At 44.7% G+C, this 72,089-nt stretch overlaps 4 protein-coding genes across 14 annotated transcripts in view; 1 reads left to right on the top strand and 3 right to left on the bottom strand.

The window, feature by feature from the left end:
- Positions 1–19,208: 19,208 nt before the first annotated feature.
- LOC109880014 (RING finger protein 145-like) lies at positions 19,209–40,184 on the bottom strand. Of its 2 annotated transcripts, none has more exons than XM_020472235.2 (11): positions 39,958–40,184; positions 38,001–38,217; positions 26,920–27,028; positions 26,534–26,625; positions 25,530–25,765; positions 25,214–25,389; positions 24,818–24,958; positions 24,441–24,623; positions 24,040–24,187; positions 22,649–23,005; positions 19,209–22,344 (listed from the first exon to the last, which is right to left on the bottom strand). In XM_020472235.2, exons 2-11 carry the CDS (start codon positions 38,182–38,184, stop codon positions 21,844–21,846), a joined length of 2,127 nt encoding a protein of 708 aa, XP_020327824.1. In that variant the 5' UTR covers positions 38,185–38,217; positions 39,958–40,184; the 3' UTR covers positions 19,209–21,843. The 2 variants fall into 2 exon arrangements, with proteins under 2 accessions (XP_020327824.1, XP_020327825.1); XM_020472236.2 differs by lacking the exon at positions 39,958–40,184 and adding an exon at positions 38,337–38,485.
- Positions 40,185–42,498: 2,314 nt separating this feature from the next.
- Positions 42,499–50,251, top strand: LOC109880016 (ubiquitin-like domain-containing CTD phosphatase 1). Of its 9 annotated transcripts, none has more exons than XM_020472241.2 (11): positions 42,499–42,687; positions 43,155–43,331; positions 43,518–43,609; positions 43,818–43,903; positions 44,074–44,189; positions 44,388–44,486; positions 44,560–44,597; positions 44,863–44,961; positions 45,069–45,185; positions 48,679–48,806; positions 48,938–50,251. In XM_020472241.2, the coding sequence occupies exons 2-11, from the start codon at positions 43,178–43,180 to the stop codon at positions 48,963–48,965; spliced, it is 957 nt and encodes a 318-aa protein (XP_020327830.2). In that variant the 5' UTR covers positions 42,499–42,687; positions 43,155–43,177; the 3' UTR covers positions 48,966–50,251. The 9 variants fall into 9 exon arrangements, with proteins under 9 accessions (XP_020327830.2, XP_031664193.1, XP_020327832.2 ...); XM_031808333.1 differs by having other exon boundaries at positions 43,822–43,903; XM_020472243.2 differs by having other exon boundaries at positions 43,163–43,331.
- An 842-nt stretch (positions 50,252–51,093) lies between these two features.
- Positions 51,094–56,231, bottom strand: LOC109880015 (interleukin-12 subunit beta). Its single transcript, XM_020472237.2, has 9 exons — positions 55,757–56,231; positions 55,519–55,615; positions 55,032–55,316; positions 54,771–54,876; positions 53,969–54,147; positions 53,600–53,751; positions 53,236–53,360; positions 51,502–51,532; positions 51,094–51,396 (listed from the first exon to the last, which is right to left on the bottom strand). Exons 2-8 carry the CDS (start codon positions 55,613–55,615, stop codon positions 51,505–51,507), a joined length of 972 nt encoding a protein of 323 aa, XP_020327826.1. The 5' UTR covers positions 55,757–56,231; the 3' UTR covers positions 51,094–51,396; positions 51,502–51,504.
- Positions 56,232–69,817: 13,586 nt separating this feature from the next.
- Positions 69,818–72,089, bottom strand: part of LOC109880018 (ubiquitin domain-containing protein 2) — a 67,642-nt gene continuing 65,370 nt past the window's right edge. For both annotated transcript variants that reach the window (XM_020472244.2, XM_031808103.1), the window contains one exon: positions 69,818–72,089. This exon is cut by the window's right edge and continues 19 nt beyond it. In XM_020472244.2, coding sequence (XP_020327833.1) covers positions 71,639–72,089 — 451 coding nt within the window. In that variant the 3' untranslated portion in view covers positions 69,818–71,638.

Below are 72,089 nucleotides of genomic sequence, written 5' to 3' on the forward strand. Positions count from 1 at the left end.
GGTTAAACCCTGCCTCGTCTACATAAATGATTTAATGTGGGGTTTACTTGATAGCTACCTACACAAATAGCTAGCTAGAACAACGTGTTAATAAGATAAATTAATTTAAAAAGATTAAAAGCAATACAAATAAGTTCTCCAGTAGGCATCTACTGAGGGAGCTAAGAGCTGTGTCATCAGGTTAGCCTCCATCTCCATGATTCCCTGAAAGAAATGTCCTCATGTACGTACTATAACTCATGTTTACATGTAGAGTAGCATAGTGTAAAACTCACTATAGAACAAGACATTGGATAGATCATACCTGGACATATTGGCGCCGGAGATCCTTGACCCGCTCACTGCTCCTTTCAAAAGGAACTGTGTACAACTGTTTCATTCCAACTCTGTGATTGGTCAGTGTCTGAACCAATGGTAGTCAGGCTGATGCTTTCCACATTGTGAAATACCAGGTTGTCCTCCATAATTCTGCTCTGAATTTCTCTCAGTTTTATTGCATTGTCAGCAATGACCAATCCTACAATGGCTCTTGGTCTTCACTGAGGAGCTTTCCTCTTCCCCCAGAGGGAGGAAGATGTTGCGTCCTTTAGAGGAACAAAAATACAACATATGTATTTGCATTGGGACTGGTGGCCTACCGTTACAGTGGGACATAGCAACAGTAATGATAGAAGAAGCCCTTGTGAAATGCATTACTTACATGTTGGTTTGTTGAAAATTCCAGATAATGGAAACCACTGTTGACCATCTGAGATTAGGCTGGACTCTTTCACCAGTCTCTCTCAGTGATAGACCATGGTATTAGACTGGACTCTCAGTGATAGACCATGGTATTAGGCTGGACTCTTTCACCAGTCTCTCTCAGTGATAGACCATGGTATTAGACTGGACTCTCAGTGATAGACCATGGTATTAGGCTGGACTCTTTCACCAGCCTCTCTCAGTGATAGACCATGGTATTAGACTGGACTCTCTCAGTGATAGCCCATGGTATTAGACTGGACTCTCTCAGTGATAGACCATGGTATTAGACTGGACTCTTTCACCAGCCTCTCTCAGTGATAGACCATGGTATTAGACTGGACTCTTTCACCAGCCTCTCTCAGTGATAGACCATGGTATTAGACTGGACTCTTTCACCAGTCTCTCTCAGTGATAGACCATGGTATTAGACTGGACTCTCTCAGTGATAGACCATGGTATTAGACTGGACTCTCTTAGTGATAGACCATGGTATTAGACTGGACTCTTTCACCAGCCTCTCTCAGTGATAGACCATGGTATTAGACTGGACTCTTTCACCAGTCTCTCTCAATGATAGACCATGGTATTAGGCTGGACTCTTTCACCAGTCTCTCAGTGATAGACCATGGTATTAGACTGGACTCTTTCACCAGTCTCTCTCAATGATAGACCATGGTATTAGGCTGGACTCTTTCACCAGTCTCTCAGTGATAGACCATGGTATTAGACTGGACTCTTTCACCAGTCTCTCTCAATGATAGACCATGGTATTAGGCTGGACTCTTTCACCAGTCTCTCAGTGATAGACCATGGTATTAGGCTGGACTCTTTCACCAGTCTCTCAGTGATAGACGATGGTTTATCACATGGTCTATGATGGTGTCTCTTATGTCATCAGTGACAACAGCTCTTACTCTCCTTTGAATATCACCACGCATTCTTACTCCTCTCCCCCTACCTCTCCTTCCCCCCTGTCCTGGTCCAGCTATGCCTTTCCCTCGTCCTGCTACGCCTCTCCCTCGTCCAACTACCTCTCCTTCCCCCTTGTCCTGGTCCAGCTACGCCTCTGCCCGGTCCAGCTACGCCTCTCCCTGGTCCAGCTACGCCTCTCCCCGGTCCAGCTACGCCTCTCCCCGGTCCAGCTACGCCTCTCCCCGGTCCAGCTACGCCTCTCCCCGGTCTAGCTACGCCTCTCCCCGGTCCAGCTACGCCTCTCCCCGGTCCAGCTACGCCGCTCCCTGGTCCAGCTACTCCTCTGCCTGGTCCAGCTACGCCTCTGCCTGGTCCAGCTACGCCTCTCCCTCGTCCTGCTACGCCTCTCCCAACTACGCCTCTCCCTCGTCCAACTACCTCTCCTTCCCCCTTGTCCTGGTCCAGCTACTCCTCTGCCTGGTCCAGCTACTCCTCTGCCTGGTCCAGCTACGCCTCTCCCTCGTCCTGCTACGCCTCTCCCAACTACGCCTCTCCCTCGTCCAATTACCTCTCCTTCCCCCTTGTCCTGGTCCAGCTACTCCTCTGCCTGGTCCAGCAACTCCTCTCCCTTGTCCAGCTACTCCTCTCCCTGGTCCAGCTACTCCTCTCCCTGGTCCAGCTACGCCTCTCCATTATCCAGACATAATTTTTTCTCTCTCTGCTCCACTGTGTTGTTCTGTATCCACATTGAACAAAATCAATCCAAAGAGTCCTCTTTGTACTGTGTATGTCCATGTAATTGAAAGAACTTCAACACCTGGCTATGTCTCCGATTGAGCCTGGAATCAGCTGTATTTTACACAACTTACGATCAGCAATTTCTCAATGATCTGTTCATTCAAAAATGCGTATCCGCTGTTTCAATCTAGCTTTTGAGCTGCTGTTGTTGCAGAAGTAGAGGCTTTATACTGTATTTAAGGTTTTGAACTTTAGGTCTTCATATCTGGCATGCTGTGTGCAAGCATTTGTAAATAAGACAAGAAAGATCCATTATTTTGGTATTGGGTAAGCTTGTATGTAAAGAACATTTTACATACACGGCTGCGTGGTCCCATGGTGTTAATACTTGCGTACTATTGTTTGTACAGATGAACGTGGTACCTTCAGGCGTTTGGAAATTGCTCCCAAGGATGAACCAGACTTGGCTAATTTCTTTTGATTTTCCTATGAGGTCAATCAAAGAGGCACTGAGTTTGAAGGAAGGACATGAAATCTATCCACATGTACACCTCCAATTGACTCAAATGATGTCAATTAACCTATCAGAAGCCTCTAGAGCCATGACATTTTCTGTAATTTTCCAAGCTGTTTAAATGCACAGTCAACTTAGTGTGGGTAAACTTCTGACCCACTGGAATTGTTATACAGTGAATTATAAGTTAAATAATCTGTCTGTAAACAATTGTTGGAAAAATGACTTGTGTCATGCACAAAGTAGATGTCCTAACCGACTTGCCAAAACTAGAGTTTGTTAACATTAATATTGTTGGAGTGGTTGAAAAAAATTGTTTTAATGACTCCAACCTAAGTGTATGTAAACATCCGACTTCAACTGTACATATGTACGAGCGATGTCAGAGCAGAACAGTCTAAGATACTGTTGTTCTATACATACGAAATGAGTAATGCAAGATAAGTAAGCATTATCAAGTGAATGAGATACCGTAGAATAGTATAGAATACAGTATATACATATGAGATGAGTAATGATAGATATGTAAGCATTATCAAGTGAATGAGATACCGTAGAGTAGTATAGAATACAGTATATACAGTGCCTTGCGAAAGTATTCGGCCCCCTTGAACTTTGCGACCTTTTGCCACATTTCAGGCTTCAAACATAAAGATATAAAACTGTATTTTTTTGTGAAGAATCAACAACAAGTGGGACACAATCGTTAAGTGGAACGACATTTATTGGATATTTCAAACTTTTTTAACAAATCAAAAACTGAAAAATTGGGCGTGCAAAATTATTCGGCCCCCTTAAGTTAATACTTTGTAGCGCCACCTTTAGCTGCGATTACAGCTGTAAGTCGCTTGGGGTATGTCTCTATCAGTTTTGCACATCGAGAGACTGACATTTTTTCCCATTCCTCCTTGCAAAACAGCTCGAGCTCAGTGAGGTTGGATGGAGAGCAATTTGTGAACAGCAGTTTTCAGTTCTTTCCACAGATTCTCGATTGGATTCAGGTCTGGACTTTGATTTGGCCATTCTAACACCTGGATATGTTTATTTTTTAACCATTCCATTGTAGATTTTGCTTTATGTTTTGGATCATTGTCTTGTTGGAAGACAAATCTCCGTCCCAGTCTCAGGTCTTTTGCAGACTCCATCAGGTTTTCTTCCAGAATGGTCCTGTATTTGGCTCCATCCATGTTCCCATCAATTTGAACCATCTTCCCTGTCCCTGCTGAAGAAAAGCAGGCCCAAACCATGATGCTGCCACCACCATGTTTGACAGTGGGGATGTTGTGTTCAGGGTGATGAGTTGTGTTGCTTTTACGCCAAACATAACGTTTTGCATTGTTGCCAAAAAGTTCAATTTTGGTTTCATCTGACCAGAGCACCTTCTTCCACATGTTTGGTGTGTCTCCCAGGTGGCTTGTGGCAAACTTTAAACAACACTTTTTATGGATATCTTTAAGAAATGGCTTTCTTCTTGCCACTCTTCCATAAAGGCCAGATTTGTGCAATATACGACTGATTGTTGTCCTATGGACAGAGTCTACCACCTCAGCTGTAGATCTCTGCAGTTCATCCAGAGTGATCATGGGCCTCTTGGCTGCATCTCTGATCAGTCTTCTCCTTGTATGAGCTGAAAGTTTAGAGGGACGGCCAGGTCTTGGTAGATTTGCAGTGGTCTGATACTCCTTCCATTTCAATATTATCGCTTGCACAGTGTTCCTTGGGATGTTTAAAGCTTGGGAAATCTTTTTGTATCCAAATCCGGCTTTAAACTTCTTCACAACAGTATCTCGGACCTGCCTGGTGTGTTCCTTGTTCTTCATGATGCTCTCTGCGCTTTTAACGGACCTCTGAGACTATCACAGTGCAGGTGCATTTATACGGAGACTTGATTACACACAGGTGGATTGTATTTATCATCATTAGTCATTTAGGTCAACATTGGATCATTCAGAGATCCTCACTGAACTTCTGGAGAGAGTTTGCTGCACTGAAAGTAAAGGGGCTGAATAATTTTGCACGCCCAATTTTTCAGTTTTTGATTTGTTAAAAAAGTTTGAAATATCCAATAAATGTCGTTCCACTTCATGATTGTGTCCCACTTGTTGTTGATTCTTCACAAAAAAATACAGTTTTATATCTTTATGTTTGAAGCCTGAAATGTGGCAAAAGGTCGCAAAGTTCAAGGGGGCCGAATACTTTCGCAAGGCACTGTACATATGAGATGAGTAATGATAGATATGTAAACATTAAGTGACTAAGATACAGTAGAATAGTATAGAATACAGTATATACATATGAGATGAGTAATGATAGATATGTAAACATTATTAAAGTGACTAGTGTTCCATTCCTTAAAGTGGCCAGTGATTTCTAGTCTATGCCTATAGGCAGCAGCCTCTCTGTGCTAGTGATGGCTGTTTAACAGTCTAATGGCCTTGAGATAGAAGCTGTTTTTCAGTCTCTCGGTCCCAGCTTTGATGCACCTGTTCTGACCTCGCCTGGATGATAGTGGGGTGAACAGGCAGTGGCTCAGGTGGTTGATGTCCATGATGATAATTTTGGCCTTCCTGTGAAATCGGGTGCTGTAGGGGTCCTGGAGGGCGGGTCGTTTGCCCCCGGTAATGCATTGTATGTAATGAAACCTAAGATGACCTGGGGTACCAATGTAAGAAATAACACGTAAAAAAAACAAAAAACTGCATAGTTTCCTAGGAACGTGAAGCGAGGCGGCCATCTCTGTCGGCGCCGGAAGTTGATCCTAGATATGTCTCGCTGGTGAGTTTACAGACATATCCAATCTCTCCCTATCCCAGTCTGTTGATCCCACATTCTTCAAGAGGGCCACCATTGTTCCTGTTCCCAAGAAAGCTAAGGTAACTGAGCTAAACGACTACCGCCCCGTAGCACTCACTTCCGTCATCAAGTGCTTTGAGACTAGTCAAGGACCATATCACCTCCACCCTACCTGACACCCTAGACACACTCCAATTTGATTACCGCCCCAATAGGTCCACAGACGCAATCGCAACCACACTGCACACTGCCCTAACCCAGATGGACAAGAGGAATACCTATGTGAGAATGCTGTTCATCGATTACAGCTCAGCATTTAACACCATAGTACCCTCCAAACTCATCATCAAGCTCTGGGTCTCGACCCCACCCTGTGCAACTGGGTACTGGACTTCCTGACGGTCCGCCCCCCAGGTGGTGAGGGTAGCTAACAACATCTCCTCACTGGGGCCCCACACGGGTGCGTTCTGAGCCCTCTCATGTACTCCCTTTTCACCCACGACTGCGTGGCCATGCACGCCTCCAACTCAATCATCAAGTTTGCAGACGACACTACAGTGGTAGGCTGGATTACCAAAAACGACGAGATGGCCTACAGGGAGGAGGTGAGGGCCCTTGGAGTGTGGTGTCAGGAAAATAACCTCACACTCAACGTCAACAAAACAAAGGAGATGATCGTGGACTTCAGGAAACAGCAGAGGGAGCACCCCCCTATCCACATCGACGGGAGAGTAGTGGAGAGGGTAGTAAGTTTTAAGTTCCTCGGGGTACACATCACGGTCAAACTGAATTGGTCCACCCACACAGACAGCATCGTGAAGAAGGCGCAGCAGCGCCTCTTCAACCTCAGGAGGCTGAAGGAATTCGGCTTGTCAACAAAAGCACTCACAAACTTTTACAGATGCACAATCGAGAGCATCCTGTCGGGCTGTATCACCACCTGGTACGGCAACTGCTCGACCCATAACCATAAGGCTCTCCAGAGGGTAGTGAGGTCTGCACAACGCATCACCGGGGGCAAACTACCTGCCCTCCAGGACACCTACACCACCCGATGTCACAGAAAGGTCAAAAAGATCATCAAGGACAACACCCACCTGAGCCACTGCCTGTTCACCCCTCTATTATCCAGAAGGCGAGGTCGGTACAGGTGCATCAAAGCTGGGACCGAGAGACTGAAAAACAGCTTCTATCTCAAGGCCATCAGACTGTTAAACACTGAGTGGCTGCTGCCAACACACTGACTCAACTCCAGCCACTTTAATAATGGAAAAATTGATGGAAAAATGCATCACTAGTCACTTCATATAATGTTTACATACCCTACATTACTCATCTCATATGTTTATACTGTACTCTATACCATCTACTGCATCTTGCCTATGCCGTTCTGTACCATCACCCATTCATATATTTTTTATATACATATTCTTCATCCCTTTACACTTGTGTGTATAAGGTAGTTGTTGTGAAATTGTTAGGTTAGATTGTTAGGTTAGATTGTTAGGTTAGATTGTTAGGTTAAATTGTTAGGTTAGATTGTTAGGTTAAATTGTTAGGTTAGATTGTTAGGTTAAATTGTTAGGTTAGATTGTTAGGTTAGATTGTTAGGTTAAATTGTTAGGTTAGATTGTTAGGTTAGATTGTTAGGTTAAATTGTTAGGTTAAATTGTTAGGTTAGATTGTTAGGTTAAATTGTTAGGTTAGATTGTTAGGTTAGATTGTTAGGTTAGATTGTTAGGTTAGATTGTTAGGTTAGATTGTTAGGTTAAATTGTTAGGTTAGATTGTTAGGTTAGATTGTTAGGTTAGACTGTTAGGTTAGACTGTTAGGTTAGATTGTTAGGTTAGATTGTTAGGTTAGATTGTTAGGTTAGATTGTTAGGTTAAATTGTTAGGTTAGATTGTTAGGTTAGATTGTTAGGTTAGATTGTTAGGTTAGATTGTTAGGTTAGATTGTTAGGTTAGATTGTTAGGTTAAATTGTTAGGTTAGATTGTTAGGTTAGATTTGTCCATGAAAACCTTAAAGTTTATACCATGTGTTTGAACAATGCTCATTTATTTGAGTGACAAATATTTTATAAAAACTGACCACATGTTTTTATTGGAACATTTATAAACAGTAATGACATCAAACTAAATACATTTGCTAAACTTAAATATGCACTATGCAGAAATCGCACCGCCATTTCCTGGTTGCTAAAATTCAAACAGTTCCCCCTAATTTCAGTTTGTGACAGAATCATTGTGACCAGGTTTTTCCAAAGTGGTTCATGGCAATTATGAAACGACACGTTACAGTGAAGTCCTTGTGGCTATAGTATTGTACGTACAACTCAATGGTTGTTCACCAACCAAGACGTTTCAGAAAATACACACTCAATGTAATAACATGTGTATTACCAGTTATTTACACAAAACTCTAGGGGGTGTGGTATACGGCCAATATACCACAGGTAAGGGGAGTGTCTGGACTCAGATCTTAACTCCGGTACAGTGGCCATTTAGAACAAACCCCTGAGGAGCCTTATTGCTATTATAAACTGGTTACCAATGTAATTAGAGCAGTTAAATGAATATGTCATACCTATTGTATAAGGTCTGATTTACCATGGTTTTCAGCCAATCATAATTCAGGGCTCAAACCATCCAGTTTATATGGTATACGGTCTGTGTATTGTAAAGTGGGACTGACACATATGGTATACGGTCTGTGTATTGTAAAGTGGGACTGACACATGGTATAAGGTCTGTGTATTGTAAAGTGGGACTGACACATGGTATAAGGTCTGTGTATTGTAAAGTGGGACTGACACATGGTATAAGGTCTGTGTATTGTAAAGTGGGACTGACACATGGTATAAGGTCTGTGTATTGTAAAGTGGGACTGACACATGGTATAAGGTCTGTGTATTGTAAAGTGGGACTGACACATGGTATAAGGTCTGTGTATTGTAAAGTGGGACTGACACATGGTACAAGGTCTGTGTATTGTAAAGTGGGACTGACACATGGTATAAGGTCTGTGTATTGTAAAGTGGGACTGACACATGGTATAAGGTCTGTGTATTGTAAAGTGGGACTGACACATATGGTATACGGTCTGTGTATTGTAAAGTGGGACTGACACATGGTATAAGGTCTGTGTATTGTAAAGTGGGACTGACACATGGTATAAGGTCTGTGTATTGTAAAGTGGGACTGACACATATGGTGTAAGGTCTGTGTATTGTAAAGTGGGACTGACACATATGGTGTAAGGTCTGTGTATTGTAAAGTGGGACTGACACATGGTATAAGGTCTGTGTATTGTAAAGTGGGACTGACACATGGTATAAGATCTGTGTATTGTAAAGTGGGACTGACACATATGGTATACGGTCTGTGTATTGTAAAGTGGGACTGACACATGGTATAAGGTCTGTGTATTGTAAAGTGGGACTGACACATGGTACAAGGTCTGTGTATTGTAAAGTGGGACTGACACATATGGTGTAAGGTCTGTGTATTGTAAAGTGGGACTGACACATATGGTATAAGGTCTGTGTATTGTAAAGTGGGACTGACACATGGTATAAGGTCTGTGTATTGTAAAGTGGGACTGACACATGGTATAAGGTCTGTGTATTGTAAAGTGGGACTGACACATGGTATAAGGTCTGTGTATTGTAAAGTGGGACTGACACATATGGTATAAGGTCTGTGTATTGTAAAGTGGGACTGACACATGGTATAAGGTCTGTGTATTGTAAAGTGGGACTGACACATGGTATAAGGTCTGTGTATTGTAAAGTGGGACTGACACATGGTATAAGGTCTGTGTATTGTAAAGTGGGACTGACACATATGGTATACGGTCTGTGTATTGTAAAGTGGGACTGACACATGGTATAAGGTCTGTGTATTGTAAAGTGGGACTGACACATGGTATAAGGTCTGTGTATTGTAAAGTGGGACTGACACATATGGTGTACGGTCTGTGTATTGTAAAGTGGGACTGACACATATGGTGTAAGGTCTGTGTATTGTAAAGTGGGACTGACACATGGTATACGGTCTGTGTATTGTAAAGTGGGACTGACACATGGTATAAGATCTGTGTATTGTAAAGTGGGACTGACACATATGGTATACGGTCTGTGTATTGTAAAGTGGGACTGACACATGGTATAAGGTCTGTGTATTGTAAAGTGGGACTGACACATGGTATAAGGTCTGTGTATTGTAAAGTGGGACTGACACATGGTACAAGGTCTGTGTATTGTAAAGTGGGACTGACACATATGGTGTAAGGTCTGTGTATTGTAAAGTGGGACTGACACATATGGTATAAGGTCTGTGTATTGTAAAGTGGGACTGACACATGGTATAAGGTCTGTGTATTGTAAAGTGGGACTGACACATGGTATAAGGTCTGTGTATTGTAAAGTGGGACTGACACATGGTATAAGGTCTGTGTATTGTAAAGTGGGACTGACACATGGTACAAGGTCTGTGTATTGTAAAGTGGGACTGACACATATGGTGTAAGGTCTGTGTATTGTAAAGTGGGACTGACACATATGGTATAAGGTCTGTGTATTGTAAAGTGGGACTGACACATGGTATAAGGTCTGTGTATTGTAAAGTGGGACTGACACATGGTATAAGGTCTGTGTATTGTAAAGTGGGACTGACACATGGTATAAGGTCTGTGTATTGTAAAGTGGGACTGACACATATGGTATAAGGTCTGTGTATTGTAAAGTGGGACTGACACATGGTATAAGGTCTGTGTATTGTAAAGTGGGACTGACACATGGTATAAGGTCTGTGTATTGTAAAGTGGGACTGACACATATGGTATACGGTCTGTGTATTGTAAAGTGGGACTGACACATGGTATAAGGTCTGTGTATTGTAAAGTGGGACTGACACATGGTATAAGGTCTGTGTATTGTAAAGTGGGACTGACACATATGGTGTAAGGTCTGTGTATTGTAAAGTGGGACTGACACATATGGTGTAAGGTCTGTGTATTGTAAAGTGGGACTGACACATGGTATAAGGTCTGTGTATTGTAAAGTGGGACTGACACATGGTATAAGATCTGTGTATTGTAAAGTGGGACTGACACATATGGTATACGGTCTGTGTATTGTAAAGTGGGACTGACACATGGTATAAGGTCTGTGTATTGTAAAGTGGGACTGACACATGGTATAAGGTCTGTGTATTGTAAAGTGGGACTGACACATGGTACAAGGTCTGTGTATTGTAAAGTGGGACTGACACATATGGTGTAAGGTCTGTGTATTGTAAAGTGGGACTGACACATATGGTATAAGGTCTGTGTATTGTAAAGTGGGACTGACACATGGTATAAGGTCTGTGTATTGTAAAGTGGGACTGACACATGGTATAAGGTCTGTGTATTGTAAAGTGGGACTGACACATGGTATAAGGTCTGTGTATTGTAAAGTGGGACTGACACATATGGTATAAGGTCTGTGTATTGTAAAGTGGGACTGACACATGGTATAAGGTCTGTGTATTGTAAAGTGGGACTGACACATGGTATAAGGTCTGTGTATTGTAAAGTGGGACTGACACATGGTATAAGGTCTGTGTATTGTAAAGTGGGACTGACACATATGGTATACGGTCTGTGTATTGTAAAGTGGGACTGACACATGGTATAAGGTCTGTGTATTGTAAAGTGGGACTGACACATGGTATAAGGTCTGTGTATTGTAAAGTGGGACTGACACATATGGTGTAAGGTCTGTGTATTGTAAAGTGGGACTGACACATATGGTGTATTGTAAAGTGGGACTGACACATGGTATAAGGTCTGTGTATTGTAAAGTGGGACTGACACATGGTATAAGATCTGTGTATTGTAAAGTGGGACTGACACATATGGTATACGGTCTGTGTATTGTAAAGTGGGACTGACACATGGTATAAGGTCTGTGTATTGTAAAGTGGGACTGACACATGGTATAAGGTCTGTGTATTGTAAAGTGGGACTGACACATGGTACAAGGTCTGTGTATTGTAAAGTGGGACTGACACATATGGTGTAAGGTCTGTGTATTGTAAAGTGGGACTGACACATATGGTATAAGGTCTGTGTATTGTAAAGTGGGACACAGTCATCACAATTATCTCCAAGATGGCGTAGCAGTAAGTCGTCCTGTCGTGTCGTGTCCCTGTATATTTTGTTTATATTTTGTTTATTTTTCGTTTTTTTACATAGCTATCCCTTTAAAAACATTTTGCTAAACCTAAGCTTCCAAATACGCTGGATCTTCACAACTAGCTATCTAGCTAAACCGCAACCCCGAATGATTACCCCTGGCTAGCGTTTCCACCCACTTAGCTTGAAGCTAGCCCGGCCTGCGCTACCACCGTTGCATACTCCTGAGCTACAATACCCGGGCCCACGACCGGTCTATCGATGTCACCGCATGAAGAGGAATAAACAGACTCACCCCATCGCGACGTCACCCAAAGGCTAACTCTCTAGCCCTCGCTATCTCCCTGCTTGCTAATTCGGCCTGCTAACTGCTAGCTTGTCCAGCTCCGGTCCGCTAACTGCTACCTTGTCTAGCCCGGGCCTACAAACTGTTAGCTTGTTAGCACAGGCCTGCTAACCGCCTGAATCGCCGCGTCCCAAACGCCCACCGGACCCATATTTACTTTCTATCTCTTTTGACTTTTAATTTGTTTATACCTTCCGGAAACCTGCCTCACCCAATGTGATACGGAATCGCTATTATTTTTTATTTATTTTTAGAACACACTCAAGAACCTCCAGAAGCTAACCAGCTAACTAGCTACAAGCTATTTAGTCATTGTTCGTTTTTTTAAACCTGGATAACACTCGCCAGTCCAGCTTCCCTTCCCCATCCACCGCTGCCCCCTGGACACTGATCTCTTGGCTACATAGCTGATGCACGCTGGACTGTCCATAAATCACGGTACTCCATTCTGCTTGTTTGTTTTATCTGTTGGCCCCGTTGCCTAGTCTACGCCATTTTACCTGCTGTTGTTGTGCTAGCTGATTAGCTGTTGTCTCACCTACTGTTTTAGCTAGCTTTCCCAATTCAACACCTATGGAGCCCCTAGTTCCACTCTTCATACCCCTGATAACTCCTTTGTCCCACCTCCCACACATGCGGTGACCTCACCCATTACTACCAGCATGTCCAGAGATACAACCTCTCTCATCATCACCCAGTGCCTGGGCTTACCTCCGCTGTACCCGCACCCCACCATACCCCTGTCTGCGCATTATGCCCTGAATATATTCTACCATGCCCAGAAACCTGCTCCTCTTATTCTCTGTCCCCAACGCTCTAGGCGACCAGTTTTGATAGCCTTTAGCCGCACCCTCATACTACTCCTTCTCTGTTCCGCGGGTGATGTGGAGGTAAACCCAGGCCCTGCATGTCCCCAGGCACCCTCATTTGTTGACTTCTGTGTTCGAAAAAGCCTTGGTTTCATGCATGTCAACATCAGAAGCCTCCTCCCTAAGTTTGTCTTACTCACTGCTTTAGCACACTCTGCTAACCCTGATGTCCTTGCTGTGTCTGAATCCTGGCTCAGGAAGGCCACCAAAAATTCAGAGATTTCCATACCCAACTATAACATCTTCCGTCAAGATAGAACTGCCAAAGGGGGAGGAGTTAGCCTGCAAAGTAATGTCATACTTTCCAGGTCCATACCCAAACAGTTCGAACTACTAATTTTGAAAATTACTCTCTCCAGAAACAAGTCTCTCACGGTTGCCGCCTGCTACCGACCCCCCTCAGCTCCCAGCTGTGCCCTGGACACCATTTGTGAATTGATTGCCCCCCATCTAGCTTCAGAGTTTGTTCTGTTAGGTGACCTAAACTGGGATATGCTTAACACCCCGCCAGTCCTACAATCTAAGCTAGATGCCCTCAATCTCACACAAATCATCAAGGAACCCACCAGGTACAACCCTAACTCTGTAAACAAGGGCACCCTCATAGACGTCATCCTGACCAACTGGCCCTCCAAATACACCTCCGCTGTCTTCAACCAGGATCTCAGCGATCACTGCCTCATTGCCTGTATCCGCTACGGAGCCGCAGTCAAACGACCACCACTCATCACTGTCAAACGCTCCCTAAAACACTTCTGTGAGCAGGCCTTTCTAATCGACCTGGCCCGGGTATCCTGGAAGGACATTGACCTCATCCCGTCAGTTGAGGATGCCTGGTCATTCTTTAAAAGTAACTTCCTCACCATTTTAGATAAGCATGCTCCGTTCAAAAAATGCAGAACTAAGAACAGATACAGCCCTTGGTTCACCCCAGACCTGACTGCCCTCGACCAGCACAAAAACATCCTGTGGCGGACTGCAATAGCATCGAATAGTCCCCGTGATATGCAACTGTTCAGGGAAGTCCGGAACCAATACACGCAGTCAGTCAGGAAAGCTAAGGCCAGCTTCTTCAGGCAGAAGTTTGCATCCTGTAGCTCCAACTCCAAAAAGTTCTGGGACACTGTGAAGTCCATGGAGAACAAGAGCACCTCCTCCCAGCTGCCCACTGCACTGAGGCTAGGTAACACGGTCACCACTGATAAATCCATGATTATCGAAAACTTCAATAAGCATTTCTCAACGGCTGGCCATGCCTTCCGCCTGGCTACTTCAACCTCTGCCAACAGCTCCGCCCCCCCCGCAGCTCCTCGCCCAAGCCTCTCCAGGTTCTCCTTTACCCAAATCCAGATAGCAGATGTTCTGAAAGAGCTGCAAAACCTGGACCCGTACAAATCAGCTGGGCTTGACAATCTGGACCCTCTATTTCTGAAACTATCTGCCACCATTGTCGCAACCCCTATTACCAGCCTGTTCAACCTCTCTTTCATCTCGTCTGAGATCCCCAAGGATTGGAAAGCTGCCGCAGTCATCCCCCTCTTCAAAGGGGGAGACACCCTGGACCCAAACTGTTACAGACCTATATCCATCCTGCCCTGCCTATCTAAGGTCTTCGAAAGCCAAGTCAACAAACAGGTCACTGACCATCTCGAATCCCACCGTACCTTCTCCGCTGTGCAATCTGGTTTCCGAGCCGGTCATGGGTGCACCTCAGCCACACTCAAGGTACTAAACGACATCATAACCGCCATCGATAAAAGACAGTACTGTGCAGCCGTCTTCATCGACCTTGCCAAGGCTTTCGACTCTGTCAATCACCATATTCTTATCGGCAGACTCAGTAGCCTCGGTTTTTCGGATGACTGCCTTGCCTGGTTCACCAATTACTTTGCAGACAGAGTTCAGTGTGTCAAATCGGAGGGCATGCTGTCCGGTCCTCTGGCAGTCTCTATGGGGGTGCCACAGGGTTCAATTCTCGGGCCGACTCTTTTCTCTGTGTATATCAATGATGTTGCTCTTGCTGCGGGCGATTCCCTGATCCACCTCTACGCAGACGACACCATTCTATATACTTTCGGCCCGTCTTTGGACACTGTGCTATCTAACCTCCAAACAAGCTTCAATGCCATACAACACTCCTTCCGTGGCCTCCAACTGCTCTTAAACGCTAGTAAAACCAAATGCATGCTTTTCAACCGGTCGCTGCCTGCACCCGCATGCCCGACTAGCATCACCACCCTGGATGGTTCCGACCTAGAATATGTGGACGTCTATAAGTACCTAGGTGTCTGGCTAGACTGCAAACTCTCCTTCCAGACTCATATCAAACATCTCCAATCGAAAATCAAATCAAGAGTCGGCTTTCTATTCCGCAACAAAGCCTCCTTCACTCAAGCCGCCAAGCTTACCCTAGTAAAACTGACTATCCTACCGATCCTCGACTTCGGCGATGTCATCTACAAAATGGCTTCCAACACTCTACTCAGCAAACTGGATGCAGTCTATCACAGTGCCATCCGTTTTGTCACTAAAGCACCTTATACCACCCACCACTGCGACTTGTATGCTCTAGTCGGCTGGCCCTCGCTACATATTCGTCGCCAGACCCACTGGCTCCAGGTCATCTACAAGTCTATGCTAGGTAAAGCTCCGCCTTATCTCAGCTCACTGGTCACGATGGCAACACCCATCCGTAGCACGCGCTCCAGCAGGTGTATCTCACTGATCATCCCTAAAGCCAACACCTCATTTGGCCGCCTTTCGTTCCAGTACTCTGCTGCCTGTGACTGGAACGAATTGCAAAAATCGCTGAAGTTGGAGACTTTTATTTCCCTCACCAACTTCAAACATCAGCTATCTGAGCAGCTAACCGATCGCTGCAGCTGTACATAGTCTATTGGTAAATAGCCCACCCTTTTCACCTACCTCATCCCCATACTGTTTTTATTTATTAACTTTTCTGCTCTTCTGCACACCAATATCTCTACCTGTACATGACCATCTGATCTTTTATCACTCCAGTGTTAATCTGCAAAATTGTAATTATTTGCCTACCTCCTCATGCCTTTTGCACACATTGTATATAGACCCCCCCTTTGTTTTCTACTGTGTTATTGACTTGTTAATTGTTTACTCCATGTGTAACTCTTTGTTGTATGCTCACACTGCTATGCTTTATCTTGGCCAGGTCGCAGTTGCAAATGAGAACTTGTTCTCAACTAGCCTACCTGGTTAAATAAAGGTGAAATAAAAAATAAAAAAATAAGGTCTGTGTATTGTAAAGTGGGACTGACACATGGTATAAGGTCTGTGTATTGTAAAGTGGGACTGACACATGGTATAAGGTCTGTGTATTGTAAAGTGGGACTGACACATGGTATAAGGTCTGTGTATTGTAAAGTGGGACTGACACATATGGTATAAGGTCTGTGTATTGTAAAGTGGGACTGACACATGGTATAAGGTCTGTGTATTGTAAAGTGGGACTGACACATGGTATAAGGTCTGTGTATTGTAAAGTGGGACTGACACATGGTATAAGGTCTGTGTATTGTAAAGTGGGACTGACACATGGTATAAGGTCTGTGTATTGTAAAGTGGGACTGACACATATGGTGTAAGGTCTGTGTATTGTAAAGTGGGACTGACACATATGGTGTAAGGTCTGTGTATTGTAAAGTGGGACTGACACATGGTATAAGGTCTGTGTATTGTAAAGTGGGACTGACACATGGTATAAGATCTGTGTATTGTAAAGTGGGACTGACACATATGGTATACGGTCTGTGTATTGTAAAGTGGGACTGACACATGGTATAAGGTCTGTGTATTGTAAAGTGGGACTGACACATGGTATAAGGTCTGTGTATTGTAAAGTGGGACTGACACATGGTACAAGGTCTGTGTATTGTAAAGTGGGACTGACACATATGGTGTAAGGTCTGTGTATTGTAAAGTGGGACTGACACATATGGTATAAGGTCTGTGTATTGTAAAGTGGGACTGACACATGGTATAAGGTCTGTGTATTGTAAAGTGGGACTGACACATGGTATAAGGTCTGTGTATTGTAAAGTGGGACTGACACATGGTATAAGGTCTGTGTATTGTAAAGTGGGACTGACACATATGGTATAAGGTCTGTGTATTGTAAAGTGGGACTGACACATGGTATAAGGTCTGTGTATTGTAAAGTGGGACTGACACATGGTATAAGGTCTGTGTATTGTAAAGTGGGACTGACACATGGTATAAGGTCTGTGTATTGTAAAGTGGGACTGACACATATGGTATACGGTCTGTGTATTGTAAAGTGGGACTGACACATGGTATAAGGTCTGTGTATTGTAAAGTGGGACTGACACATGGTATAAGGTCTGTGTATTGTAAAGTGGGACTGACACATATGGTGTAAGGTCTGTGTATTGTAAAGTGGGACTGACACATATGGTGTAAGGTCTGTGTATTGTAAAGTGGGACTGACACATGGTATAAGGTCTGTGTATTGTAAAGTGGGACTGACACATGGTATAAGATCTGTGTATTGTAAAGTGGGACTGACACATATGGTATACGGTCTGTGTATTGTAAAGTGGGACTGACACATGGTATAAGGTCTGTGTATTGTAAAGTGGGACTGACACATGGTATAAGGTCTGTGTATTGTAAAGTGGGACTGACACATGGTACAAGGTCTGTGTATTGTAAAGTGGGACTGACACATATGGTGTAAGGTCTGTGTATTGTAAAGTGGGACTGACACATATGGTATAAGGTCTGTGTATTGTAAAGTGGGACTGACACATGGTATAAGGTCTGTGTATTGTAAAGTGGGACTGACACATGGTATAAGGTCTGTGTATTGTAAAGTGGGACTGACACATGGTATAAGGTCTGTGTATTGTAAAGTGGGACTGACACACATGGTATAAGGTCTGTGTATTGTAAAGTGGGACTGACACATGGTACAAGGTCTGTGTATTGTAAAGTGGGACTGACACATATGGTGTAAGGTCTGTGTATTGTAAAGTGGGACTGACACATATGGTATAAGGTCTGTGTATTGTAAAGTGGGACTGACACATGGTATAAGGTCTGTGTATTGTAAAGTGGGACTGACACATGGTATAAGGTCTGTGTATTGTAAAGTGGGACTGACACATGGTATAAGGTCTGTGTATTGTAAAGTGGGACTGACACATATGGTATAAGGTCTGTGTATTGTAAAGTGGGACTGACACATGGTATAAGGTCTGTGTATTGTAAAGTGGGACTGACACATGGTATAAGGTCTGTGTATTGTAAAGTGGGACTGACACATGGTATAAGGTCTGTGTATTGTAAAGTGGGACTGACACATATGGTATACGGTCTGTGTATTGTAAAGTGGGACTGACACATGGTATAAGGTCTGTGTATTGTAAAGTGGGACTGACACATGGTATAAGGTCTGTGTATTGTAAAGTGGGACTGACACATATGGTGTAAGGTCTGTGTATTGTAAAGTGGGACTGACACATATGGTGTAAGGTCTGTGTATTGTAAAGTGGGACTGACACATGGTATAAGGTCTGTGTATTGTAAAGTGGGACTGACACATGGTATAAGATCTGTGTATTGTAAAGTGGGACTGACACATATGGTATACGGTCTGTGTATTGTAAAGTGGGACTGACACATGGTATAAGGTCTGTGTATTGTAAAGTGGGACTGACACATGGTATAAGGTCTGTGTATTGTAAAGTGGGACTGACACATGGTACAAGGTCTGTGTATTGTAAAGTGGGACTGACACATATGGTGTAAGGTCTGTGTATTGTAAAGTGGGACTGACACATATGGTATAAGGTCTGTGTATTGTAAAGTGGGACTGACACATGGTATAAGGTCTGTGTATTGTAAAGTGGGACTGACACATGGTATAAGGTCTGTGTATTGTAAAGTGGGACTGACACATGGTATAAGGTCTGTGTATTGTAAAGTGGGACTGACACATATGGTATAAGGTCTGTGTATTGTAAAGTGGGACTGACACATGGTATAAGGTCTGTGTATTGTAAAGTGGGACTGACACATGGTATAAGGTCTGTGTATTGTAAAGTGGGACTGACACATGGTATAAGGTCTGTGTATTGTAAAGTGGGACTGACACAGACTTGACAAACTTTAATGCGGTGCCAGAACAGGCTCCAAAAACCTGGGTGGTCAGAGAAGATCCTCTCCTCACTCAAATCTTACCTCACCTTCTTCTCAAAACCCATTGGAGGTGGTCAGAAAAGCTCCTCCCCTCACTCAAATCTTACCTCACCTCCTACCCAGATCACACTGATCTGGGTGGTCTTCTCCAGCTAATTCCACCCCATGCCAGTTCTCTTGACATGTGTCTCCACCTTCCACCCCTGTGGCCTTCTCATTTATTTTATTGAACCTTTATTTAACTAGGCAAGTCAGTTTAGAACAACTTCTTACTTACAAAGACGGCCTACACCGGCCAAACCTGGACCAATTGTGCGCCAACTTACGGGAGTCTCAATCACGGCCGGTTGTGATACAGCCCAGGATCAAACCAGGGTGTCTGTAGTGACTCCTCAAGCACTGAGCTGCAGTGCCTTAGACCACTGCTCCACTCGGGAGCCCCTGTGGGTTTATTTATATATAACCGAGGCAAGTTAATTAAGAGCAAATTCTTATTCACAATGGAAGGCCTGTGGGTTCCAGGATAGAGCTTGCATGGTGATGTTGGAAGTTGTGGCCAATCCACCACCATCTATAACATTCAAAATCACCAACACAAAAAGACTGCAGAATATGCAGGTTAAAATTAAGATTGTAGAATATGACATTCAGCAGTTTTGTAAAATAAAAAAGGCAACACCAGGCAAATTTCTGACCAAAACAATTTGACTGGAAATCAGCATTCACAGAGCATGTCATTCTTTGTATTCAAAAAAAGAAAAGAAATGAATTTGTAGGGCTTCTCAAAAGAAACATTCCATTTCAAATAGTAAAAGTCCTCTTCAAAATGTCGATGTCTGTAAAATACTGTACACTCTTAGCCGTTTCTCCCAATATAGACTCAAGAAAATGTCCAAAAGCCACCAATTAATTGATGGAACATTTGACAAGTTTGATCATACATAATACTATGTATTCATTCTCAAAATTGTGACAAATAATACTGTTTTAGGTCAATTCAGCGCTGGTAACTCCCTCAATCGGTGATAAGCTCTCTTCACACTTCAACCAAGAGGGTTAGTAAAGTGTTCACACAAGCCTCTGATCACGTCATACTGGGGGGGGCAGCTTTAACACTGAATGGCAGGCATATCAAAATTCCTCTTCAGATACAATATAAATGTTTATATACACACACATTTATATAGGGCTTTTTTCTCATACATACCAAAACTATTTGGTACCTGACAAAGACAACTTTGGAGAGTCGCTATAGATGACAGTGCAGATGGCTCCATTACATATGTAAATAAAGTCCCTATGGCTGTCGGACGGTGACTGCGTTCAAGCCTAAGCGTATATAAAGCGCCATATGGGTCTGTTCTCTTCAGTATGAATTCATTTAAATCGAAACACACACAGGGAGCATTGGTGTCTTCCACCTACACACCAGCCTGCCCTGTCCCTGGACTTGGTAACATTCAGGTTGTGTAACAGATTATCAGGCCCAACCAGGGCAGGCCGGGGGGGTGGTGGTGCTAACGTTAGTAACCTACAGAGGATCATATTCCTTGATATAATTAACACTTGATTCAAGACCAGTGAAATACAGCTCAATTGGAAAATATTGGATGTTGAATGAGCGTTAATGAAACTACAAAATGTGGCTGAGTTGTCTTCTGTTTAATGGATGTACAGTAGAATGCAACTCAACTTCAAAGCTGCTGTTGTTAAACTCAGTGGCCTTGTGTTTAGAGTTTCCACCCCGAAATCCTTAGGTTGTGAGTTCAATCCCGGCCCAGTCCTACCAGAGACTGAAGAAATGGGACCCAATTTGCATCTACTTGGGACTCCATGTTAAAGAAAGAGATTAGAGGTAAGGCCCTGTGATAGACTAGTGGAGGGGGGAGGCAACCCTGTTTCTGAAGTGTGCAGGTACTGTAGTGTGTTGTTCCAACTAGGCACCACACCTGAGCAACTGAGCTAAAGGATCACTTCAGTAATGGACTAAATTCAACACACCTGGTCTTCCAGGTCGGGTAAACCAACAACATGACGGTCCTGGAGGGCCGCAGGCACAGGGTTGCCGACCCCTGGACTAGAGTCCCGTCCAGGGCGTGGACTCGTACATCAACCTGCCTCATGCTACAGAGACAGAGATCTGCTGCCATGAGTGGAGGTGATATGGTCTGTGGTGGTTCTGGCTCACACAAGGCTACTTATGTATTTTGTCATCAAGTGGGAGAAGTCGATGCATATTTCAACAGTGAAATGTAATGATGTTCAGCATGGCTTCTCAGAATCAAACATTACTTAAGTCTGCATCAGATTTCATACAATCCTATAGGATTAATAACCATGAAATGTTAATGAGTTTAAAAACAAAATCTAAGAAACAGGCCAACAAATAGATGAGTTCATTAATGGGGAGGTGTTGGATAGTGACAATAGGAAGTCAGTCCAACAGTTAACCAGCAACCTCCATCTTGGTTACTTAGTCTTTAGCTGTGTGTGAGGTGGTAGTATGCAGGAGTGAGGTTCAGAGGCAGCAGGGGCTGGCAGACCGTTCTGACTAGAGTTCAGCTCCACATGCTGTGGATGTTGCTGCTGCAGGTGAAGAGGCAGACTGCTGGGGCTGGCGATGCCGGAGAGATAACTCCCCCGAGCCCTGTGACAGACCAGCCACCTGGCCCTCCAAATACACACTGTCCACTGTGTCAGCCTGCTGGGGGCCCAGGGCATACTCCTCTGCCTTGCCCTCAAGCTCTAGGTTAGGGTTAGCAGAGGTGGAAGAGGGGCTGGCTTGGCTCCCTTCAACAGGAACACAGTTCTGAGTAACAGTTTTGTCCCCCTCAGCCGCAACAGCCACTGGCTCTCCTTGCCCAGCCTCTGCTGGGTTGGGATTGGCTGGTAGAATGTCCTGGGCGGGTACTGCGGTGGCATTGGCAGGCTGTGATTGGCTCTTCAGCTGTTTGTGACAGAGGGGGCAGGTCTCCTGTACATAAAGCCACTTCTTGAGACAGCCAGCGTGGAAGAAGTGGCTGCAAGGGGTGATGACAGCAGACTTCATGTCCTACAGGAAGGGACAAGACACTGGTTAACTACTGAACTGGAAAAGCCTACTACAATGCCAGATTCAACATGGACCCTTTTCTGATGAGTTGAAGTATCAGTTACATATCCTTATTCAAACTGTAAATATGAATAATATAATATATATTTATTTTATGTTGAAGGAGAACCTACTTTATATCCCCTCTAGCTGTATTGTCATCCTCTTCAAATCAGAAGGATTTTAAAACACTTATCAGACCAATAACATTGGTCTCAAACACTCACTTTTCTCTTCAAGCATGCACACACACACACACACATACCTGATAGCAGATGGCGCAGATGTCGTTGTACTTCTTCAGCTGCAGGTCAGAGGCGGTGGGAAGGCTCTTGATCTTGTTGACGGCTTCTCTGCGCAGCAGGAAGCTCTGCCAGCCCAGCTGGGCGCGCAGCCAGACGTTGTAGTAGGAGTGAATGAAGATGATGGTGGAGCCCATCACTGTCCACTCCCCGAACACAGTCTCTGACACACCGTAGGCCACCACCACGAGCGCCACCAGGAACTCCAGCAGCCGGTAGGTTCCGTTCACGTAGTAGATGACGTCGTCCATGTTCTGTACGGGCTCCTTACGTACCTCCTCCACCATGAACAAGATGTAGATGAGCAGGGTACCCAGCACCTAGGGGACAGGGAGGGTTAGGATCACAGGTCATATACAAACTAAATCAGTACTCCGTTCTGTTAAAGAACACTTCAGGTCAACGTACCAGAATGTTCTAAAAAAACGAATCACCAAGGCGATTCCAAAGACAATGATGATGTTTTGGATCTGAAATCCATAGAAAGGTCATTTGGGGGTCATTAAAGTTGAGAAAGCTGTGACATCTTGGTCTTACCCGGGCCTATCCATAAACATCAAGACCCCCCTGGGGACTTCACGTATCATTTAAATTGGCTTATCAAGGTCATTCGCTTAAATCTACTTCTGTTAGGCCAAATCGCATTGGGATAGTTCCGTCGGACAGCCCCTGCTTCAATCCAGTTGGCCTCGAATGAGGCCTCTGGGGCATCAGATGGAATATCCACAGCCATTGGAGGCTCAGGGGTCCAGCCTTAACACGAATCTCCTGATCAGACTGTCCATCAATCTGTTTCGGAGCGTTCTAAAAGAATAAGACATGACTAGGTAATGTTCATGGCCATCTCATGAAGAGATGTTATACCAAGCCATCCAGTTAACAGTAAGACATTACAACCATTAGTGTGTAGATGCATCAAAGCCAGTCTTGGTGTCACCTGAAACATGTTTAGATTGAGAATAAAATATATTTTAAAGTAGCCTTTTTGATTTACTTCATATTGGTTTTAAAACATTCTCTACAAGTACATACCATTCCCAGAGTGGGATCTCTGCTACTGAAGTAATCATTTTGGATACAGACTTCAAGAAGGTCTGCCAAACATCCTCTACCCAAAGGATCTTTCTATGGCTCTTATTTCAGGGAGATCCAAAACATCAAAGGGCCAATCACGTGTTGACTCCACCTCTCGGAGCGCGCAGGGTTTTCCGTACTTCAGAGGTAACGTATACTTACAGGTGGCCAGGGAATAGCATGGGGGAGCTTACAGCTAACAATCCTTACCGCGCCCGTCCCGTCACCATGCGTGTCTCTCTCTCTCCACAGCAACAGAGCTTGGTGTATGTGTGTGTACCTGCAGTGAGGTGAGGATGCTAGAGGAGATGATGATGAGGAGCCAGAAGTCCATGAGGAAGAACTGGCAGATCATGTAGGCCATATAGGCTGGGAAGATCAGCAGGAACAAGCACAGAGTCACGGCCCGGAAGTGCTTCCACAGGCTCCTGAACAGAGCAACCAACAACACACCCATTAGTAGGGAACTGCCTCAGAGGAGGGGGTCGATAAAGTTGTGTCGAATTCAATCATATAGTTGGGTTTACATTTGAAGTGACTCTGCTGCTCATTTCTCTGTATAAGTAAAAGTGAAATACAGTTCTCTCTCTGTGTGTGTGTACCTATGGGTACCCTATGGGCCCTAGTCAAAAGCAGAGCAAAAATAAAGTCACATTTCAAAATCAGCCTTGAACATCTTACTTGTCCCGGGAGGCCCCTAGAGCCAGTACAATGGGGTCAGCTATCTCCAGCATGGACTGTAGGATGGAGGCCACCACGATGAAGAGGATGATACTCAGGAGGAAGGCTCGGTGGATGACCTGCAGTTCGATCAGACCTGTCTGGACAGCCAGGATCAGTAACGTGATGCCCTCTGTCATCCCCCTGAGATAGGAGGGAAGTAGGGAAGTAGGGGAAGAGCAATTCAGAAATATTCTGTCTTTTTAAAATGATGTCCGAAAGGAAAAAAGTTCCCCCAGTGTTCAAACCTGTGGTCCACAGAAACACACTTAACAGACATGAACACACAGCATCACATGGGCTGAATGAGAAGGCAGCTGGGCGGGCAGCGGACTGACCGGTGCATGGTGTTGTCATTCATGAAGGCTCGGTAGCCCTGCAGGTAGAACTTGCAGAGGGTGAGGACGCCCAAGGCCACGAAGGAAACAGTGAAGACCAGGCCCAGCAGGGAGTAGGGGGTGCTGCAGCACTCTGCAATACTGGGGGGGGACAAGGAGAATGAATAACTCAAAAGGTCATACATGTATTTGTAATAGATGGACCACATCCCATTTTCTAGGATTTAAAACAAGACACGTGAGTGAAACTGTAGAACTTGAGACTCAGTAACGTTGAGGAAAAAGTTCCAGCGAAACAGGACGACTTGGGTTTCAAACCTCTCGCATACCACACAGGATAAGCATTCCATGACAGAAACCGCAATACCACGAAAGTGTTAGTAGTGCTGGTCCCACCTGGTGAGGAACAGGAAGAGCAGCCTCTCTCTGGAGGTGGGCTGGTCCCGGCTACTGAAGTAGCTGTAGATCTGCAGGGCGAACAGAACCAACCAGAAGCACATGAAGAGGACGGGCAGAACCAGCTGGTTCCACAGAGACATCCCCAGAGCCAGCAGCCCGTACACCTCCACCACCTGGGCACAAAGAAGAGGATGGTTAGCTACTAGAAATAAAAAACGCATCCAGACGGCTGGTAGATTTACAGTCTCCTGAGAGGGGAAAAACCACTGAGGATCAGGTAATAATGGACTGACTGAATCTCCTCCAGTTTTACCTGCACCAGCTCCCTGTAGGCGGTCTTGGCCAGGTTGTAGGGCACCAGCAGGTTGGAGGCCAGGAAGTAGATGACCTCGAGGCCCGTGAAGATCATGGCGAAGCGGTTGATGAACACGATGGTCTCCAGGGGGACCAGACAGAGACGGGCCACCAGGGGGAGCAAGTGAGCAGAGAACAGCCAGATCCTCTTGGTCTGCATGACGCAGGAGCACAGGGTGCACACCACCAGCTGAGCTGGAGAGAGAGGCAGGGACACAGGAGGAACAGGGTTAATACACACAGGGTGTAGGTGAACGTCCACCATACACTCTGTAGTGGCAGCCGCGGTGTAAAACTCAAAAGCCAAGGAATCAATCAGTCCCTCCCCTTGTCAGGGAAAGGGATCCCAAGTAGCAGTGGGTTACCTAACAGAAGGACAATCCGATCATTATCAGGTCATTACATAAAGGCATTTCACAGGCAGGCCTCCTATTCATGAAGACATAACACACTGGTTTCTTGCTTTCAGCCTTTTACTGAGCTCTGAATACAACAATATTATGGCCAGTCGTATTTTTAGAAGAGGCAGATCCCACACCCCAGTAAGCTAAGAGCCTACAGATACTGCAGAACCACAACAAGCTTCCCTCTTATGAAAGAAGCAGCGCGACAAAGAAATACATCAATGAGTGAGCAAGAGAGAGCGAGCGTGGGGGGAAAGGTAGAGATCAAACGAGAGACATTGAGAGGCCTGTCAGAGTTGTGAGCATCCCCGTTGTTACAGGAATGCTGTGGCTGCATTCAGAAGCTCCACCTCGCTGTGTTTAGCCTCAACCTAGGAGGCTGGTAGTGAAAGGTGGGACTGTGTTTAGTTAGTTAGTTACCTAGGAGGCTGGTAGTGAAAGGTGGGACTGTGTTTAGTTAGTTACCTATGAGGCTGGTAGTGAAAGGTGGGACTGTGTTTAGTTAGTTAGTTACCTAGGAGGCTGGTAGTGAAAGGTGGGACTGTGTTTAGTTAGTTACCTATGAGGGCTGTGGAGAAGCGGTTCATGGACAGTGGCTCCAGGTAGAGCGGTTCCTCGTACCCAGAGTCCAGCTCACTGCGGACATAATCCCTAAAAACAATAAGACAAACTAGAGATCAGTTCACCTCCTGCAGTCACACCTGTGGTCCTCTGTCCTCACTGGCTAGATACAGAAATATCCTTCAGAGAATTCAACAAGTTACACACACCCAGGGCCTGTAGAAGCTTGATTCACTCAATACTATTACCTACCTGTTTTATGGAGCAATATGAAAATAGTTAACAATCACAGCACGCAATGGCTTTTTAAAATGACCTTCCAAACACATTTCACACCTTGCTAACAATATAAAGTCTGTGTGTATGCACGTCTCGCTCCCTCACCTGGACACCTGGTGTCCAGCGAAGAGCAGCAGGGCAGTTAGCACGTACAGGTAGAGCTTCACCAGGTGTTGACGAGGCAGAGTCAGGAGCACCAGGCTGAGGATGTAACCTGTCACACAACAGAACAGAGACATTCAGTCAGGAGAACCAGGCTGAGTCACACAGCAGAACAGAAACATTCAGTCAGGAGCACCAGGCTGAGTCACAGCAGAACAGAGACATTCAGTCAGGAGCACCAGGCTGAGGATATAACCTGTCACACAACAGAACAGAGACATTCAGTCAGGAGCACCAGGCTGAGTCACAGCAAAACAGAGACATTCAGTCAGGAGCACCAGGCTGAGTCACAGCAGAACAGAGACATTCAGTCAGGAGAACCAGGCTGAGTCACAGCAGAACAGAGACATTCAGTCAGGAGCACCAGGCTGAGTCACAGCAGAACAGAGACATTCAGTCAGGAGAACCAGGCTGAGGATGTAACCTGTCACACAGCAGAACAGAGACATTCAGTCAGGAGAACCAGGCTGAGTCACACAGCAGAACAGAGACATTCAGTCAGGAGAACCAGGCTGAGGATGTAACCTGTCACACAGCAGAACAGAAACATTCAGTCAGGAGAACCAGGCTGAGGATGCAACCTGTCACACAGCAGAACAGAAACATTCAGTCAGGAGAACCAGGCTGAGGATGCAACCTGTCACACAGCAGAACAGAAACATTCAGTCAGGAGAACCAGGCTGAGGATGTAACCGGTCACACAACAGAACAGAGACATTCAGTCAGGAGAACCAGGCTGAGGATGTAACCGGTCACAAGGGAGGGAGACGCAGTGAATCACAGAGGGGACTGTACAGCACCATGAAGTAGAATACATATTCATTTCAATTAGACATGAGAGCCCACTCAGTAACACTAAAGCAGAAACGCTAGCTAGCTGTCCTGTGGGTAAGTCCAGCTTGTCACACAGCAGTGGTCCAGCAAACTACACTGTTTTTAGTGGGTGGGTGAGCCAATAGGTGGGGATCCCATTGTTCATAGTGTTTGGCTGCTAATCTAGTCCCCAGAGGATTGGTGGAAACTGTTGAACAGGTCTGACACATAAAGTAGGCAGTTTGTGTTGCCTTGAAAGCAGTCGCCAGGGTAGTGTATTGAATCATGTCCAGTGTTTCAACTGTCTTCGTGTATGACCGGTCCTGATAGGAGCAGCCCTGTTGATGAGTCGCTGGAGCTGGTTAAGACCGGTCTGAATGCTCTGATGTTGGGTGGGAAGCTGGAGCTGGTTAAGACCGGTCTGAATGCTCTGATGTTGGGTGGGAAGCTGGAGCTGGTTAAGACCGGTCTGAATGCTCTGATGTTGGGTGGGAAGCTGGAGCTGGTTAAGACCGGTCTTAATGCTCTGATGTTGGGTGGGAGCAGTCACTGTGGAACAGTAGTCCAGGAGAGTTATCATGGTTTGGTAAATGGTGTGGAAGATGTCTGAAGATAAAGTCTGTTTCCCCATTTCAGAGCACCGAGCCCAGCCAGCAGTTTCCCTGTGACCAGTCGTGTGTTTTCCGACCAGTGTGGGTCAAACTTCCTCCTCTGCTACTTTATGGTGTTTACTTGATCATAACAAGTTTGGTCCGTCGGTTATTGAGATAATTTTACCTCACACACACACACACGTTTTATTGACTCTGTTTATCCCATGTGTAACTGTTGTTTTAGTCGAACAGCTTTGCTTTATCTTGGTCAGGTCACAGTTGTAAATGAGAAGTTGTTCTCAACTGGCCTACCTGGTTAAATAAAGGCGAAACACTTTTTTTTTAAGCAGATTAATTTTTTATAGACACAAAAAGATAATGTCAATTGCTGTTTACCACAAAAGGGACAGATTTAACACAGGCGTCCACTACTGTCTGACTGGCCTTCACTACATGTACAATCCTGCAACTGTCATTCCAATCCTCTCAGTAATACAGAGTGGTGAGGACAGTGAAAACAATAATCCTGCCTTTTCTCCACCTTGGTTGAGCGCGGTCTGCCCGGTGTAGGAGTCAAGCAGGAACAGTCCGAGACAAAAATCACCAGGCACTAATACACCAGGGACTCACTGGCCGACATGGACCCAGCAATAGATCTGGCAATTCACCCTGGGGATTCTATTAGCAAACAGCTAACACACCACAGCTCTCTGCATCATCCGCTGTGAGGGAGTGCGCATGTGTGAGTGGAAGTCAAACGTGCATCTAAACCTGATCAAACTTTCATTAGAGATCAGGAAGCATGACAAAAACAGTTAGCCATCAGGGCTTGAAGAATGGTCAGTGGAGTGAGTCATTCTGGAGAAACAAAAACTAGACAAAGACTAACATACCCACCCACAAAAACCGCAACCCTCCCATTATTGTAATGGTGAGAGGTTAGCATGTCTTGGGGCTATGATATTTGTGCTTTAAAAACTCACAGATCGTTATTCATTCAGGATGATCTGTAATCATGTTAGCATCCACATTAATGTAGAAGTGTTCAGAAACATTCTTTTCACAATAAAAGTGACTCCAAAATGACACATGATTTACCAATCAGTTATTGGGCACAACATCTGAAAACAAAAACAAACTGCAAATGCATCCAACATGTTTGTAGAGACACAAGCTTGATGTAACCACTGCCCAGTATGAACGTGACAAAAAGCTGAACTTTTCACTACATTAATACAAGTGAATTAGTCCTAATATTTTTTTGTCCCCTAAAATGGAGTGTCTGTGTACCAAAAAGTGAAATAATTCCCAATATGGATGAAAATACCCTTAAATGTAAGCTGACAGTCTGCACTTTAACAGTCATTGTATCAAGTGCTGGAGTACAGAGCCAAAACACTATCACTGTTCCAGTACTTTGAGCTTCATGATTCTACCTCCCATGAGAACCAAAATGTTTGTGATCCTCTCTCGGATCGCCACAGGCGCTGACTGGAGTCAATGTTTGTTGGTGAACCCAGCCACTAGTGTGCGCGTGCGAGTGGCCCGGTCTGAGCCAGCCTCACTGTGAAAGCCAGGGTGACGGGGACGGGAGATTAGAGAGGGGCAGCTTAATTCTCCCTCCCTTCTCCGCCCTCAGACGGTGGCTGTGAGCGGATCCCGCTTATATAATCCTGAGAGTTAGAGCTATATTCTGCCAGCCAGCCCAACCATACAAGTCACTGCTGTCAATAGGCTCATCTGGCTGCCCAGTCAAAACCGTCACAGAGCAGGAAACAGAGACATGTGAAGGGATGACAGGGGTAAGCACTGCTGACGTAATGCCGTGAACGAATCCATATCCCAAATAAAACCTTCATTGGAAGTCGATGGGGTAACAGAACAAGCTCTGGCTTGACAGAGCCCATGTTCAGTTAGTGGTGCCTTCCATCAGCGCTGAATACGAGTCAGTGTTTAACATTATGTGGAGAGGCTCCTGCTCTGGACTCAGAGTTGCAGTAGTAGGGCTGGGAATTGCCAGGGACCTCACGATATGATCACAATACTATGGTGCCGATACGATATGTGATTCTGTATGTATAGTGTGTGATTCTATAGGTAGTGTGATTCTATATTTATATAGTATGAGATTCCGCATGCGGAGCGCGATTCCATATGTACAGTGTGATTCCATATGTAGTGTGATTCCATATGTACAGTGTGATTCCATATGTAGAGTGTGATTCCATATGTAGAGTGTGATTCCATATGTAGTGTGATTCCATATGTAGAGTGTGATTCCATATGTACAGTGTGATTCCATATGTACAGTGTGATTCCATATGTACAGTGTGATTCCATATGTACAGTGTGATTCCATATGTACAGTGTGATTCCATATGTAGTGTGATTCCATATGTAGTGTGATTCCATATGTAGTGTGATTCCATATGTACAGTGTGATTCCATATGTACAGTGTGATTCCATATGTACAGTGTGATTCCATATGTACAGTGTGATTCCATATGTACAGTGTGATTCCATATGTAGTGTGATTCCATATGTACAGTGTGATTCCATATGTAGTGTGATTCCATATGTACAGTGTGATTCCATATGTAGTGTGATTCCATATGTACAGTGTGATTCCATATGTACAGTGTGATTCCATATGTACAGTGTGATTCCATATGTAGTGTGATTCCTCACAGTGATTTTATTGCGATTCGATGTTCCAAACATATTGCTCACTATACGTCTGCTGCAGAGGGACCAGAGAGACACATGAGAAAACAGGTTTTGATCAGTCCTGGTAATAAAAGTGCTGAAAACATATTGTCTCCCTATTTAAAAAGAGAACAAGCTACAGAAGGAAAAATACTGGAGAGTTGGTGTAGGTACAGCCAACTAGTGCAAAAATAATATTGCAATATTGAAAAATATGTATACACATACACAGCGCATTCAGACCTGTCGACTTTCTTCATTTTGTTACGTTACAGCCTTATTCTAAAATGGGTTACAATTGTCCCCCCTAATCTACACACAATAAATAACAAATACTGACAAAGCAACAGGTTTAGACATTTTTGCAAAAAAATAAAAAAATGTACGTAAGTATTCAGACCCTTTGCTGAATCAATGTGTACGACAGTGTTCCAGTTTCCGCCAATATCCAGCAACTTCACACAGCCATTGAAGAGGAGTGGGACAACATTCCACGGGCCACATCCAACCGCCTGAGCAACTCTATGCGAAGGAGTGGTGTCACACCAGAGCCTGACTTTATCCACACTCCCCTTTTATGTAAAAAGGTATCGGTGACCAACAGATGCATATCTGCATTTCCAGTCATGTGAAATCCATAGATTAGGGTCTAATGAACTCGAACTATATTTTTGATCAGTAGGATATGAGGGTGTAAAGAATTTTAATATATAAGAGGCGCACAGACAAATGATAAACTGACTGTAAAAGGTCATTTCCTATCCTGTGCCTGGGGATGTCACATTATTTCATATAAAACTAATATAAACGGTCCTCGTGATGTAGCTCGGCCCGTGGTGGGTGGGGACGGGCTCGAGTATCTGAATTGTGCACAGAGAAGAAGCCTTCCAGCCATTAGTCAGGAGCAGCCATGTATGTTATGAACAGAGCACATCCTATTCCTATGTCTGCATTACACTAGGCAAGCCAACACGGGCTAGAGTTTGTTTTGGTTTCTGTTTCAAAAAGGGGTTTAGGTGGTGGGTGTGGCAGGAGGCACGGTTGGCTTGTAGGTGCAGCAAAGTTCTGGAGACAATTTTAGAGGTCCCTTATCTTCACGGTGTAGAGAATCTTTTGCATTTACGCCAACTTCCTGCAATTAAAAAAATCCATCCATTTAAACTATTTTAAAAAAGGTTGAGGTTTTAAAGCAAATTTCCTGCAGCTATTTCATATTTTGGCTAACGTGTTTTTTTAAACTTAAACATACAATCTATACTGCTTAATGCTTTGGGAATATTCTATTCCCCCACGGTCTAGCTTTTATTTTCATGATTGTTAGTTAATATACATTAGGTCCATTATCTTCTCAGCAAACTTTATATGTGGTTTAGGTTTACACAAAGCGTTTTTCCATCCCGATTGCATTTTTTGTATTATCTTTGTATTTAATGTGTTTTTTTTAAACGCAGTTTGGACTTATCCTTGTGCGGGCCGCTAAGCATATCAATGGCAGAAAAATCGTTGCGTTTAACGAGACGTTAATCCACAGCAATTTGCTATGCAAAGTCTGGCAGACAGGACAAAGAGTTGACCGATGTGATAGAACCGTCTGTGGGGGCAGTACAAATACGCAGTCCCTGATAGGCGCTCCCTGATACGCAGTCCCTGATACGCGCTCCCTGATACGCGCTCCCTGCCCATAAGCTAAAGGGTTGTAGACAGGCTGCTACAGTGCCCTCAGATTCAAAATATTAGGTGAAACCTATAAACACAGAAGAATATATTTTCTCCCTCCAAGACAGACACACACACAGACAGAGGTTCAGTTCAGTCAACTGGTGCTCTGCTGCCAAGTGTGTTCCTCAGCAAATACCAAGCTCATAGTCTCATCCACCATCTTCAGCCAAGACCACCAAGACCCCAAACACACCCCTGACGAGGTCATAGAAAGTGTGCGCTTACACACAAAATACAACGGTAAGGAAAAACAGTCATTCCCATTGATGATTAGCGCATCTATCTAGTGACTGCAGTACATGGTGTTAATGGTCTGTAAGCTGGTTATCATGGCCTGTACCTCCTCCTCTCTCCTCTCCTGGGAAGAAAACAGCTTCTTTGACATCACTCAGTCCTACTCCCTGCATGGTGCTAGGCCCCCCCCACAGAGGACATGGTGCTAGGCCCCCCCCACAGAGGACATGGTGCTAGGCCCCCCCCACAGAGGACATGGTGCTAGGCCCCCCCCACAGAGGACATGGTGCTAGGCCCCCACACAGAGGACATGGTGCTAGGCCCCCACACAGAGAACATGGTGCTAGGCCAGCAAAGTGAGTCAACAGCCTAAACAAGAGGCACATACCCAACCCAACCCTGCTGCCAGCTTCTCCCCATAGCTCAGACTGTCTATCTACTACACAATCAACCTGCAGCCCGACCTGCTGATAATGGGATCGTCCATGCCTCGTACAGTACAGATCACTATGCCAAACCACAAAACAGTATCATTGGTTAAGTCCTCTTCGCACATTAAGGTAAAAATATACCAACTGGAATAGCAGAGGCGCTGTGACCAGATTGACATATTTCTCGCCGAGCACCACGGAAAATCCCTTTAAAATACTTGTCTTGGATGGTGGAAAAAAGCTCTAAGGCAGATTGAAGGAGAGGAAAATGTGACAGTCGTTTCACCATGATGACAAAGCACACACACACACAAAAAGTGGCTATAGACAATTGCAGATGTTTAAGGTCAGGCCATGTTTAAATTATGGCATCATTTCACTGTTTAATTAATTATCTTAATGACCTCATGCCTTTCTGTTCTGGTCTGAAACACAAACATCAGCCAAGTATGACTGATTTTGTTTGTCTGAAAGCTCAAGTAACTCGTCTCAACCACAAAGTCTAACATCATGCATGGACCAAAAGGGTGACTGGAAAATGGGTTGTATGATGCAAGAAACCACTTCAATTAATTATCATATATTAAGAACAGAATTTTAAAAAACATAAGCTACCCTCTGCCTATTGGCTTTCAGGCATATTCAAGCCCGTCTCAAAATACAACACTTCCCATTTAAGTCTCATGGAGAATGGTTGGCCTAGAAAATTACAGCAACAATACAACCAAATACTTGTCTTTAGGCCAATAGAATAAAAGGTCCCAATTGAATAAATCAAGGATCAAAATGGCTAAAGTAATCTACTTCAAAGTGTCGAGGAAAACTTGTTTGAGGAATCAGGCAGAATTAATGTATCAGCAATAAGAGGTTTATTCGAGCAATTGAAGGATTCAAGGAAGACCATGCTCGGGACAGGGAGCCCCCGGGACATAGCGGGACAGGGGGCCCCCGGGACATAGCGGGACAGGGAGCCCCCGGGACATAGCGGGACAGGGGGCCCCCGGGACATAGCGGGACAGGGGGCCCTCGGGACATAGCGGGACAGGGAGCCCCCGGGACATAGCGGGACAGGGAGCCCCCGGGACATAGCGGGACAGGGAGCCCCCGGGACATAGCGGGACAGGGAGCCCCCGGGACATAGCGGGACAGGGAGCCCCCGGGACATAGCGGGACAGGGAGCCCCCGGGACATAGCGGGACAGGGAGCCCCCGGGACATAGCGGGACAGGGGGCCCTCGGGACATAGCGGGACAGGGAGCCCCCGGGACATAGCGGGACAGGGAGCCCCCGGGACATAGCGGATGTTGATTATTTACAAGTTAATCTCTATATATACACACACTACCTACACAAAGAGCTGCTTACCCCCCAGAGGGAAGTCCTTGTACAACAGGAGTAGCCTTATTTGGTATTGGTTTATTAATGCTCCTGTTTATCAATTCGCGAGTGCCGGTAGAAAAGTGTAAAAGTAGAATGATGTTCATAGAACTATTTACAAAGTAATACATTTTAAGATGAAATGTCTAGTACAAAACAACTATTCAACGCCTTTGTTATGGCAAGCCTAAATCAGTTCACTGTGCTTAACAAGTCACAGAATAAGTTGCATGGACTCACTGTGTTCAATAATAGTAAACATGATTGTTGAATGACTACCTCCTCTCTGTACCCCACATATACAATTATCTGTAAGGTCCCTTAGTAGAGCAGTGAATTTCAAAACACGAAGCCCGGGGAGTTTTTCCAATGCCTCGCAAAGGGCACCAATTGGTAGATGTGTAAAAATGTAATATCCCTTTAAGCATGGGGGAAGTTAATTACACGTACAGCACCCGACGTCACAGGAAGGCCAAAAATATCAAGGACAACAACCACCACACGAGCCACTTCCTGTTCACCCCGCTATCATCCAAAAGGGGAATACCTAGTCAGTTGTTTAACTGAATGCCTACAACTGAAAATTGTCTTCTGTATTTATCCTAATCTCTCTGAATCAGAGGTACCGGGGGGGGGGGGGCGCTGCCATAATTGACATCCACGTAGTCGGGCCCCCCCCTGGAACAATTGGTTAAGTGTCTTCCTCACAGGCAAAACGACAGATTTGTACCTTGTCAGGCGGGGGGATTTGATCAAGCAACCTTTCGGTTACTGGCCCCAACGCTCTAACCACTAGCGAGGTCAGTACAGGTGCATCAAAGCGGGGACCGAGAGACTGAAAAACAGCTTCTAATCAAGGCCATCATACTGTTAATGAGCCATCACTAGCACATTAGAGGCTGCTGCCTATATACACAGACTTTATATCATTGGACATTTTAATAAATGGAACACTAGTCACTTTAATGTTTCCATATATAGGATTACTCATCTCGTGTTTACTGTATCTTAGTCTCTCACTCTGACATTGCTCATCCATATATGTATATTCTTAATTCCAGTCCTTTACTTAGATGTGTTTGTATTAGGTATTTGTTGTGAAATTGTTTGATATTACTTGTTAGAGGTTTGCTGCACTGTCGGAACTAGAAACACAAGCATTAAGCATTTCTCTACACTTGCAATAACATGTAACCAATACAATTTGAATTACACTTTGGATGGTGTATCAATACACCAAGTCACTACAAAGATACAGGCGTCCTTCCTAACTCAGTTGCCCGAGAGAAAGAAAACCACTCAGGGATTTCACTATGGGGCCAATAGTGACTTTAAAGTAGTTGGAGTTTAATGGCTGTGAGAAAACTGAAGATAGATCAACATTGTAATTACTCCACAATACTAACCTAAATGACAAGAGTGCAGAGAAGGAAGCCTGTATAGAAAAAAATAAAAGGTGGCAAAGAAATTAACATCATGTCCTGAATAAAATTGTTGTTTGGGACAAATCCAACACAGCACCACTTCCTATTTTCAAGCAAGGTGGTGACTGCATCATGTTATGGGTATGCTTGTCATCGGCAAGGACTAGGGAGTTTAGGATAAAAAAGAAACAGAATAGAGCTACGCATGGGCAAAATCCTAGAGGAAAACCTGGTTCAGTCTGTTTTCCAACAGACACATATTCACCCTTCAGCAGGACAATAACCTAAAACACTTGACCAAATACACACTGGAGGTGCATACCAAGATGAAATTGAATGTCCGAGTGGCCTAGTTACATATTCAACTTAAACGTACTTGAAAATCTATGGAAAGACTTGAAAATGGCTGTCTCTAGCAATAATCAACCACCATCTTGACAGAGCTTAAAGAATTTTAAAAAGACTGTGCAAATATTGTACAAGTCAGGTGTGCAAAGCTCTTAACCCAGAAACACTCACAGCTTCCGCCCTATGGGCCTCCCAATCACAGCCGGTTGTGATACAGCCTCGAATCAAACCAGGGTCTGTAGTGACGCCTCTAGCACTGAAATGCAGTGCCTTAGACCGCTGTGCCATTCGGGAGCCCGAATGACGTATGTGTGTCTGTGTTAATGTGCCATTATGAATACAAAATTCTCCTGTATAAATTGCAGAGGAGATGCTGACATGCATGAATCATAGACATTACAGCCATGATGCAAATTCTGAGTACAAATCAGTCATCCGGTTCAAAACTGCTGAACATAAACTATATTAATGTATTCCATAAATTACATTCTATGGATGAGAACCAAGCATGAAAAACAGGGACCTAGTTACAGGCTACAACTGCAGTGTTTTTCTTGGTCAGGGCACACTAGCGATAGATTATTTTGGGTGTAGTGCTGAACTATTGGCTAACACTGCAAGCCTGTTTGATGGGTTTGGATATGATCATCGTAGTGTACAGTGTTTGTTATGAATGTGATAGTTTTTATTCTTCACAATGTCACTGGAGAGTTCATCTACTCTGAGGTGAAAAGCCCCCAATAAATCACTGTTAATTTCATGAAAATAACTTAAAAGATATTTTGTATCATTCATTTCCCTGAGTCTTCTTCGACCCTTGAAATGCTCTGTCTGATTGTGTGGCTGTTAGAAGAACAAATTGGCTGATAGGATGGTTTAGAGCACACCCCTGAATGGTCATTGGTCTATTGTGATCTGGGCCAAAAACTCCATCCCTCCTGAACTGGCTGAAATTCCAGGCATTTTTCTCTTCTTCAAATAGATCATTCCCATTTTGTGTAAGAGCCATCTATCTATCTATCTATCTAGGAAAATCACATTAACTGCACTGCCCCTTTAACAGTTCATGAGAAGTTCATGGCCACTCAGTGCAAACTTCTGTAGGAGCCAAGAAAATTCACAACTAATCTGACATTTACAACACCATTAAATTCATTAGTAAGCATTACATTTACCTTGGGGGGGGGGGGGGGGGGGGGGGTGAAACCAGTTTAAAATATGTTTCATAAGATGGACCAATAGAAATGTATTGTAAGTGTATGGGTGCATTTGTCAAAATGTGCTGCTATAAAATGAGAACTTAAAGGGCTGCAGAAGTGGCATGACGAATTGCAGTAGCACTGAAAAAGGTGAGGAGTGTGTGTGCGCGAGATACTGACCTACATAGTGCAGGTAGAGAGCCAGGTACTTGTACTGGAAGAGGGGGTTGTTGTTGAGACTGCTCCTCTGGATCTTCTGGAAGAAGGAGCTGACATCCCAGCGGTAGAGTATCTCCAGCAGCATGATGCTGGGGACACGCAGCCCCACGTTCAGCACCGCTTCCAGCTTGTCCTTCAATGCCATGGCCCAGACACAGCACGCTACAACCTGCTAAGACTGGACAGGGGGGGATAAGGAGTAGGGAGAAGAAAGCAAAAGGTGAGATGTCTCAAGTGCTATAACATGTAGGCTAAATAACATTCTGTTTTCTCAGAGTTCCAATTCCATAGATTCACCGATGTGGTGTTTCATAAGCCCATTCCCAGGTAGATATGCACAAGTTGCTGTAAAGGATAGATAAACACAGTTGCATTTGACCAAGAAGAACTGTTAACACTTCAAGCCTCTGCCTGCATGTTCAGACAAATCGAGTCTAACGAGGCAGGAAGGAACTATATACACTAAAAATGCCTGCACAGAAAGTGTTGTAATTCCACAAGTCAAGCCTGAAGTACAGGAAATGAGACCATATTAGGTAACATGGGGCCAGATGTCACTTTCACAATAAACTTTTTTTTTTTAAATGAAAAATACTTATGGGAATATAGATGTAGTAAAAGTAATTAGCTGACAAAAATTGTGAATTTCTGCATTTCATTTGTCATCACCTCTCACTATGGGTCTACATTGCGGGCTATTTTCCCAAGAATCCTACATGCTTGGTTGAGCAGGATCAATGTGAATGAAAATTAAATGTTATCCATTTGCCACACAGCCAAGCATCCCAACTGGTCCCTGCATCCACCTGAACTACTGTAAACATTCCTTCCCATAGCCGAAAGTTAGTAAGGCGTATGATCATGATGCTGCTTGCCTTCACCCTTTCACACGATCTTTATTACAGATTGGTTGTTGACCCATCACGTAAAAAACATGATAATAAAGACAGACACTGATGTTGGGTATATTCCATAGAATTGCATATAGAACTGATTCAATGTATATCTGAGATCCCATCCCCCCCGGCACTCATTTTCAGATAGTCAACGAAAAATAAAAAATAAATAGTTTAAACACTGTACTTGTGAGTAAACTGGCTAGCTAACGTTAGCTACATCACTTTGGAATTCACATTTATCAGTCATGACTGACTGTCCAGAAACGTCTTATTAGCTAACGTGACCACTTCTAATTATGATTACATGACTGTATCACTTCATTTCGGTTATACCACCACCAGTTACAGTTACAACCAGTTACAGGATCACGTTACAGGATCACGTTTTGTTGAGGGTGAAGTTATTAAAGCGATTCAAACTTAACTCGGCGTCTAACTACGCTACATGAATGGCTTGTTGTGCCTTGGCTCTGAGAGTCATGACATTAACTTTAGTTACATCGCCTAACGTTAGCCACGGCTAGTTAACCCCGAAACCACTTGTGCCCCGCAAGAATGGTGCTGAATAATCACATCTTTATCATAATCTCATTGTCAATTATGTTATGTAACTTAGAGATCTACAATCATGTTCATTTTTGTCGGGTCGTAAAATGAGACAATATGCTAAAAGTGACTGCATGGGATGGGCAGAGGTAGGACTCAGAAAACTGCACTGGATGCCATCTAGCTAACGACACGTCAATAGCTAACATTAGCTAGCTGCTAAAAACATCCTAAACTAGCTAGTTAACGTTAGCAATACCATAGGTTTGTAATGGAAAGTACCACCATGCATAGTTAGCAAACTAAAAACGTAACATCAACAGCTGCTCACGATAAAAATTAATCTAAGTTAGCAACAGTTGGCTAGAAGCATTGCTAGTTACGCCTTATCACCGCATGTGACGTGTAGCTAGCTAAGTTAGCTTGCTGTCGCGTTATCAACGTTGTCCCCACGGAAAAAGCAAAGAACCTACATTGCGAGAACGACGTTAAACTCAATTTGATGATGTTTCTCCGGTCGAATATCAAACATTTTTTTTAACTAGGCGTCTCCCAAATGAACGGTTTAAACGATGTCATTTTCTCCGTGGGTCGAACCGTCAGCTCTCATCTCACTCAGCCAGGTAACGGCTTCATAATGAAGACGTGGCTATTGCGCATGCGCCGCAGCTCTTAATTAGAGAACAACTCCTGGCTGGGCTGAGAGAGATGCTGTATTTTGGGGGTGTTATTTAAAAAAAAATTGTCAACAGCTTCTAAATTTGTTCGTTAGGTTTGCAATCCTCAACAGAAAATACGATTTGAGCGCAAGCTGATTCCAGAGGTCATTTGGGATACGCCTAGACAGACCTCTGGAATCAGGTAATTACAGGGGGAATATGCAAAAATCGCTCTGCCATTTAATTGAATGATGTTCTTATAATTCGCCTAATTTTACCAAAAATGTTGTATATTCAGCTGTTTGAAGCCGAAAGTGAAAGAAGCAAAAAGGAAATGTAAGTAAGGGAAGTATAGGAATAGCACCCATAGAACATATCTCCTGCTTCTTAGACTTCCTTTCATTGAGAATTACAGTTCTATAACTAATATTTCTATGTGGATTTTGTCCGGATAAACAAAAAAAGTTACATATAGCAGTTTTAAACATGGTATTTTACATATTCCTCACGGTTTGTTTGATGTACACATGATGTGAATATATAAACATTCAGCCCTAGTACCTTTACTCCGAGGACCGTCATTTACAGAGGTAGACTTCTCTGTTAGCCAAAACAGGCAAATACTCCATGTAAACATGAATTGATTCTCAATTGCAATTAGGTTCTACAAACATCAAGCCCTTTTCTTTCATATCAAATTAAAAGAATTCATGAGTTTAAAAAAATGCAAAATATACACTCACTGTATTCTGTTTTAATGGCTTTATCACAGTTGCAGCCAACATTATTTTTCATTGACAACACGTTTCTGGCGGCCTTCTTCCATTATGAGCATGCTACAAAAATATAAACGCAACATGTAAAGTGCTGGTCCCATGTTTCATAAGCTGAAATAAAAGATCCCATACATTTTCCATATGCGCAAAAAGCTTATTTCCGGTCCGGACCAAAAATCAATGTCCGTGGATGTGGAAATCAAGGCCGTTCTGGACCAAAACAAAGATGTCCAAAAGGCGTCAGCGTCGGTCCATGCTTACTGAGATGCCTAGAGTGTTGCCTGAAATTGAATTTTATGAATGCCCATCCATGTGGTAGGCCCACTGTTTGTAAAACGGGCCGTTGCATTGGTTTATTAGTCCTGATTCCTATAATGAATCAATTTCGCAATTTAATCTTTGAATATCAGCTACCCAACTTTATCAGGAGTTATTATGATTATATGTGCAATGTGTTTACACAACGGGAAATGCAGAGGTATATTATTTTTCACTATGATCAGCTTGTCAAAAATTGATGGATACAAACTTGAAACCAGTGATCACGACAATGGGGTGAAACTCCTGGACAACAGTTGTGATTGGTCCATTTTACTTCGACCTGTCCAGTTTTAGGATATGTTTGTTAACATGACTTCGCATGTTTGATTGAGCGCCATTTTGGTTCGGCTATTTGATCGAAGAAACCTGCATGATGTAAAAAGTGTCCGTCTCATTACATTGTCATCCATTTTATCTCTAATCTGTAGGCTACAGAAAAGGCCACATACTATTTCTGCCATATCCTATATGTGCTACAGGATTTATGTTAGGTACATTTTTTTGGACAAAACGTTGGTGGAGTTGCAGCGATGAGTCTCTCCAACATCAACCTAGAGAGGAGCACTGGGAATGGACAAGCAAAATATTACCCATTCCTGCTTTTGACAAAGTGGGCCCTGCTTATTACAGGGCGGTATCAGCTCTCACCTAAAAAGCCCATATGCCACTGGTTAAGAGAAATTGTAATTATTTTTGGACAGTATTATGTGAGGTTGTATGTGTTGTTGGAGGTGCGTCTTGGTCGGTTTAGCTCAGAAAATGCCGCCCTCATAATCCTGTCTAATGAGCGGTGAGAAGACTCCTTCTGTCCAATGACTCGTATGTGTATTGTAATGGAACTGAGAAGCATGATTGAAGGGCTCTAAAATACTTCGATAGAGTTGAAAATAAATGTAACTTTTTAGACAAAATAAAATTACATACTACAGCACAAAGCCTACATTTAGGTGAATCCATATAACTTCAAGTATATTATTCGGTGACTGTGTAGTTAAAAATGGGATAAATCAATGCATTTGCAAGCGCTGGCTATTGAACTGATCAAATGATGATTGAAAAAAAATGTACATCATGTCTGGCATTACTAAGAAAAAAAATCACTTGCGTGTCTCTCATTCATCCAGATCGAGCTAGCTAGCAAGCTAAATCGATGGCCTGCCAGGCATGGACTGTTATTTGTACAAGAGTCAAGACAATCAGATGCGCATTCATACCTAAATGGCCTCCCTTTAGCTATTTGTCTCCATCTGTCGGTATTTAAGTAGTACACCACCCACACCACCTTGGTAACAAACCGGGCGACAGAAACGACTGCTGATTATTAAACAACACTGAATGAAACTGAGTTTTAAGAAAGCACTTACTTTACACCGTTATTATACTTCGTAGCACGTGTTCCTGCACACCACAGAAACGAAGGGAATTGTGGCACACCGCAATTTTTTAGGTATGAATGCGCATCTGATTGTCTTGACTCTTGTATAAATAACAGTCCATGCCTGGCAGGCCATCGATTTAGCTTGCTAGCTAGCTCGATCTGGATGAATGAGAGACACGCAAGTGATTTTTTTTCTTAGTAATGCCAGACATGATGTACATTTTTTTTCAATCATCATTTGATCAGATTGCATCTGAGTGATTTGATAAATTGCGGATAATAACTAGCTTGCTAACGTTTGCTAGCTAGCTAATTTACTGAATGGCGTGAGCTGAATCTATCTACGAAGATAGCTACCTAGGTTAGGGTTGGCCTAGTATTAACTAACAAACTATATGGTAGCCATATTCAACTTAATTTATAACTTGTTTTCATTGCAAAGTACTGGAAGCAATGAATCTCCAATAAGATTGCTTTGCTGTTATGTTTTCTGGATGTGTAGCTAGCTGGGAGTTATTATTCTGATCTCGTACAAGTGTTGCAGGAGGTTCGCGCCAGCATGTCTGTGTCTGTGATCATTAAATGGGGTGGACAGGAGTACTCCATCAGGACACTTTCCGAAGAGGACACTGTGCTGGACCTCAAGCAGTCCATCAAGTCCCTGACAGGGGTTCTCCCAGAGAGGCAGAAACTCCTAGGATTAAAGGTCAAAGGTAAAAACCCATCTGTAAAAAGCCAATAACTGTTTTACTGCATTTGAGAGTTAATTGGCACGTGCAGCACAGATTGTATGGAAGTATTTTCCCTCTCAAGCTTCACACCGTTATGGACTTCTGCCTTTTTCTGAGTTGTCTGGATATCTGATTCATCACGTCTTAATGGTTCTGTCTCTCTCCCAGGCAAACCAGCAGAGGACCAAGTGAAGCTCGGTTCGCTGAAGCTGAAACCCAATACCAAGATCATGATGATGGGCAGCAGGGAGGAGAGTCTGGTGGGTTCCTCTTCCTTCTGCTCTTGTCCTAAACATTATGGTGAACCATTCCACACCTAGGACTGTGATTGGTGGAGCCTGCTTCCAGCTGTTTACCAGAAGCAATGTCACAACAAGCACGGACTTGTAGAGTGTTGATGTTTCTAACTTTAGCATGTCAAAGACCTAGGCCTCATAACACACAATCGCTTTGTTTTGTTTTGTGAAGGAAGACGTTTTAGCACCTCCCCCAGAGAATGATGACGTTGTCAATGACTTTGACATTGAAGAAGAGGTGATTGAAGTACAGAACAGGTGCAGTAAGGACTTTGCAGATCCAAATAATTTATAGCGTAGTTTCAGTCATACAAGTAATGAATTGATTCGGCTCCAACTTCGCTTGGCACTCTACGATATGTTTTCTAAGATCACATAGTCAGTCCAATGTCTTGTTTTAACTTAATGCCCTTTTTTGTCTTCTTTAGAGAGGAGAACTTGGCCAAGATAGCCCGCCGTGTGAAAGACTACAAAGTGGAGGGGATGAACCCACCCAGGGTAGGAAAGAGTCTGTTGGTACTAGATGTGGACTACACATTGTTTGGTGAGTAAGAAGACTATTCAAACTGCACTGGGCACTGCTGTTTGCCTAGTTAAAAATGTTTACCATTTTCTAAATATGAAACATATTTTAGATTTTTAAGAATGTAGAATATTATTGAAAGATGTTATACTCTTGTCCTTATGCTGTGCTTCTCTCCACACGTTTGAGCATGTTTCTCTGTGATTTGTTTCATTCCAGATCACAAGTCATGTGCCGAGACGGGACAAGAGCTCATGAGGCCTTTTCTCCATGAGTTCCTGACCTCGGCGTATGAGGACTATGACATCGTCATCTGGTGTAAGTACCAAACTGCTTGTTTTGATGTACAGTTGGAGTTAACTGGCCCTAATTTGTGTTTAATTTGTTCTAGCTGCCACGAGTATGAAGTGGATTGATGCTAAAATGAAAGTAAGTGTTCCCTTCTGATTAGTTTATTATAATTTTTTATTTTTTCAGTCTCAATTTGTTGACTCTTCATGGCCAGAAAGAGGCAGTGTTTCCCCCAAAATATTTTTCACAACATGTAATCTTCCATTGAGAGCACTGTACACATGCATATTGAGCAGCAATGATTTAATATGTGGTATTGACCTGTAGTATAGAATGTCAGATCAAATGTTGCCTTCCTGTTGTGGTGTATGTGACTGTCTCACCGTGCCCTCTGGTTTCTCAGGAGCTGGGAGTGACAGACAACCCTAACTATAAGATCACCTTCATGCTGGACAGTGCAGCCATGATCACCGTGCACACGCCTAAGAGGGGTGTAGTGGAGGTGAGTGGGCCTACACTGGAGCAGACAACCTCCTCGATCCCACTGATTCATGTCCCAGTTGCCTGAACGAACTGTCTCCAGACAGTGTTGTGATGGATGTGTTACAGGTGAAGCCTCTTGGGGTGATATGGGGAAAGTACAGTGAGTTCTACAGCAAGAGGAACACCATCATGTTTGATGACATTGGCAGAAATTTCCTCATGAACCCACAGAACGGACTGAAGGTAAGTTCTGCTAGAACATACATTACATACATGGTGTTTCTTCGCTTCACTTGCGGTTGTTTGAGACGGCATTTATTACCATTGGAGGTGTGGATTTAAAAATATATATATTTAACTAGGCAAGTCTGTTAAGAAAAACATCTTATTTACAATGACGTCCTACCAAAAGACCTCCTGTGGGGACGGAGGCTGGGATTTAAAATAAACATTGTGTGTGTGACAACCTACTTCACGACAAGAGAGACAACACTACATAAAGAGAGAACTAAGACAACACCAGCACGGCAGCAACAGCTGACAACACAGCATGGTAGCAACATGACAATAACATGGTAGCAACACAACATGACAATAACATGGTAGCAACACAACATGGTAGCAGCACAAAACAGGGTACAAACCTTATTGGGCACAGACAACAGCACAAAGGGCAAGAAGGTAGAGACAAAGCAGCCAACCCTGTCAGTAAGAGTGTCATGATTGAGTCTTTGAATGAAAAGATGGAGATAAAACTGTCCCGTTTGAGTGTTTGTTGCAGCTCGTTCCAGTCGCCAGCTACTTTCAATAGTCTGAGTAAAATGTGCTCAGTTTCTGAGGTCGTGGTACTTTCTGGATGGAGGATAAAAAGGGAGGGCGAGAGACCAGCTCACCCCATTATGAGTTTTTTTTACTCTATAGGTTGATAACCACATTGTCGTCCATCAGTTCAGTTTGATATTTAGAACGCGTTACAAATATGTCACTAAAGGAGAGAACTAGTCAGCTCTCCTCACTGGTTACATGGACAGACGTGTGTATTGACCGAGGTGCTGTGGAATCCACTGGAGCAGACCAGTAAAATGTGCACACGTGTAATTACACTCCTATGGACCCTGACTCTAATTAGAGACTGGCGTAATATTTGCTCAAATGTGATTGCCGGCCATTCTAAGAGACCAGCGTTTGTTTGAGAGTCTGGGCTATTTTAACAAACCTAATGTAATGCTATCGTAGCGCAGTAAGTCCAGCCATCGTTACCACTAAGACCACATTTTGGTTGGGTTTTAAATATCCTCACCAGCGCTGCCTGAATTTGGCGTATGATTTTAAGAACACACCTCAGATATTACCACCCCTCCCACCACCTCAGATATGACCACCCCTCCCTCCACCTCAGATATGACCACCCCTCCCACCACCTCAGATATGACCACCCCTCCACCTCAGATATGACCACCCCTCCACCTCAGATATGACCACCCCTCCACCTCAGATATGACCACCCCTCCACCTCAGATATTACCACCCCTCCCACCACCTCAGATATGACCACCCCTCCATCTCAGATATTACCACCCCTCCCTCCACCTCAGATATTACAACCCCTCCCACCACCTCAGATATTACCACCCCTCCCACCACCTCAGATATTACCACCCCTCCCACCACCTCAGATATTACCACCCCTCCCTCCCACCTCAGATATGACCACCCCACCACCTCAGATATGACCACCCCTCCACCTCAGATATTACCACCCCTCCCACCACCTCAGATATTACCACCCCTCCCACCACCTCAGATATTACCACCCCTCCGACCACCTCAGATATTACCACCCCTCCCACCACCTCAGATATGACCACCTCTCCCACCACCTCAGATATGACCACCCCTCCCAGCACCTCAGATATGACCACCCCTCCCACCACCTCAGATATGACCACCCCTCCCACCACCTCAGATATGACCACCCCTCCCACCACCTCAGATATGACCACCCCTCCATCTCAGATATGACCACCCCTCCCACCACCTCAGATATGACCACCCCTCCCACCACCTCAGATATGACCACCCCTCCCACCACCTCAGATATGACCACCCCTCCACCTCAGATATGACCACCCCTCCACCTCAGACATGACCACCCCTCCCTCCACCTCAGATATTACCACCCCTCCCTCCACCTCAGATATGACCACCCCTCCCACCACCTCAGATATGACCACCCCTCCCACCACCTCAGATATGACCACCCCTCCCTCCACCTCAGATATGACCACCCCTCCCACCACCTCAGATATTACCACCCCTCCCACCACCTCAGATATTACCACCCCTCCCTCCCACCTCAGATATGACCACCCCTCCACCTCAGATATGACCACCCCTCCCACCACCTCAGATATTACCACCCCTCCCACCACCTCAGATATTACCACCCCTCCCACCACCTCAGATATTACCACCCCTCCCACCACCTCAGATATTACCACCCCTCCGACCACCTCAGATATGACCACCCCTCCCGCCTCAGATATGACCACCTCTCCCACCACCTCAGATATGACCACCCCTCCCACCACCTCAGATATGACCACCCCTCCCACCACCTCAGATATGACCACCCCTCCATCTCAGATATGACCACCCCTCCACCTCAGATATTACCACCCCTCCCACCACCTCAGATATGACCACCCCTCCACCTCAGATATTACCACCCCTCCCTCCCACCTCAGATATTACCACCCCTCCCACCACCTCAGATATGACCACCCCTCCATCTCAGATATGACCACCCCTCCATCTCAGATATGACCACCCCTCCACCTCAGATATGACCACCCCTCCCTCCCACCTCAGATATTACCACCCCTCCCAACACCTCAGATATGACCACCCCACCACCTCAGATATTACCACCCCACCACCTCAGATATTACCACCCCACCACCTCAGATATTACCACCCCTCCACCTCAGATATGACCACCCCTCCACCTCAGATATGACCACCCCTCCACCTCAGATATGACCACCCCTCCGACCACCTCAGATATTACCACCCCTCCGACCACACCCCTCCCTCCACCTCAGATATTACCACCCCTCCCTCCACCTCAGATATTACCACCCCTCCCTCCACCTCAGATATTACCACCCCTCCCACCACCTCAGATATTACCACCCCTCCCACCACCTCAGATATTACCACCCCTCCCACCACCTCAGATATGACCACCCCTCCCACCACCTCAGATATGACCACCCCTCCCACCACCTCAGATATGACCACCCCTCCCACCACCTCAGATATGACCACCCCTCCCTCCCACCACCTCAGATATGACCACCCCTCCCTCCCACCACCTCAGATGTGACCACCCCTCCCTCCCACCACCTCAGATGTGACCACCCCTCCCTCCCACCACCTCAGATATGACCACCCCTCCCACCTCAGCGCGAGAGGTACATTACCAATCCTGGGCTAGGGTTGGAAAACAGACGTGTGAAGGCTTTAACAGGTCAATTGCAAACTAGCATGTGTTTTGACAATAGTGATGGCTAAAGGCCAGATGAAAATAGAGCCCTCTGCATTTTAATGTCAGTTTTCAATAAGTAACCTTACCAAAGCCTCCTTGAGTCTGAGTTGCCAGCTGTCATTATGGTGTTTATTTTGATACAACTCATTTTCAATGTCTCCCCCCCCCCCCCCCCCTCCCCTTTAGATTCGTCCATTCATGAAAGCGCACTTAAACCGTGAGAAAGACAAAGAGCTCTTCAAACTCTCTCAGTATCTTAAAGAGATTGCCAAACTGGAGGACTTCTCAGGTCTCAACCATAAGCACTGGGAGAGGTAAGGTTACTGATTCTGCAACTAACTTCATCTTAACGTATGTTTCTGTTGTTTTTCTGTTTCAGTCCTGACCTTTTTCTACTAGATGATCATAACTGTGACCATTGGTATGTTGTGGTGTATGTCTGCAGGTATCGTGCGAAGAAACAAAGCCAGTGAGAGCAATGTTGTGGATGTGTGAAGGGATGGTCATTCCTCAACCAGGAACAGTGCTGGACACTCAAGCCCTCACAAAACTACTACTGCCTGTTTCTGACTGGGAGCTGTTTCCTGTTGTTTGGCTTTTTTAAAAACGTCTGTTCTTCCCTCATCTATGTCTTTCTCTGTTGACTTCAGTCTGGGAGACAGTAAATACTATACACCCATCAGTACTCAGTTTACATGCAATGGTTTTTATGTTAGGTTTCACCCAATCGTTCTTTCAGATTAGTGACTGTCATCTGTAGCAATGACACTTAACCTCCAGAGTTATACGAACATGAGTTTGTTCTGTACTGATAGTGTTCTTTATTCTCTTTCTCTCCTCTCCCCCTGGCTCTCTCCTCTTTCCCCCTGGCTCTCTCCTCTTTCCCCCTGGCGGCTCTCTTCTGGCTCTCTCCTCTATGACACCACCATACCAAGTAGATGTAGTGAAGCTGGCACAGTCACTGAGTGAAGCTGGCACAGTCACTGAGTGAAGCTGGCACAGTCACTGAGTGAAGCTGGCACAGTCACTGAGTGAAGCTGGCACAGTCACTGAGTGAAGCTGGCACAGTCACTGAGTGAAGCTGGCACAGTCACTGAGTAAAGCTGGCACAGTCACTGAGTAAAGCTGGCACAGTCACTGAGTAAAGCTGGCACAGTCACTGAGTGAAGCTGGCACAGTCACTGAGTGTTACTGAGTGCACGGTTTGACACTGAGGCGTATTAGGCCTTTATTAGGAGTGTGACGTCCATATGCTGCTGGTCACAGAGGTCATTTCAGAAGGAGACAGGTGATGAAATCCATCAGGCAGTCTTTAGTTTTTCCTCATTGTCTGTTGACATCAGCTATGCCTGGAAACCAAATATATCTCTGCACCTGGTTACACTGTATGTTTTTATATTACTCATTTGACACAACTTTGATTTGAACTGAACATTTCTTTCATATTCTCAGGCAATTGTTAGGTCCACTGAACCAAACAATAGTTGTTGTAGTGGAGTGACTGAAAATAAATGGGGGAAAGGCACTTCGTTTTTTGTGTGTGGGGGGGGGGCAATTAAAGGCATTGTTTGGCAGACTCAGCCTAAGCGCTAGACACTAAAGTCAGATCAGAGTTCTCCGGTTTTATGAGGTTTATTTGTAAATAGAATTGTATATTTTCAGTTGGAAGAAGGGATATGGTTCAGAGCATCGAGTTAGACAGCTTTTTATCCCTTACTAGTTTTCTCTTGAAAAGGAACAGCAATTCAATATTTGATTCCATTTGCTTTATCCATTGGCAGTAACACTAGAGCGTTCATTCTCTCACGCCATCTTGCAAAGTTATGCAATAAGCTGAAGATCAACTGCTATCAGAGGAAATGAATACATGTCGGGGTTTAAATAGTTTAAAATATTATCTGTTTTGGATTGTCAAATATTTATTTTACACAGACTTCCTTACAACCTAGTTTTCTTGTAAACAATGTTTTGTTACCTTCTTCTCGGGTATCAAAGGTGAATGTATATATATGCTTTCAGTTGTTAAATGAAGGTACTATCATTTATTTAACTAGACATGTCAGTTAAGAACAAATTGTTATTTACAATGACATTTAACAAGCTGTGTATATCTAGCCTTGCATCCCAGACAGGAGCAGCAGCATGTAAAACAGGTTTTTTATTGTTAAAACGTACAACCCACCTGCAGTGAAGTCGCTCAACGTTTACATTACATTGTCATCTAACAGTCTCAACCTGTTATTGGTTTAGTTTGGCAGTTTTGTCATATTGTTACCTCCAGTTTTCTTCACAATAACTTGGCTTCCTCATCTTTTACACAACAGGACACAACTAATGTGGTGATTTATGTCAGACAACATGAACATGTTTTAACAAGTGGATACTGCTGTGAACATATCCCAACTGTAAATTAAATATTTTCTACAAAAGCTCCTTTACCAGTCTGATTATTATTATTATTATTATACAGTCAGTTATATTAGTGTAACCATTATAAAAAATAAACAAATTCTAGTGCCTTAAAGTGATCATTTAAAAAAAATATACAAATGACGATTTACAGATTCAGATGTATGGCTAACAAATGAGCAGGGGCATGTATCTGAGTGCAGGGTTTTTATTTTTTTGTATCTATTTCATTATTTAGACAAATATTCATGCTACAGTAATGCAACATACAAGATAAATAACATAAATCATGGTTACATTTCAGAACTATTGCAAATTAATAAATAACTTTCCTTACATTCGAATTACAACAATCATAATATACTACATTGCATTTTATTCTCTTCGGTATAATGTAAAACAAAATATCTGTTCAGTGACGAGACATATTTGGATGTGATGGTTGAAGCTGAGTGATGGTATGTTGTCTGTCATCTGGGTGTGTTTTCCTTTTTACTATAAAGAGAAAGAAATTAGATAATTTTCTAGAAACTTCACATGAACTGAAAAATTATGATGAAATAACATGCTATTCAAATGTTATAGGTTGAGCCATCATACCTGTCAATGTTTCTTATGTTGATGCTTTACCCTGTTGTACAAAGACAGTCACAAACCTTTAGTCTATGCACAGTTTAGCACTGAAAGTTGGACACTCCTAAACTTCTCACAAATCTGTGTATTAGAGCTAATCAAATGTTATTTGTCCAATGCGCCGAATACAACAGGTTTAGACCTTACAGTGAACTTCTTCCTTACAAGCCCTTAACCAACAAAGCAGTTTTACAAAACGTTGTAAGAAAGTATTTACTAAAACAAACTGAAGAAAGAAATAAAGCAAATGAAACAGAGAGCTGGTGAAACAGATAGAGAGCTGGTGAAACAGATAGAGAGAGCTGGTGAAACAGATAGAGAGCTGGTGAAACAGATAGAGAGCTGGTGAAACAGCTAGAGAGAGCTGGTGAAACAGATAGAGAGCTGGTGAAACAGATAGAGAGCTGGTGAAACAGATAGAGAGCTGGTGAAACGGATAGAGAGCTGGTGAAACAGATAGAGAGCTGGTGAAACAGATAGAGAGCTGGTGAAACAGAGAGCTAGTGAAACAGATAGAGAGCTGGTGAAACAGAGAGCTGGTGAAACAGATAGAGAGCTGGTGAAACAGATAGAGAGCTGGTGAAACAGCTAGAGAGCTGGTGAAAAAGATAGAGAGCTGGTGAAACAGCTAGAGAGCTGGTGAAAAAGATAGAGCGCTGGTGAAACAGCTAGAGAGCGCTGGTGAAACAGATAGAGAGCTGGTGAAACAGCTAGAGAGCTGGTGAAACAGCTAGAGAGCTGGTGAAAAAGATAGAGCGCTGGTGAAACAGCTAGAGAGCGCTGGTGAAACAGCTAGAGAGCGCTGGTGAAACAGATAGAGAGCTGGTGAAACAGAGAGAGAGCTGGTGAAACAGCTAGAGAGCTGGTGAAACAGCTAGAGAGCTGGTGAAACAGATAGAGAGCTGGTGAAACAGAGAGCTGGTGAAACAGAGAGAGCTGGTGAAACAGAGAGAGAGCTGGTGAAACAGCTAGAGAGCTGGTGAAACAGATAGAGAGCTGGTGAAACAGATAGAGAGCTGGTGAAACAGCTAGAGAGCTGGTGAAACAGATAGAGAGCTGGTGAAACAGATAGAGAGCTGGTGAAACAGAGAGCTAGTGAAACAGCTAGAGAGCTGGTGAAACAGAGAGAGAGCTGGTGAAACAGAGAGCTAGTGAAACAGCTAGAGCTGGTGAAACAGAGAGCTAGTGAAACAGCTAGAGCTGGTGAAACAGAGAGCTAGTGAAACAGCTAGAGCTGGTGAAACAGAGAGCTAGTGAAACAGCTAGAGCTGGCGAAACAGAGAGCTAGTGAAACAGCTAGAGAGCTGGTGAAACAGCTAGAGAGCTGGTGAAACAGATAGAGAGCTGGTGAAACAGCTAGAGAGCTGGTGAAAAAGATAGAGCGCTGGTGAAACAGCTAGAGAGCGTTGGTGAAACAGATAGAGAGCTGGTGAAACAGCTAGAGAGCTGGTGAAACAGATAGAGAGCTGGTGAAACAGATAGAGAGCTGGTGAAACAGCTAGAGAGCTGGTGAAACAGCTAGAGAGCTGGTGAAACAGATAGAGAGCTGGTGAAACAGATAGAGAGCTGGTGAAACAGAGAGCTGGTGAAACAGCTAGAGCTGGTGAAAAAGATAGAGAGCTAGTGAAACAGATAGAGAGCTGGTGAAACAGCTAGAGAGCTGGTGAAACAGATAGAGAGCTGGTGAAAAAGACGACTCACTCGTAATCGGTCCACTGACACCAGGGACGGTCAACCAGTTCATCCTTCGCCCGCAGGCAGAAACGATACCTCTTGGAGCTGTGAATGACGGTAAACTTCGTTTCTTTGGTTTCCTTTAGAAGGACCTATATATCAAGAGAGGAGAGATGGTACCCTCATCTTAGAATTTCATCCCTGGTGACAATGTTCTTCTACACATTAATACATGTATGAAGTCACAATTACAGAGTACCATGTTGTAAAAGTAATGATTGTAAAGATTGACATAGTATCACAGACTAGATTAAATGGTTAATCAAGACATCATCACAAATTGCGATATTGATGATTTCAAGAACAAAATTGTATAAAAATGGGCTTATACCCATTTTTCAGAGTCACAGCTTTCCCTGGCGTGGACCACTTTGACCTGGAATGTGAGGGGGTAGTAAGAGCATGGGAGGCTCCACGTGGCAGGGTACCCCCACTGAAAGGTGTTCCCCTCCACCTTGGTGATGTGGATCTTGTCTGTCTCCACTGACGAGGGAGAGAAGGAGACCAGACAGAACCAATATTACTGAATGTTCAAATTGGATGAAGCGGTGGCCATATGAATCCCATGATGCACAACAGAAAGCATGTCTACATGAAACAAGGATGGAATGAGATGTAGGGTATATTAACCTGAATGATGTGACGATGCTAATTACAGTGAATGAGTGTGGAGGACATGTTTTCCTTGACCTTACTGTACCTATTTCTCGTATGTAGAACGGTGTAACGGTGTAGTCCTCTAGGAGGTAGTTGCTCCTGAAGTAGACGGTCAGGTCGATACGGGACACCTCCTCAGCAAAGGAACAGCTGTCCAGGTCCTCACAGGTCAAACCTGCACCGTCACTGTGAACGGAGCAGGAGAAGTTTCTGCCAGAGAACCTGGATGAGGGACACAAATCTCCTGGTTAGCCTTGGGACTTCTCACTCTCCGAAAGAAGACTCATTTTCAAACATAACAACAAATCAAAAGTTCTTCACGGAGAGTCAAGGGAGAGTCAATGGAGAGTCCGTGGAGAGTCAGTGGAGAGTCAGTAGAGAGTCCGTAGAGAGTCAGTGGAGAGTCAGTAGAGAGTCAACGGAGAGTCAGTGGAGAGTCAACGGAGAGTCAGTAGAGAGTCAACGGAGAGTCAGTAGAGAGTCAACGGAGAGTCCGTGGAGAGTCAGTAGAGAGTCAACGGAGAGTCAGTAGAGAGTCAACGGAGAGTCAGTGGAGAGTCAGTAGAGAGTCAACGGAGAGTCAGTGGAGAGTCAGTAGAGAGTCAGTGGAGAGTCAGTGGAGAGTCAGTAGAGAGTCAACGGAGAGTCAGTAGAGAGTCAGTGGAGAGTCAGTGGAGAGTCAGTAGAGAGTCAACGGAGAGTCAGTGGAGAGAGCGTTTGCACTGTTGTAGTATTAACTTCGACTAGCATCACTCCTGTGACAAGATCAAATAATGTAACCATCAGTACATGAGATCATCCCATTGGTCATACGTATTTAATCTACTGTATGTTTGATGACTTACTGTCCTACTTGGACCAGAGCAACAACAGCTGACGTCCGATAGGTGGTCTTCTTCCAAAAGCAATGAAATGTTCCATTGTAATTTTTTGCCAAACATCTTATGTACTCTGGGTAAAAAGAGAAACAGAATGAGAGAGGGTGGAAACTCTCTCTCTCTCTCGCGCACACACACACGCACACACACACACACACGCACACAAGCGCACACACAAACACGCACGCGCGCACACACGCGCACACACGCACACACACACACACACACCATCCTCATCTGCATCATGTGACTTCTCCAGGACACGTCTCATTCTGTTGGGCGATGGTATGTCCTGCACCAGCACCAGAGTGTGGTTGAGGTAGTCTCCAGCAGTGTTGTGGCAGCTGTAGTTCCCTCCCATCATCTCCTCCACTGTCACCTGGATCTGGTTCCCTTGTCCTTCACGCTCACTGTCCTTCATCCAGATCACCTCTGTGTCCTGATAGGAGTCCCCACACAGCAGAGGGACCTGTGTCTCAGTGAAGATCCTCAGATCCACCTTCACCACCTTCACTGGGAACCACATGGCCACCACTATTTTTAGTACATCGTTCATGTCAAACGTTTGTTTTACACAAATGTTTGAATTTCATTAATCTCCCGACAGGAATATTATGACATCGTAAGTTATTCAACCAGACGTAGATAGTGTATATGTCAAGAGGAGAAGATGGGTAAAGATAAGATATATTTATATGTAGCCTGAAACATTCACCATTTGGCATGAGAGTCTCGATGGTCTCTGTCCCATACTGGCTGCTTGACACCACGTGAAAGATGAGACACAGGACATGGTGTAGTAACATGTTCATCTGGCAGACAGAGAAAACAACAACAGTACTTTAAACTTCATGTCTATGTATTGTATCTAAATGTTAATGACCGTTCTCCTGAACCAGACAGAGTTAAATAGACTCTAATCAACAAGGTTGTAGAAGTACGTTATGTCTTACCTTGATAATGAGATGTGAGCAGAGAGTTTCTCCTGGCTGTAGTATTGTCAGGTGGACACAGACAGTATTTATAGATCAGTGGAACAGAAGTGAATCCTGACAAGGAAGAGGAACTGATCACCTATCAGTCTCATTTGTTTTGATGATCAGTGTGTTTGAGAATGTATAGTCAGTTAAGGTAAGCACTAGACTGCTGAATGGAAGGCCCTGTTTCCGGGACTTCTGTGGAATGGTGACTGATGTCACTACCAAGGTAGTGGTGACGCAATCCAGAAATCAGCTAATGACCTGGTCACAAGTCCCGTGACATCAGCAGTGGTATGGGGGAACTCATTCCCACTTTGGTCTAAGATGGACAGGAGAGCATTGTGATGTGTGGTTACGGTTCCACGTGGTTCAGTATAAAATATGTGTGCACACTTAAATCCCCTAAATACATTTCACTAGAGCAGGATTCAGGAAGCATGTGCTTTTTCTTTTGAATTTCTGCATGAGCTGTCCTTCCTTATAATGAAAATATGAATGAAGGTCAGTTCTTTCCTGAGGGAAATGTGCTTTGTCAGCACATACAAAACCTCTATTGACCTCTGCTCTTCTATACAGTACTGAAGCGTGAACATCATCCCAATATCCCACACTAGTTTCTCTTTCTGAAGGGGTATGACTTGGTTCTTACTGTGGGCTACATCCATAGGCTACATTAACCAGGTAGGCCAGTTGAGAACAAGTTCTCATTTACAACTGTGACCTGGCCAAGATAAAAGAAGATAAATAGAAGCAAAGCAGTGCGACACAAACAACAACACAGAGTTACACATGGAATAAAGAAACATACAGTCAATAACACAATTTAAAAAAGTCTATATACAGTGTGTGCAAATGGAGTAAGGAGGTAAGGCAATAAAAAGGCCAATAGTAGCGAAGTAATTACAATTTAGCAAATTAACACTGGAGAGAAAGATGTGCAGATGATGATGTGCATGTAGAAATACTAGTGTGCAAAAGAGAAAAAAAAGTAAATACAAACAATATGGGGATGAGGTATGTAGTTGCCTAGCTGTGCCATATAACACGACAGGTTTACACCCAGACTTTACAGAACATTTGTGTGAATTGAGGTTAGGATAGCAACCCAGGAAGTAGAACACTGAGACTAAACAATACAAAGAGACTAAAGGGAACTGGAAATGGGTGGGTTGAAGTGAGAATCATGTGCCTACCTAGTATCTACCAACACTTGAGTCGTGTAGTCTGCATTAGGGAACTTTGTCTTTGTGGAGGGGGTTCCTAGATGTGTAGCTAATAGCTGTATATAGTACATTTGTAACTATACATGCGGGTAAGAATTCATAGATTGTGAGGAAAAAGAGGAAGTAGGTAAAGAGTGTGAAAGTGGATTGGGAAAGCGGATTGCCATTCAGGAGTTTACTGTACCACAGGTGGAAAACCACAGTCTAAATGTTTATGAAATACTATTTTCAGGGATTTCCACAAAATGAATTGCCCTTTAATATATGTAATACATGTTTGATGAAGAATGAATCAGATCTACATGACCACACAGTTCCCCTTCAGTTCCCCCTCATCTATCAAACTCTTTAGTCACACAGCTCTCACATGGGTTACATCAGCAAGGGATACTGGTTACGAAGACTCCACATCCACACTGATAATATCTCAAATATGTTCATTTTAGTTTTCTTCACTTAAACACGCTTTTGTGTGATTTATTTTTGAATATCTTATCCAGTGACATTCACCCATTTGGAGTCGAATTAACTTAATCTGAGTTTGTGTTTTTACAGTAAAGACCCCTGACAAATAAAATCGTAATTGTTTCATAAAACAAGCTGGGGAATTAATCTCACTCTGTGCTTCCTTTGACTCTTCCATTATGGCTCTATGTTGGAACCATTATGGCTCTATGTTAGAACCATTATGGCTCTATGTTAGAACCATTATGGCTCTATGTTGGAACCATTATGGCTCTATGTTAGAACCATTTTGGCTCTATGTTAGAACCATTATGGCTCTATGTTGGAACCATTATGGCTCTATGTTAGAACCATTATGGCTCTATGTTAGAACCATTATGGCTCTATGTTGGAACCATTTTGGCTCTATGTTGGAACCATTATGGCTCTATGTTGGAACCATTTTGGCTCTATGTTGGAACCATTATGGCTCTATGTTAGAACCATTATGGCTCTATGTTGGAACCATTTTGGCTCTATGTTGGAACCATTATGGCTCTATGTTAGAACCATAATGGCTCTATGTTTTCAACCATTTTGGCTCTATGTTGGAACCATTATGGCTCTATGTTGGAACCATTTTGGCTCTATGTTGGAACCATTTTGGCTCTATTTTGGAACCATTTTGGCTCTATGTTGGAACCATTATGGCTCTATGTTGGAACCATTTAGGCTCTATGTTAGAACCATTAGGATGCAGGGTAGAGATCAGTAGCAGCAGTAGAATCCTCCCCCAGATGAGATGGCCTACTAATTAGCCTAGCGTTGGAATGTTGATTAGATATGGCATCCGTTTACAGAGGAGTGGATTACACCATCAGACTAATTGCAAGGGAGAGGCGAGCTGAGAGCATTATAATCTTTCCCAATGATTTCCTCTGAGGTGTCCCTGTAGCTGTCAGAGGGCCTCTCTCAATGTCATACAATCCAATTAATGTCACATTTGATAAATTCATAATAACAGACTACATTGTTCGGCTTCATATAGCCATATTCAGGGATTGTTATGTATTTGACCTGCCGCCCCATTGTGGCAGAGGTGTCATATGGGGTGAATGTGTTGTGGCGCGCGTTGTTTTGGGTCTCTTGAGAAATATCAAATAGTTTTAATTGTGAGCTCAACACCCCTGACTGTACACTGAGTGTGCAAAACATTAGGAATGCATTCGTAATATTGAGTTGCAACCCCTTTGTCCTCAGAACAGCCTCAATTCGTCGGGCCACGGACTTTACAAGGTGTTGAAAGCGTTCCACAGGGATGCTGGCCCATGTTGACTTTACAAGGTGTTGAAAGCGTTCCACAGGGATGCTGGCCCATGTTGACTCTACAAGGTGTTGAAAGCGTTCCACAGGGATGCTGGCCCATGTTGACTCTACAAGGTGTTGAAAGGGTTCCACAGGGATGCTGGTCCATGTTGACTCTACAAGGTGTTGAAAGCGATCCACAGGGATGCTGGTCCATGTTGACTTTACAAGGTGTTGAACGCGTTCCACAGGGATGCTGGCCCATGTTGACTCTACAAGGTGTTGAAAGCGTTCCACAGGGATGCTGGCCCATGTGGACTCTAAAAGGTGTTGAAAGCGTTCCACAGGGATGCTGGCCCATGTTGACTCTACAAGGTGTTGAAAGCGTTCCACAGGGATGCTGGCCCATGTTGACTCTACAAGGTGTTGAAAGCGTTCCACAGGGATGCTGGCCCATGTTGACTCTACAAGGTGTTGAAAGGGTTCCACAGGGATGCTGGTCCATGTTGACTTTACAAGGTGTTGAAAGCGTTCCACAGGGATGCTGGCCCATGTTGACTCTACAAGGTGTTGAAAGCGCTCCACAGGGATGCTGGCCCATGTTGACTCTACAAGGTGTTGAAAGCGTTCCACAGGGATGCTGGCCCATGTTGACTCCAATGCTTCCCACAGTTGTGTCAAATTGGTTGGATGTGGATCTTGATACACAAGGGAAACTGTTGAGCATGAAAAACCCAGCAGCGTTGCAGTTCTTGACACACTCAAACCAGTGTCCCTGGCACCTATTACCATACCAGTAGACATAAACAACAGGTGTGGAGCCAGTGGAGGCTGCTGAGAGGAGGACGGCTCGTACTGGAACGAAGTTCCAACATACAGCCAAAATGGTTCTAACATAGAGCCAAAATGGTTCTAACATAGAGCCAAAATGGTTCTAACATAGAGCCATAATGGTTCCAACATAGAGCCAAAATGGTTCTAACATATAGCCAAAATGGTTCTAACATAGAGCCAAAATGGTTCCAACATAGAGCCAAAATGGTTCTAAAATAGAGCCAAAATGGTTCCAACATAGAGCCAAAATGGTTCTAACATAGAGCCAAAATGGTTCTAACATAGAGCCAAAATGGTTCCAACATAGAGCCAAAATGGTTCCAACATAGAGCCAAAATGGTTCTAACATAGAGCCAAAATGGTTCTAACATAGAGCCAAAATGGTTCTAACATAGAGCCAAAATGGTTCTAACATAGAGCCAAAATGGTTCCAACATAGAGCCAAAATGGTTCTAACATAGAGCCAAAATGGTTCCAACATAGAGCCAAAATGGTTCTAACATAGAGCCAAAATGGTTCTAACATAGAGCCAAAATGGTTCCAACATAGAGCCATAATGGTTCCAACATAGAACCAAAATGGTTCCAACATACAACATACACATGGAAACCATGTGTTTGATGTATTTAATACCATTCCACCTATTCCACTCCAGATATTACCACGAGCCTGTCCTCCCCAATTAAGAAGCCACCAACCTCCTGTGTACCATACTCTGTTCAAAGACACTTAAATCTTTTGTCTTGCCCATTCACCCTCTGGATGGCACACATACAAAATCCTTCTTTAACCTGTCACTTTCCCTTTATCTACACTGATTGAAGTGGATTTAACCGGTGACATCAATAAGGAATCATAGTTTTCACCTGGTCAGTCTATGTCATGGAAGGAGCAGGTGTTCCTAATGTTTTGTGCACTCAGTGTAAGTATGAACCAGATCATTTATATATACACTAGATGGATAACAGGGGGCTCTGTTTTGAAGCCACTGCACCTCCATCTTGGCACTCCCCCACCGTTGTAAAAAAATATATATTCTGGAAGCTCTATAAATGCATTTATTAACATTACATTTGTTTTTGCCACGTTTAATCTATCACAGACAACTGCACTTTAAAACTACATTATGTGAGCGACATTGAAAGTTCTAATGTTTCTGTCCCCACTACAAAATAATACATGTCATTTTGTCCTTGAAACATTTACTTGAAATACTGTAGAATTCCATTCATTCCTATGGAGCACTGCTCCTACTGGGGAGTACCAATATGGCCGACCGGTGGTTTCAAAGCCTCTTAATGGCCAATACATAGCATCAGCAATCCAGGGCGTATTTATTGTACATCATTGGTATGTGCCAGTACAACGTGAAAAAAATATATAATCATATATATATCATATATCATATATAAAATATATAATCATATATATATATCATATATCATATATAAAATATATAATCATATATATATATCATATATCATATATAAAATATATAATCATATATATATATCATATATCATATATAAAATATATAATCATATATATATATCATATATCATATATAAAATATATAATCATATATATATCATATATCATATATAAAATATATAATCATATATATATATCATATATCATATATCAAATATATAATCATATATATATATCATATATCATATATAAAATATATAATCATTGACTAGAACAAACTTCCAACAATATTGCTAATGTAAAAAAGCATGTTATTTTTTACATCCTTGCATTTTGTGAACTAACACTCACACTTTCTTTCCCCACTAGCACTGACTTTGCTGATAGCTACTTTACTTACTATGTCCCACCTAGCTCTCTTAAGATGAATGCACTCAGTCGCTCTGGATACGAGTTAAATGTAAATGTAATATCAGATCATATTCTCTGGTTTTCCCTCCACCAATACATCCTATCAGGCTTTCACATGGAATATTCCTGAATGCATTTCATCTGACAAATAATAGGATGTATTTTTAAAGTAGGAAAATATTATGAGGGCAGGGGTTCACAAGCTAAACAACTGATCATTTATAGCTGAGTTCCTCTTGCAGGAAATGACCTGACCTTATTACTGTAAACTATCATACATAAGCCAGTTAGATTTGTAAACAGTTTGGTATAGTTTAAACTTTTTTTAATATCCAGAATTACAGTGCTTTCAGAATGTATTCCTTTGAGTTTTTCCACATTTTTGTTACGTTACAGCCTTATTCTAAAATGGATTATATCGGGTTTTTCCCCCTCAATCTACACACAATACACCATAATGACAAAGCAAAAAGGTTGTAGAAATGTTTGACCAAATAACATTTAAAATAAACTGAAATATCACATTTACATAAGTATTCAGACCCATTGTTGAAGCAACTTTGGCAGATATCTGCAGATCATCTCAAGCTCTGTCAGGTTGGATGGGGAGTGTCGCTGCACAGCTATTTTCAGGTCTCTCCAGAGATGTTTGATCGGGTTCAAGTCCGGATCTCTGGCTGGGCCACTCAAGGACATTCAGACTTGTCCCGAAGCCACTCTTGTGTTGTCTTGGCTGTGTGCTTAGGGTCATTGTTCTGTTGGAAGATTAACCTTCGCCCCAGTCTGAGGTGCTGAGTGCTCTGGAGCAGGTTTTCATCAAGGATGTACTTTGTTCCTTTCAACTTTCCCTCGATCCTGACTAGTCTCCCAGTCCCTGATGCTGAAAAACATCCCCACAGCATGATGCTGCCACCGCCATGTTTCACCGTAGGGATGGTGACAGGTTTCCTCCAGACGTGACGCTTGGCATTCAGGCCAAAGAGTTCAATCTAGGTTTCATCAGAACAGAAAATCTTGTTTCTCATGGTCAGAGTCCTTTGGGTGCCTTTTGGCAAACTCCAAGTGGGCTGTCATGTGCCTTTTACTGAGGAGTGGCTTCTGTCTGTCCACTCTACCATAAAGGCCTGATTGGTGTCGTGCTGCAGAGGTGGTTGTCTTTCCGGAAGGTTTTCCCATCTCCACAGAGGAACTCTGGAGCTTTGTCAGGCTGACCATCGGGTTCCTGGTCACATCCCTGACCAAGGCCCTTCTCCCATGATTTTTCAGTTTGGCCAGGCGGCCAGCTCTAGGAAGAGTCTTGGTGGTTCCAAACTTCTTCCATTTAAGAATGATGGAGGCCACTGTGTTCTTGGGAACCTTAAATGCTGCCACCAGATCTGTGCCTCAACCCAATCCTGTCTCGGAGCTCTACAGACAATTCCTTCGACCTCATGGCTTGGTTTTTGCTCTGACATGCACTGTCAACTGTGGGACATTATATAGACAGGTGTGTGCCTTTCCAGATCATGTCCAACCAATTGAATTTACAACAGGTGGACTCCAATCAAGTTGTAGAAACATGGAAATAGGATGTACCGGAGCTCAATTTCGAGTCTCATAGCAAAGGGTCTGAATACTTATGTAAATATATTTAAATTATGATTATTTTTTTTAAATACATTTGCAAACATTTCTAAAAACCTGTTTTCACTTAGTCATCATGGGGTGTTGTGTGTAGATTGATGAGGAAATGAATTTGATCCATTTTCGTATAAAGCTGTAACTTAACAAAATGTGGAAAGAAGTAAAAGGGTTTGAATGCACTGGAGGTCCACAGGCAGACTCATGACCAGGAGAGTGGATGGTGGTTTGCGTGCCTAGGGTATCCAGGCTAATGTGTAAACATGGAGGTCCACAGGTAGACTCATGACCAGGAGAGTGGATGGTGGTTTGCGTGCCTAGGGTATTCAGGCTAATGTGTAAACATGGAGGTCCACAGGCAGACTCATGACCAGGAGAGTGGATGGTGGTTTGCGTGCCTAGGGTATTCAGGCTAATGTGTAAACATGGAGGTCCACAGGCAGACTCATGACCAGGAGAGTGGATGGTGGTTTGCGTGCCTAGGGTATTCAGGCTAATGTGTAAACATGGAGGTCCACAGGCAGACTCATGACCAGGAGAGTGGATGGTGGTTTGCGTGCCTAGGGTATTCAGGCTAATGTGTAAACATGGAGGTCCACAGGCAGACTCATGACCAGGAGAGTGGATGGTGGTTTGCGTGCCTAGGGTATTCAGGCTAATGTGTAAACATGGAGGTCCACAGGCAGACTCATGACCAGGAGAGTGGATGGTGGTTTGCGTGCCTAGGGTATCCAGGCTAATGTGTAAACATGGAGGTCCACAGGCAGACTCATGACCAGGAGAGTGGATGGTGGTTTGCGTGCCTAGGGTATCCAGGCTAATGTGTAAACATGGAGGTCCACAGGCAGACTCATGACCAGGAGAGTGGATGGTGGTTTGCGTGCCTAGGGTATTCAGGCTAATGTGTAAACATGGAGGTCCACAGGCAGACTCATGACCAGGAGAGTGGATGGTGGTTTGCGTGCCTAGGGTATCCAGGCTAATGTGTAAACATGGAGGTCCACAGGCAGACTCATGACCAGGAGAGTGGATGGTGGTTTGCGTGCCTAGGGTATCCAGGCTAATGTGTAAACATGGAGGTCCACAGGCAGACTCATGACCAGGAGAGTGGATGGTGGTTTGCGTGCCTAGGGTATCCAGGCTAATGTGTAAACATGGAGGTCCACAGGCAGACTCATGACCAGGAGAGTGGATGGTGGTTTGCGTGCCTAGGGTATCCAGGCTAATGTGTAAACATGGAGGTCCACAGGCAGACTCATGACCAGGAGAGTGGATGGTGGTTTGCGTGCCTAGGGTATCCAGGCTAATGTGTAAACATGGAGGTCCACAGGCAGACTCATGACCAGGAGAGTGGATGGTGGTTTGCGTGCCTAGGGTATCCAGGCTAATGTGTAAACATGGAGGTCCACAGGCAGACTCATGACCAGGAGAGTGGATGGTGGTTTGCGTGCCTAGGGTATCCAGGCTAATGTGTAAACATGGAGGTCCACAGGCAGACTCATGACCAGGAGAGTGGATGGTGGTTTGCGTGCCTAGGGTATCCAGGCTAATGTGTAAACATGGAGGTCCACAGGCAGACTCATGACCAGGAGAGTGGATGGTGGTTTGCGTGCCTAGGGTATCCAGGCTAATGTGTAAACATGGAGGTCCACAGGCAGACTCATGACCAGGAGAGTGGATGGTGGTTTGCGTGCCTAGGGTATCCAGGCTAATGTGTAAACATGGAGGTCCACAGGCAGACTCATGACCAGGAGAGTGGATGGTGGTTTGCGTGCCTAGGGTATCCAGGCTAATGTGTAAACATGGAGGTCCACAGGCAGACTCATGACCAGGAGAGTGGATGGTGGTTTGCGTGCCTAGGGTATCCAGGCTAATGTGTAAACATGGAGGTCCACAGGCAGACTCATGACCAGGAGAGTGGATGGTGGTTTGCGTGCCTAGGGTATCCAGGCTAATGTGTAAACATGGAGGTCCACAGGCAGACTCATGACCAGGAGAGTGGATGGTGGTTTGCGTGCCTAGGGTATCCAGGCTAATGTGTAAACATGGAGGTCCACAGGCAGACTCATGACCAGGAGAGTGGGTGGTGGTTTGCGTGCCTAGGGTATCCACGCTAATGTGTAAACATGGAGGTCCACAGGCAGACTCATGACCAGGAGAGTGGATTGTGGTTTGCGTGCCTAGGGTATCCAGGCTAATGTGTAAACATGGAGGTCCACAGGCAGACTCATGACCAGGAGAGTGGGTGGTGGTTTGCGTGCCTAGGGTATCCAGGCTAATGTGTAAACATGGAGGTCCACAGGCAGACTCATGACCAGGAGAGTGGATGGTGGTTTGCGTGCCTAGGGTATCCAGGCTAATGTGTAAACATGGAGGTCCACAGGCAGACTCATGACCAGGAGAGTGGATGGTGGTTTGCGTGCCTAGGGTATCCAGGCTAATGTGTAAACATGGAGGTCCACAGGCAGACTCATGACCAGGAGAGTGGATGGTGGTTTGCGTGCCTAGGGTATCCAGGCTAATGTGTAAACATGGAGGTCCACAGGCAGACTCATGACCAGGAGAGTGGATGGTGGTTTGCGTGCCTAGGGTATCCAGGCTAATGTGTAAACATGGAGGTCCACAGGCAGACTCATGACCAGGAGAGTGGATGGTGGTTTGCGTGCCTAGGGTATCCAGGCTAATGTGTAAACATGGAGGTCCACAGGCAGACTCATGACCAGGAGAGTGGATGGTGGTTTGCGTGCCTAGGGTATCCAGGCTAATGTGTAAACATGGAGGTCCACAGGCAGACTCATGACCAGGAGAGTGGATGGTGGTTTGCGTGCCTAGGGTATCCAGGCTAATGTGTAAACATGGAGGTCCACAGGTAGACTCATGACCAGGAGAGTGGATGGTGGTTTGCGTGCCTAGGGTATCCAGGCTAATGTGTAAACATGGAGGTCCACAGGCAGACTCATGACCAGGAGAGTGGATGGTGGTTTGCGTGCCTAGGGTATCCAGGCTAATGTGTAAACATGGAGGTCCACAGGCAGACTCATGACCAGGAGAGTGGATGGTGGTTTGCGTGCCTAGGGTATCCAGGCTAATGTGTAAACATGGAGGTCCACAGGCAGACTCATGACCAGGAGAGTGGATGGTGGTTTGCGTGCCTAGGGTATCCAGGCTAATGTGTAAACATGGAGGTCCACAGGCAGACTCATGACCAGGAGAGTGGATGGTGGTTTGCGTGCCTAGGGTATCCAGGCTAATGTGTAAACATGGAGGTCCACAGGCAGACTCATGACCAGGAGAGTGGATGGTGGTTTGCGTGCCTAGGGTATTCAGGCTAATGTGTAAACATGGAGGTCCACAGGTAGACTCATGACCAGGAGAGTGGATGGTGGTTTGCGTGCCTAGGGTATCCAGGCTAATGTGTAAACATGGAGGTCCACAGGCAGACTCATGACCAGGAGAGTGGATGGTGGTTTGCGTGCCTAGGGTATCCAGGCTAATGTGTAAACATGGAGGTCCACAGGCAGACTCATGACCAGGAGAGTGGATGGTGGTTTGCGTGCCTAGGGTATCCAGGCTAATGTGTAAACATGGGAGGTCCACAGGTAGACTCATGACCAGGAGAGTGGATGGTGGTTTGCGTGCCTAGGGTATCCAGGCTAATGTGTAAACATGGAGGTCCACAGGCAGACTCATGACCAGGAGAGTGGATGGTGGTTTGCGTGCCTAGGGTATCCAGGCTAATGTGTAAACATGGGAGGTCCACAGGTAGACTCATGACCAGGAGAGTGGATGGTGGTTTGCGTGCCTAGGGTATCCAGGCTAATGTGTAAACATGGAGGTCCACAGGCAGACTCATGACCAGGAGAGTGGATGGTGGTTTGCGTGCCTAGGGTATCCAGGCTAATGTGTAAACATGGGAGGTCCACAGGTAGACTCATGACCAGGAGAGTGGATGGTGGTTTGCGTGCCTAGGGTATCCAGGCTAATGTGTAAACATGGGAGGTCCACAGGTAGACTCATGACCAGGAGAGTGGATGGTGGTTTGCGTGCCTAGGGTATCCAGGCTAATGTGTAAACATGGAGGTCCACAGGCAGACTCATGACCAGGAGAGTGGATGGTGGTTTGCGTGCCTAGGGTATCCAGGCTAATGTGTAAACATGGAGGTCCACAGGCAGACTCATGACCAGGAGAGTGGATGGTGGTTTGTGTGCCTAGGGTATCCAGGCTAATGTGTAAACATGGAGGTCCACAGGCAGACTCATGACCAGGAGAGTGGATGGTGGTTTGCGTGCCTAGGGTATCCAGGCTAATGTGTAAACATGGAGGTCCACAGGCAGACTCATGACCAGGAGAGTGGATGGTGGTTTGCGTGCCTAGGGTATCCAGGCTAATGTGTAAACATGGAGGTCCACAGGCAGACTCATGACCAGGAGAGTGGATGGTGGTTTGCGTGCCTAGGGTATCCAGGCTAATGTGTAAACATGGAGGTCCACAGGCAGACTCATGACCAGGAGAGTGGATGGTGGTTTGCGTGCCTAGGGTATCCAGGCTAATGTGTAAACATGGAGGTCCACAGGCAGACTCATGACCAGGAGAGTGGATGGTGGTTTGCGTGCCTAGGGTATCCAGGCTAATGTGTAAACATGGAGGTCCACAGGCAGACTCATGACCAGGAGAGTGGATGGTGGTTTGCGTGCCTAGGGTATCCAGGCTAATGTGTAAACATGGAGGTCCACAGGTAGACTCATGACCAGGAGAGTGGATGGTGGTTTGCGTGCCTAGGGTATCCAGGCTAATGTGTAAACATGGAGGTCCACAGGCAGACTCATGACCAGGAGAGTGGATGGTGGTTTGCGTGCCTAGGGTATCCAGGCTAATGTGTAAACATGGAGGTCCACAGGCAGACTCATGACCAGGAGAGTGGATGGTGGTTTGCGTGCCTAGGGTATTCAGGCTAATGTGTAAACATGGAGGTCCACAGGTAGACTCATGACCAGGAGAGTGGATGGTGGTTTGCGTGCCTAGGGTATCCAGGCTAATGTGTAAACATGGAGGTCCACAGGCAGACTCATGACCAGGAGAGTGGATGGTGGTTTGCGTGCCTAGGGTATCCAGGCTAATGTGTAAACATGGAGGTCCACAGGCAGACTCATGACCAGGAGAGTGGATGGTGGTTTGCGTGCCTAGGGTATCCAGGCTAATGTGTAAACATGGAGGTCCACAGGCAGACTCATGACCAGGAGAGTGGATGGTGGTTTGCGTGCCTAGGGTATCCAGGCTAATGTGTAAACATGGAGGTCCACAGGCAGACTCATGACCAGGAGAGTGGATGGTGGTTTGCGTGCCTAGGGTATCCAGGCTAATGTGTAAACATGGAGGTCCACAGGCAGACTCATGACCAGGAGAGTGGATGGTGGTTTGCGTGCCTAGGATATCCAGGCTAATGTGTAAACATGGAGGTCCACAGGCAGACTCATGACCAGGAGAGTGGATGGTGGTTTGCGTGCCTAGGGTATCCACGCTAATGTGTAAACATGGAGGTCCACAGGCAGACTCATGACCAGGAGAGTGGATGGTGGTTTGCGTGCCTAGGGTATCCAGGCTAATGTGTAAACATGGAGGTCCACAGGCAGACTCATGACCAGGAGAGTGGATGGTGGTTTGCGTGCCTAGGGTATCCAGGCTAATGTGTAAACATGGAGGTCCACAGGCAGACTCATGACCAGGAGAGTGGATGGTGGTTTGCGTGCCTAGGGTATCCAGGCTAATGCGTAAACATGGAGGTCCACAGGCAGACTCATGACCAGGAGAGTGGATGGTGGTTTGCGTGCCTAGGGTATCCAGGCTAATGTGTAAACATGGAGGTCCACAGGCAGACTCATGACCAGGAGAGTGGATGGTGGTTTGCGTGCCTAGGGTATCCAGGCTAATGTGTAAACATGGAGGTCCACAGGCAGACTCATGACCAGGAGAGTGGATGGTGGTTTGCGTGCCTAGGGTATCCAGGCTAATGTGTAAACATGCAGACTATTTAGTCTTCCCAACATGGACAAAAGGTCCATCTCTCTCTACAGTGATGCAAAAAAATGATGTATTCTCTGTCAGCAGATGAGAGGAAATATGGAACTACGCTCACAAAGCTGCTTCCTTGTTCTTCATTGTCTTTCCAAAGGGTGGAAACCCCACAAAGGAAGTGTAGAGCACATCTTCCTCCTCTGCTGCAGACCAACATCCTGTAAAGCCACAACAACACAATGCCAGTGTGCTTTGACTCTGAACCCCAAATAGGGGTCATGGTCAGTAGGTACGAAACAGGAGAAAAATATATGTTTTGTTCCTTCTGAACATGACTCTGTTCTTCACATCTGTGTTGGTATAGAATCTATAGATTCATAGCCGAGGGAAGTAGGGCTACTGACACCCACTGAAAAATCACAATTAAAAAATATATAGTATATAATTATTTTTACAAAAGTAGTGCACTGTAATAGTCCTATATCAGCAGATATATCCGTTTATAGCACCAGCGCGGGCAAAAATATATGTCCCCCCCCACTCCCCATTGGCGAAATAAATGACAGCACCTCCACCCCCCAATACTACTTCCCCACATTAGCCTCTGTATGGGACAGGTTATACTACAGGGAAGATGGAGTTCTGCTAGTTCAGTTTGCCATTCCATTTATTCTGCTTTTCCTTCCTGACTGAAACCCCAGCGCCACTACTATTCCCATCAACTGGTCCAATGAAATGAGAGAGACACAGAAATTGTGGCGTACAAATGTTGGTCAATTTAATTAAAAACATTCTATTTCATCAAAATATGCAACTGGGTTTCTGAAATTCATTTTTTTTCTTCATGAATACGTCTCAATGTACCTTAAAAACACACAGTCAAACACACCGCGAGAGATACAGAGGAAGTCTGTGTGAACAGCTGCTGGAGTAAAGGTCAAGACGACTGGTGTGACTTAGTCTGTCCACAGTACAACCCCTAGAGTCCTGCTAAGGTTGTAAAACCCCTCTATGTTATAAGGTCTGACTCTTGTCACCAGATCATATTGAACACCCTGTCTCTCAACACCCTCAACACCCTCAACACCCTCTCAAACATGCAGTACACTCTCTCTCTCTTTCTCTCTCTGTCTCTCTCTCTCTCTCTCTTTCGCTCTCTCTCTCTGTCTCTCTCTCAACACCCTCTCAAACATGCAGTACACACTCTCTCTCTCTCTCTCTCTCTCTATCTCTCTCTGTCTCTCTCGCTCTCTCTGTCACTGTCTCTCTCTCTTTCTCTCTGTCTCTCTCTCTCTTTCTCTCTCTTTCTCTCTCTCTTTCTCTCTCTCTTTCTCTCCTCTCTCTCTTTCTCTCCTCTCTCTCTTTCTCTCTCTCTCTGTCTCTCTCTCTCTCTGTCTCTCTCTCTCTCTTACACACACACAAATGATTACGCAATGCTAAATACATTGCTCTGATAAGTATGTTAAAGTACAGTGAAGCAGAATTTCTAAACATTAATGTCATTTAAAACGTTGCCACTTCATCCCAGCACATTCAGTTTGTACAACATTATAGTTTTTTAAGTTCTGCGGAAACCTCCAGAAGTTCATCTTAAGATAATATCAGTTTTGAATAGACAACAGGAGGGTGAAAGTGTCACGTTTACATAATGGGATGTTTACTGGGGAATGAGAAGGGAACTAATCCGACGCAGTGACGGCCTACTAACTTCACAAACCAAGATCACAACTAAAAGGTAGGCTCCCGGGGGAGGAAGGCCCCCGGGGGAGGAAGGCTCCTGGGGGAGGAAGGCTCCTGGGGGAGGAAGGCTCCTGGGGGAGGAAGGCCCCCGGGGGAGGAAGGCTCCTGGGGGAGGAAGGCTCCCGGGGGAGGAAGGCTCCCGGGGGAGGACGAGTTGACTGACAGAGCTACATGTAACGTCTGCAGAAAGAGGCTACAGGTCAGGTCAAGGCTACTACGGGGGGGGGGGGGGGGGGGGGGGGCAATAGAAGGACTGACAGCTGGCTGACTAGAAGCTACAGAGGAGATGGAGAACAGGCAGGGGGTTCTGGAAAATGGTTTGTAACAACATGGGCTGTTACTGTATATTTCCTCAGATCTTATTTTTTGGTTGTTCAGTTTCCACTAAAAACAAGACAAGTTTTTTTTAAAGAGTTTTTGTAAAAGGTAGATTTTTGAAATGCCAGGTTAGCAGGTGTTCCTGTCCTGTGGTGGAGTCTCTTGCTGCTCCTGGTTGGTTGTCTTCAGTCACGGAGGCGGAGTCCTCCTGCTCTGGCTGAGGCACAGAGACACCCCTGCTGCTATCCCAGCATGCCTTGCAGAAACACCTCCCCGTCTCGTGGAGGAGAGAGGAGAAGAGAGAGGGAGGGCACACAGCTTAACAAACCCTCACACAACTCTAAACAAACACTTTACATGACCACCTAGCTCGGCTCGGTTCTAAAGAACTGTTCCTTCATCTGCTCAGACACGTGTCTGCCTCACAACCGCACTCAAATCTCCACTTGTCAAAAGCTGGTCTTCCCTTGGTGGTCTGTCTTTTCCTGCATGCGTGCCCTCTCCAGGTGCCAGGCACTAGTTCTCTACGGGCGTGGGGTCCTGGGGCAGTGTGGCGGGCATGGACGTGGGTGTGGTTGGTGTGGGGACGGGCGGTGCCTGGGTGGGCAGGGGGGCGGGGGGCTGGCTGATGATCACCTGCACCACGTAGTCTCTGGAGATCTTCAGCTCCTCCAGCTTCATCTTGTCTGTGAGCGGCCGGCCTGAGAAGAACCAGCGCTGGGTGGCCGCCGACACGCCCTCCACCGCCTGCAGCTGCCGCTTCATGTGCTGCACCGTGTCCGTGGTCCTCACCGCCAGGCGCAGGTCCCGGCCCGTGGACAGACGCAGGCGTAGCTGGCACTCCTGACCCTCGCTGGGGGGGGGCTCGCTGACCTCAAGGCTCTCAAGGTCACTCTTCTCCTCGATCATGTTGACGGGTGGGGACAGGCAGTAGACTGGTAGCTGGTAGCGATTCCCCAGCTCATCA

The sequence above is a fragment of the Oncorhynchus kisutch genome, linkage group LG28, assembly GCF_002021735.2.
Source record: "Oncorhynchus kisutch isolate 150728-3 linkage group LG28, Okis_V2, whole genome shotgun sequence".
Lineage (NCBI taxonomy): Eukaryota > Metazoa > Chordata > Actinopteri > Salmoniformes > Salmonidae > Oncorhynchus > Oncorhynchus kisutch.

Coding starts and splice junctions, on each gene's coding strand:
- LOC109880014 (XM_020472235.2), bottom strand. CDS start 38,184: ATGGCATTGAAGGACAAGCTGGAAGCGGTGCTGAACGTGGGGCTGCGT. Junction 24,624..24,817: donor AATGACAACACCATGCACCG/GTCAGTCCGCTG, acceptor CTCCTATCTCAG/GGGGATGACAGAGGGCATCA. Junction 22,345..22,648: donor TCTGCGCCATCTGCTATCAG/GTATGTGTGTGT, acceptor CCCTTCCTGTAG/GACATGAAGTCTGCTGTCAT.
- LOC109880016 (XM_020472238.2), top strand. Junction 43,332..43,517: donor CCTAGGATTAAAGGTCAAAG/GTAAAAACCCAT, acceptor TCTCTCTCCCAG/GCAAACCAGCAGAGGACCAA. Junction 43,610..43,817: donor GCAGCAGGGAGGAGAGTCTG/GTGGGTTCCTCT, acceptor TGTTTTGTGAAG/GAAGACGTTTTAGCACCTCC.
- LOC109880015 (XM_020472237.2), bottom strand. CDS start 55,615: ATGAACATGTTACTACACCATGTCCTGTGTCTCATCTTTCACGTGGTG. Junction 53,752..53,968: donor GTTCTACATACGAGAAATAG/GTACAGTAAGGT, acceptor CTCCCTCGTCAG/TGGAGACAGACAAGATCCAC. Junction 51,533..53,235: donor TGTCAGTGGACCGATTACGA/GTGAGTCGTCTT, acceptor TTTGTACAACAG/GGTAAAGCATCAACATAAGA.